This window comes from Ammospiza nelsoni, chromosome 13 (assembly GCF_027579445.1).
Source record: "Ammospiza nelsoni isolate bAmmNel1 chromosome 13, bAmmNel1.pri, whole genome shotgun sequence".
Taxonomy (NCBI): domain Eukaryota; kingdom Metazoa; phylum Chordata; class Aves; order Passeriformes; family Passerellidae; genus Ammospiza; species Ammospiza nelsoni.
The window spans coordinates 8,261,532-8,333,620 of record NC_080645.1 but is presented as its reverse complement, the minus strand read 5'-3'; the positions used below and the strand labels follow the sequence as shown (position 1 = coordinate 8,333,620).

The following is a 72,089-nucleotide window of genomic DNA, read 5'->3' as shown; positions in this document are numbered from 1 at the left end:
AGTTTTTATTTTTACAGTGCTTAAAGTAACAACAATAATAATAATAATTAAAAATATACAAGTGTGGGTTTATATATTGCAATCATACATGTGGGAAACTCCATATCTGCTCAATGCACTTACTGGGAATAATTATATGGGCTCCAGTCCTGACTGCAGAGTGTTTGTACCCATAAAAATAATTATTCCTGTGAGTCATGCCACTTTCATCATTGATGCTAAACCATTCCAAGGTAGCTAATTAGGGAAAAAGGAGTTTGTTCTTGTATTCCCTACACACAGGAGTACCTTTCCAGACATATTTATTTTCCTTTGTATTTAGAGGAAAAGCAGAATTGCTCAGGAAGCTGGGTACACATTAGATAATCTCAGGCTGATAGTTTCCTTCCAGCAGATTAGCACTGGAAATAGTAGATGTTGCAGTAAAAAAAGATGCCCCACTCCATGCAGTTTTGAGTTGTATTCAGCTCCATAAAAATTAGGGAATTACTTCCACCCAGTTGTGTTTTAGCAAGGGACTTTGAAAGTCATTGTCATTCAGCTTACAAACTCCACTGCCCTGGAGTATTGCAACATTTTGTTTTGTAGCATCTTTCCTGTTTTGGCAAACAGCAGATAATTTGGGCAAGTGCTGAATTTTGATTTCTTTTCTGGTCAGCGATGACTTGCTGGTGTCAAATGGTGTTATTGGGTTACACTGCACAGTGGGGTCCACCAAAGTCTGAAGGAAAACTTTCAGTTGTTTGGTCTCTTACCTGGCAGCTTGGAATTTTGTCCCCTCTTCTTGTGAATGGCTTCAGCTAGCTGTGAAATCAGTCTTCTCCTATTTAGGTCATGTTCATATTTTCTGTTAAAAAAGACATCTGGCATACATTGAAACATTTCTATTATTAAACTAGGATTAACCTGAATAAACCATTTTTTGTCATTGTGATTTACCTGTGAGACTTCACCTGTTCTAGCATGGAAATGATGCTGGCTGCTTCTGTACAGCTTTGTGTTTAATTATTAACACCATTTGACTGTAACTGCTGTCTATAACCTGGAGTACCTGACCAGCACTGCAGACTCCAGGGATGTGATGGACAGAAATCTTTGAAAATGCCTTGACTGCAAACACAGAGCTTTGGTTTCCTCCTGAGAAAGAGGAATAATCCTTTCTTTGGCAAATGTAGCACAGAATCACAGTACTGTCATTTGTTATTATTTATGGAAGCAGATAATAGATTCCAGCCAGATACATTTTTATTGTCATTTTTTGTTGTTGTTTGAAATGTCTGTATCACACAAAGGATTGCCTTTGTAAACAGAGAAAAAGCCCATTTCAAGGGTCTTTGTATGCTGAGAAAGTTCTGATATGAATTTTCTCCCAGGCAAACCCAAATGAAACTTGGGTGGCAGGGCATTTTCCATCTATTGCTTCAGCTCAAAATTCTGAAAATATTGATATTTCAAATTATTATTATTGTATGGATTAAAATGAAACTACTCCTGAATTTAACCCTTTTCCCAGCTGTATCATCTGCAGCTCATGCATTAGAGCAGGAATGATTTCCTAATTTGAACTCCAAGGAAAGTATGTATGCAAATGGTTTTATCAGTTTAATACACTGAAGGAAAATCTAGGATTATGGTCCTGTTTTCTCCTTGTAGCCATTGTCTTCATGAGTAAGAAAGGATGGGACTAATCTTTCTGTTTCTTTGTGAATTAGAGGGTGGAAGGGTGACATCTGGCACTGTATCCCATATGAAAAGGACATTTTCATTGTCCTGCCTCCATGCTTGCCATGCTTAGGTGTAAAGACTTTCCCAGTCTTTTCCTAGGTCCCTGAATCCAATCAAAGTATATCAGCAATTGAAACATGCATATTTTAGTTACTTGGACACTTGGGAGCACTTCTCAGCATTATTCACAGCAGTGCCTGCAGTCATGCTGTCCATCCATGCCATAAGTGTAATGTATATTTTTAAACTCAATTGCTAGGTCAGAAGAATCAGGGAAATTTTTTTAAACAACAAAACAAAACCCCCCCTAATGCTGAAGGAAATATAGCACTTTAAAAATGTGAAAATAAGCATCCTGCAGACTCTGGATATGAAATTGTCGTGAGCAGTTTATGAAAGCAGCTTTGTCACTGAAGAAGTAAAGCCTAATAATTTTTAATAGGCCTATAAATCTCTCTTATGAAATGTAGCTACTGTAAACACCTCTTCCATATTTTCCCAAGTGTTTATGCAGTGTTGTTAAAGAGACAGGATTGTGCCACACCAGACCCCTGTCCTCTGAAGTAGCTGCAAGCTCATTGGGATGGAGAGAGAGTGTGCAGAATGGTGGGCAGGGGAAGAAAAGTAACCTCCCAAATGGAACCAGGAGATGGATATTTTAATGAAAACTGTGGGGGGGTCATGCAGTTATGTGTGCTAGTTTGTGACTCCACTTGAAGATCTGGGAGAGCTGAGGGCAGGAGGGACAGATGTGCCATCAAATCTCTGCTGGTTTCTTGAGGGATTCTGAAACCAGGGTTTCTCTGAGCAGACCCTGCCCCTACCTCCTGAAATGTTTAAAGAGCCCAAGTAATGGGCAAGGGACAGGTACATGGAAAAGCTCTTCTGATCCCTCAGCTGTCCCTTCAAAAGACGGCAGTTGTTGCTGGGACAAGGATGTGTCTGTGCCAGCACTGGGAGGGACATTCCCCCGCTTCCAAAGGGAGGTGGAAGTGCTGAGGCTGCAGGGCTGTGCTGAGCCCTGGCCAGGCTGGAGAAGAGAGGCCCAGGGATGATGTGGTGCTTCCAGCTGGTCTGACAGGGGTGCACAGGTGCTGCGGTCAGTGTAACACTGAGATTTGGCAGGAGATACAAATTGAGACAACATTTTTTTATATTACTTGATCCTGAGAATCTGGATTAATCTGGTTAGATTAGAGGTGCAGCACAACAGTAACATTCCTTCCATGCATTCCCCTCCTGCTGCTCAGCATGAGTCCAGCTGAGTCTTGCAGGAATTGCTGCTGAGCCTGTGACAGAAATGCTGCTAAACACAAGGCTGTAAATCCTTTCCTTCCACAGAGATCAAAAAGCTCTGATGTTTTGGGGACTGGGAATTTCTAGTTTCTGTTTTGGGAACCAGGATCGGGAGACATTGCTGCTGCTCTTTATTTTGTGCTGTCCTGTTGGTCTGCCTTTCTCTGTGCAAAGGATTCTGGAATTTATTGGATGTGTATGATGCTGCTCTTACGTGGCGTGGAGTGAGAGATGTGAACATGAAGATTTCTGGGGAAGTCTCATGGAACTTGAGTTTCAGAAAACTCTGCAATGAAGTAAATAACAGATATGTAGCAGAGAGTGCTGTACTAGGAGACTTTGTGTGAAAGCCTTGTAGCTTAGGGGAAGATTCTGGGTCCAGACCAAAATTTTCAAATTCCTTTTAAGGAGAAAATTTGCAGCCTAATTCTCTACTGTGATTCCCCTTTAGGCTTATATTGGTGGATGTAATAATCTTGGTACACTAAAGGCATGAGTTGCATAAAATATGACAGCCCTCAGCCCTGGCAGGATGCTTTGTCTCCCAGGGATGAATGTTCTGAATACTTTCAGGTAATGATCAAATAGATATACCTGTCACAAGTGAGTCACTTCTCTTTATGCCTGCAGAAACAGTTAGTGCATGTTTCACTGCCTGGTTTACTCTGGTGCTATTTATATTTCAAGGTCTTGAAGCCGGATAGAAAACAAGGAACAAGACTGCTTAAAAAACAAATTTCTAGTTTGGGGTTGTATTTAAAAAAAAAATTAATAAAAATGGTAAACTAGGCCTAACAAACTAAAGTGAAAATCGCATACCTTGGGATTATTTTTATTATATTTTAAATATGAAACTATGAAAAAAAATTACTCAAGATACTATATTGCTGTGTTCAAAGCATACACAGAGTCATTTCAACTGCTGTTCAAATATAGCGGTCCCTTGTGTGAAGAACAGAAGCAAACCAGATAATTTGACCATATTAATAATGTGGCTTGAGAAAGATATTGAAAGAATATCACTGAGCAGGGATACAGCTCTGGAACTGCAGATTAAGGTACTGCCTTGGAAGAGTTGCTTGATGGAAGTACAAGACTGTGGCACCCTTTTGTGCCTGAGGGTCTCAGTGAAGGTCCTTGGCATTGGGTGAATTCCACTCGTGGGACCTAGCAGAGGATCTGTGTGTACAGAGCATGGCCATTATTTTAATGCTCCTTTAAAGAGATTCTGAACTGAGGACTAGGAGTATCTATCACTTTGTGAGTACCTATAAACAACCTCCTGATTTGCGTTAAGATAAAGCTGTAGAGCAGCGCTGTGCTATGCTGTGCTGTGGCTTTCTGGTGGAGTGGCTGCCAAACCAGTTAATCACATCTGCTGGATGAGACCCAGCTGTGAAAGGTGAAGATTTGCCCAATTTTTCCTAAATGAGCTTTAGGCTTTCCTTGCCAGATCTATTTTGTGGTGAGAGCTGTGAATTGATGGTGGTGGTGGTGTGTGAACTGTGCAGACCCACACCGGAGAGAGGTGACATCAGCTGTACAAACATGTTTTATTTGCTTTCCAACCAACACATAATGCTGCTTTTGGAACGAAACCCAAATAATGCAGGGCAAAATCTGAGTGTCTTAAATGTTAACAGATTGTTTTTCAGACAATAAATTATCTAAGGTGAAGCCTGGGTAAAGATATAAAAATAACAAATGGTTTAAGCTGTTGTTTCTTGGCAAAAAAATACAGGAAGATTCCAGCTTCTTATATCTATGTGTGTATATATATATAACTTAATAATGAAATTAGTCTACTCTAATACTCTCCACATCCTGACATGCTACGACAGTCTGAGAGAAACGATGCAAATCATTTTACTTTTGCTAACAGGAGTGAAACTTTGGCCCTAGCCTAAGGCAGTGATATTTTTTCACCCAAGAGCTTTGTATTTGTGAAGGCTGCATTGCCGACTGTTTAAAATGAAATGCTGCAACTTGAAGCTTTTAAGGATTTATCCCGAAATGGGCATTAAAAATCAGACTCGAAATTTAAAAAGTTTTATGATTAAGCCCAGCTTAGCAAAAGAGGTAATGAAGCTCTAAATAGCAACAACAACAACAAAAGTCTTCAATTCTCTTGAAAATATATTTAATCTTCCACATCGTTCTTAGTCACTCTGCTTAACCCCCCACCAAGATTATTTCTCTCTCATTTGGTGCGAATTTTATATTATGCTCAGCTGTTTGCTGTTGTAGTTTTGGTTGGCCTTGGGGACACAGTAAAAACATCGCATGTGTCTGCTGAGAAACGAGCCACATCTGCATCACATTAGCCAAGAGACACGCTTTTGTAAATTGAATAAATGTGGCTCTTGATGCTAAGCGAAAGGAACCTCAGCCCAGACGTCCGAGAAGGTTCTGAATCAAGAGGAGAGAATCCCTGGCTGTTTTGGTGCCCGTGGATGCAGGCAGGGGGAGCCTGCGCACCGCGGAGCCGCCCTGGGCAGCGCTTCCCTTTTCCCTTTCCCTTGGCAGAGTGGGGCTGCTCGGCAGGGACAGCGCTGTCCCTGCTCCTCCTGTCCCTATGCCTTCTATCCCCTAAAAGCTGTAAGAGTGTCAGAAAGCCGCCAGTCCTCGGAGGTTGTGGGGATGCCAAACCTTTCATTTACTCTTTGGTGTCATCTTGTAATTTCTGTCTCTGTTGCTCCTCCCTCTATGTTTTTATATAAGGCCAAGATGGGTAAATATCTTGATGCCTCTGCTGGTTTTAGTTGGGAAATAATGTCTTTTCTTGCACCCTGATGCAGTCATTGGGGGACCTGTCATTGGTGTGACCATGCTGGCATTTCATCCCACTGGACTGTACTGGAAGGTGTTTTGCTTGCTCCTTGGCCAGCAGAGCTCTGGTTTCCCCCTTTCAGCAGAGGATTCAGTGGTGCTACTGAGGCAATGTAGAATTGTGTGGGGACTGTCGCGGCAGAGTTCCCGTGGACAGAACCCGAGTGCTCCTGAGCTGCTCTTGGGGACAATGTGGCTTTTCCTGCTCCTCTCTGTGTGGCACTGCTGGGACACTGCCCTGCCACAGCTCCCTGCCACCACCCACAGGGACTAGGACAGCAGCAGGGATCCCAGCACAGAGGTGGTGGTAAAATCTCTGGCTGAGACTCTTGTGTTTTGGCTTCTGTCTGATTTTCTCCATGGATTTTCTAAAGGGAAAAGCAGTTATTCTGAATCCACAACTGTGAACAGTTGATAACTGTGCTGTTTGATAACATCACACATTTGCCACAGTCAGCCCAAAGACAGGACCCCTCATGTTTCAAACAAATTGTGCTTGGGATGCACACGTGGGATAGGGGGATTCTCTGGGTTCCCTTCTGCTGATGTGTGTTTGCAAGAGACAGCAGCACAAAATTAGTGAGCTGGAGACACAGTGACAGAGCAAGTGTGGGGACCGTGAGCCCCAGGAGGGGAATAAATCTTGAAATCTTGGGTGGGGAACTGTAGGAATACCCTGGGCAAGGACATGGGCTTCAGAAGTGGGCCAGGACATCTACTGTTAATGAGGGAAGTATTTGGCAACATAGCAGCTACTCTTCCAAGGGGAAGCAACCCCTGAATTTCTTTCTCCCCAGTGGGCCAAAAGGCACAATGCAAGTGAAACCTCTTTCAGGAACTTTGGCTAAATCACAATTGCCAGGCTTCTTTATCATAATAATTTATGCTGCAATGTAATTCCTAAAGTAACAATAATAACTCAGATGGTGCCAGACTCTTAATTAAAAATTTACAATAGAAAAACTTCAGCGTTTAGCTGCTTCACTCCTCCTATTGTCAATGCATATTGAGTGCAACAGTTTGGTGAGATGGAGTTAGAACAGCCTGGTGGCAGCTCCAAGAGCTGAGCACATCCTGATTCTCTCCAGGTCTGTGCGCAGAGCTAACCAGGGAAGCAGTATTTCTGTCAAGGTTTGACCTTGATTTAAAGGTATTTGCAAAGTGTGGGGATGGGTTGATAAACAAAGAAAAATCGTAGTAAGGAAATGTGTGATCTACAGCCTGATAACTGAGGAATACTGAGCAGAAGGGGAAACTGAAAAGTGTGAAAAACTTGTGTTGGACTGCAGCTGGCTCTTAGCCAAAGCCACAGTAGTAACCAGCACAACTCAGCTCTAGCCTTGCTTCTGGAAGAGGTGTAAGTTCTCACATTTAATTGGAAGCAGTGTTTCACTGGGAGGGTGCGGAACAGGAACATGACTCTAAATGTTTACCCACCTCTTCCTACTGCAGAGCATTTTGTTCCTTTCTAGGGCATAGTGCTAAAAAGGATAAAATTGATGATTAGCCTGACTCCCATGGCACTTCCCATTGGCCCTGTGTAAATCAGGGATTGGAGCAGTCACATGAGCAATTCCAGCCCACTGACATAGCAAGTTCCTTGTGTTTTATTTTACTCTGGAATTCATTTCAGGCACAAGTAGACTGATAAGCAGATGATGCCAAATAATTGAGTTAATCCAAGGAAGCTCCAGGGCTACATCTATTGCAGTATGTGTAGGAACAATCCATGCAATTTCCTGCCTGTATCAGGGTGGATTATCTAATTATTTCAACTTTCTGAGGCATCCATTTGCTTATGACCCCCTAGGTGGGATTTCTTGTTGTGCGAGTCGCTCTCACTAATTTCTTAAACTGAGACTTGGAGAAATGTAGCCCAGAGTGTTATATGAGAATATACACCATTAGCAGTAGATAGGAATCAGTTTCAACTGATGAAAATATTGAATAAAAGTGATGCTTTATCAAGCATGTAAAAATATAGATGTTGCTATAATCCAAGTGTGCACATGAAAGATGACCACTATAGCCTTGTCTTCAATTCATTATAATTATATTCTTATATATAAATAAATATAAATCTTATTTACTCTTTTCTAGATGAGTCAGCCTAGGTAAAAATAAAAGTTAAGTTGGAAAGGAAGAATCCTTTTATTTCTCTATTTCCCTTTCCAGGAAAAGTTTCAATAGATATTTTAAATAGGAAATTTGAAGAGCAGAATCTCTTCTGGGGCTAGAGATCCATCAGGAACTTTAATAATTACCATATTTGAGGTTTCCTCCATACAGGAAAAATCCTTTTCATCACTCTGGTATCAGCCACATGTTGATCATTATTATAGAAAAGATAACAGGAAAATGTAAATCAAGTTCCTTGTTCTTTAAAGGTATCAGGAGGATCTTTAACTCTCCCCTCTCAATGTGAGTCCACATTTATACATATAATTTGAATTCACTTATGATTTATAAAAAGCTATTTTCAAATACCTTTTTATTCCATGAAATAAGAATTCAAAATTTTCCCAAATCTCTACTGCAATAAGTAAGAAGGACAATGATACATGCAATACAGATTCAAATATCTTTGCAGTCTTTCTGGTGCTCAGTGTTTTCCTCAGGTACCTGTGCTGTAACACAGAAGCAAGTCTAGCTGTGTACGGCCTTTTCTGTAATTTAGGCTGGTGTGAAGTGTTTCTAGGTAACTTTTAGCTCACTGATGTGGAAACAGGCAAAATTCTTTCTCGAGCTGACATCAAAGCTAACAGTAGATCAAAAATATTTAATGAAAAAACTCTTAGGTAAGCCATTAAAAATGCAACAAAGTGGTCAGTGTCTGGCAAAGTTAAAGCATGGATAATAACATTCATATGCTAATGCAGAGCTGTTTACATGAGGGAAATATAAGCCTATCAAATTGTCTGAAGTTGCCATTAAAGTTCATGAATCCTTTTCTGAGATGAGAGGCATTCCTATTTGAATGTAGATAAATATTCATGGGAGGCTTTCATTTGAAGGGAGAAATTTTCTATTAATAAAACTATATCTGGTCTAGATATAACAGGCTGCTACTTGCGTGTTGCAATAAAGGTGCTTTGCACAGTATGAAAAAGTGAATATTCATAGATGTCTTTAAAGTTTCTCAGTACAGCATCACCTAAAAAATTGCTGTCTCTTGGGGTTTTATGGTAGTGTTTTTGTTTCTTTATTTGTTCCTTTGTTTTTAAATAAGGTCTTGGGTATTCTACTAAGGTTCTTTTTTGTCTTTTTTGAGTTTAAGAGTAAAGTGCATTTCATCTCAATTTCTTGAAGGAAAACAAAACTTTCACTGAACAGATCCATTTGTCTAATACTTTATAGGAAAAAAGAGAACTGCAGAGAAAGTTTTTGCCTGGATCAAGTCAATGATATCTTATATGAGGGGAGTAGCAAGAAAAAGGGAACAAGTGAATGTGTGAATCTGGTAGAGAGTAATTCTGTTTTAAGTTGTCCTAATTGTTGGTGTTTATTTCATGTATGGTTTTTACACTGTCTTTAAAATGGAACATCTCAGATAAAGTTGCTTTCATTCTTTCTGTCCAAAGTCCCTGCATAGCTGTTTAAATTTGGTAGCACTGCTCAATATTGCTGTTGATCAGGTGCTTTGGTGGACAGTAAACCAGTACAGTCTTCTTTCCTAGGAATATTTTGTCCTGCTTTTGGTCCCTTGTGTGATTTCTGTGGTGTTTAAGGAGTAGAGTTCATAATTGAACCACGGGAGATTTTTTGAGAAGTTTTTTGGAAGAGCTTGCTCATTTTTTATTACTGGTTTGCAAGAATCTGTAGGATTGTAACACATTTCAGGTCTCTAGAACTATAAAGGAAAAATCTGTGAAGTTGCTCAATAAACTCCAACACTTTTGAAGGCATTGGTTGATATAGAGAGAGTGATGGGTTTAAGTTTTGGGTTCTTATGGAAAACTAGCACTGTGCAGCATTGTCAAAACAGGGAGAAGTGCTGTAAGAACTACCGGACCCTTAGATCATGGCAGATATTTGTCAGCAAGGAATCAATGAGTGGGTGTTCTCATGAATCAGCATCAAAAATAACCTTATTCAGCATTTTTGCAGATAATAATGAAGTAATTTAAAGCTTGCTAATAATTCAATTTGCACTGGCCCCAAGAGGGAAGGTACATATTGAGGACAGAGGATGCTGCTGGCTGGTTGGGCCAGCTCCCTTAGGCTTTGGCACAGCCCAATTCAACACTACACACCCAGGAAGAGGCAGAGTGCTGAGCACACAGTAGGGGTTATGTTCTGGGAAACTCTAACTCTGGAATGAGCTAAGGGGAATCTTCACCTCCAGGATTCTGCCTGTAATGTGTTTAGAATGGTGGAGTGTGGGGCTGGCCCCCAACAGCCAGGATGGGGCAGCTGGGAGGTGCCAGGAGCCCCCCAGGTCTGGAGCCAGGGAGCTGATGGAGCCAGAGCCACCAGCCTGCCTTGCTCCTCCTTGAGACTCCTCACTTCCAAGGCTTGTGCTGATGGAGCCACAGCCACCAGCCTGCCTTGCTCCTCCTTGAGACTCCTCACTTCCAAGGCTTGTGCTGATGGAGCCAGAGCCACCAGCCTGCCTTGCTCCTCCTTGAGACTCCTCACTTCCAAGGCTTGTGCTGATGGAGCCACAGCCACCAGCCTGCCTTGCTCCTCCTTGAGACTCCTCACTTCCAAGGCTTGTGCTGATGGAGCCACAGCCACCAGCCTGCCTTGCTCCTCCTTGAGACTCCTCACTTCCAAGGGTTGTGCTGCTCCAGGGCTTTCTAATCAGTTTCTGAGCAAATCCAAGAAGTATCTTGTTTTTCTTAGGGACAATCTAGCCCTAAGTTTTTATCAGAGATTAGCAGTTGCTAGACTACTACTGCACTGATATTATTTCCAAAGGATTGAAAAGAAATAAAAACATATATTGCAGGAGCAGATGAAAGATGCCTAATGGGTAGAAAGGGCTGATTTCATTTAATCAGATATAGAATAAAGCTGGATTAATACTCTTGCAGTTGAATGTTGGGCACAGACTTCATTGGATTCCCTCCAGGCTTTTTGATTAGAGACTATCCACACTGGCAAATGCTGGGGTACTCTCAAAGGAACAGTGCAACAGAATTCACATTTGAGGCTTCTGTAGCAAACCTAACTTTTAGCTGCCAATGTGTTAAATGCTTTATCTCATTCAGAGCCAAAATAGTCACTGGATGTTACAGATGGTGATGTGCATGTTTTTGGAAAGATGATGAATGCCTCCAGCCCTAGCTACAAATGCCAGCTAATTAAATAGTGTACAGTGAGTTTTTGATTGTGATAGAGTGGAAATTTACAGAATTAGCTTTGGTGAATATTTTTATTCAATAAACAATAGCCTTTAAGCATAGTATTTATTCATCAGGGGAAATTTGCCTCTACCTACAGAACAACCACAGAATTTGTGCAGCACGTGAGTTGCCTTCATAGCAGCAGTTAAATACTGAAGAGGAATTGTGTGTGATACCATCTGCCTGTGGAAAATGCAGAAATTCACTCTGAAGGTGAAAATCTTGGTGGGTCTGTGCATGTGGTTGCAAACTGGCAGCCGTTGTGCTTTGGCCAGGGAGACACTGCACTAAGCCAGATCATTCTGCAGGTGAACAAACTTGTGGTGAAAAAGGGATGACTGTTCTTTGAGCAGGTGAAGTATCCAAATAGAAGAGGCAAAGGTCAGAGAAATAATTTAAAAATTTCCTTGCTTAGCAATATATATATTTGGAAAAAAATCTATATATCCAAATCGTCAGCCAGAGTCATAGGCCACAAGGTTAGAGTATAAACTGTCAATATTAACTGCTGCTAATGGAAATGCAGATTGCTGGAGCAGTGAAGCACAAGATGCACAGGCAAGACATGGAACCAAAGGGAGTTGACAGCAAAGCAAAGAAGAGGTTGGTGTAGGGTCAGAGTGCTGGCCAATGTGCCTGGGAAACAGGACGTGGATAAATTTACCTTTTTTAATAATTTGCACTGAGGAAAGACCAGCTTCACCATTAGCTTTTTCTCATTGCTGAAACTGTCTGGTTTTGGATCCCTGTTGAGGCTAAACCAGCTGTGCAAATAGCAATGAATCAAAGAGTAACCAAAGAGCCTGTGCTGCATTTGAGCCAATCTGCAGATCTTCAGCTCTGTGTGTTCTGGTGAGCAACACAAACCTGCTTTCTAAAACGCTTATTCTGAGAGAGGGCATTGGGTTTTCATGTTTCATTACAGACACTGAGGGCTTGTTTGCATTTGCTGAAAGAATATTTCATTACTCTGGTTGCTTTTCTTAATGAAAACAAATATTTTAAAGTGGTTAATTTATGAGGATAAATATTATTCAGCAGGTTCCTAAACTCCCCAAGGTAAATAATACAGGCATGGTAAAGGCCAGCTCTGTTATATTAATAATTGATGTTTGGCTTCCTCCTAGCTCAACTGTGATCTATTCATCCTGCTTTGTAAAAGTGCAATTAGAGCTGAATTACACTAATCAATAGAGCAGTAGCATTTAGAACCAGGGTACATAAATAGAGGGAAATTTTGCACATAGGAAGTTTTTTGAGGTATATTGCAAAAACTGCCTTTGTTGGATGGAATCTTAAATGATCACAAAGGAGATTAAGTTATAATTGATGTAGATCTTTTCAGAGGTTATCTTTTAAACCAAAACCAACCTCTAACAATTTGATTGAAATGATTTCCCTTCCTTTTACTTCTGCTGTGTCTCCCAGCCCATTCTCTCACGATGTGGCTGATGCAGCTTTCCTGTGTTTGTCCAAACAGCTGCACTGTTTGTGGGCAAGTGAGAGGAGAGGGAGGGGGGTGGGATGGGGAGCAGGCTCTGCATTTGGGACACTGCATGGCAGATGTGGGAAGCTCTAAAATGAGCAGTGGTAATGGACAGCCAGAGGAGGAACAGTGGAAAACTGCCCCGTGCTACAGCCACAGGAAATACAGGGGTCGGGTGGGAGGAGGGAGGGCAGGTGGGGTGAAATGACCTCCACATTTCTGTGAGAAAGTTTTGCTTCATCACCCAAGAGTATAAACTATTAAAGAGATAAGAGCTGATAGTAACCAACTTTGGTGTAGAAAGGAGCCATAGAAGAGGAAAGGCCTTGGAAGTCCTGTGTTTGAGATAATGAAAATAAGGGTGTCCCTGTGCTGAGAGGAGAGGCTGCACAAGCCTGGGGCACTGCCCTGTAAAGCTTGGGAACAAGGTCACACCAAAATCTGTGAGCATCCCTGTCACTTACGAAGACTCTGTGCTTTCTTTGTACCCTTGGGACTTAAGGATGATTTGGGTATCTCAAAATCTGGATGATGTTTTCCATGCTTTCTTTTCCTGCTTCCTTTCATGCCTCTGTGTTAGTCAGGAACAGCCTTCCAGAGTTCAGGAAACCCTTTCTGGCCCTGTTTCCTCTGTGGGGCTGCCAAGCACTGCTTGCACTGGGTTTGTTTCTGTGTTTTGGGGTTCTGTTTGGTCAAATCAAAGCCTAATTCAAATTTAGAGTAATCTTTCCCCAGTATTTCATTTGCTCAGGGTTAAGGACTCTGAAGCGGAGTTGAGGTCTGACTTTGCTGCTGGGACGTGCCAAAATCTGGCTGCTGTCCCCATGGCTGGGGAGCACTGCTTGGGCAGGCCCTGGGCACTCTGTCCCTCGAGGAGCTGCCTGGGCAGGCCCTGGGCACTCTGTCCCTCAGAGGAGCTGCCTGGGCAGGCCCTGGGCACTCTGTCCCTCAGAGGAGCTGCCTGGGCAGGCCCTGGGCACTGCTGTCCCTTGAGGAGCTGCCTGGGCAGGCACTGGGCACTGCTGTCCCTTGAGGAGCTGCCTGGGCAGGCACTGGGCACTCTGTCCCTCAGAGGAGCTGCCTGGGCAGGCACTGGGCACTGCTGTCCCTCAGAGGAGCTGCCTGGGCAGGCCCTGGGCACTGCTGTCCCTTGAGGAGCTGCCTGGGCAGGCACTGGGCACTCTGTCCCTCAGAGGAGCTGCCTGGGCAGGCACTGGGCACTGCTCTCCCTCAGAGGAGCTGCCTGGGCAGGCCCTGGGCACTCTGTCCCTCGAGGAGCTGCCTGGGCAGGCACTGGGCACTGCTCTCCCTCAGAGGAGCTGCCTGGGCAGGCACTGGGCACTCTGTCCCTCAGAGGAGCTGCCTGGGCAGGCACTGGGCACTCTGTCCCTCAGACGAGCCCCCTGAGCTGCAGGGTGTGGTGAGCTGGTCCACGGTGAGACTCACTGTCAGTGTGAAAGCAGATACTGGCTGATTGTTGTTATTAATAATCACCATTGTATTCTCCTTCTCTAGAGCATTGTGGTGTTTGAGGTGAAGCTAAGTGCTTTCTGTTCTTTAGGAAATGGGGAATGGCTCAATAAAATATTCCCTGTTGTGACTTTTGGACTTTATGCAATGTCAATAAAGGGATAAAATGTGTTTAATTAAAAAGAGGCTGATTTTATTGAACAAATATGCCAAATAAAAACCAAAATAGAAGCACTGGACTAGTTGGTCTAACTTCTCAAGCATAATTTTCAGTTTTCTATAGAAATCTAAAAATAAAACATCTGTTAATGTAATTTTTAAAAATTCATTTAATTAATCTTTATTTTTCTGGTGGCAACAGCTTAGAAAGGTGCTATTTGAATTGATATGGAAGGAGATGCTTTCTTGGCTAGAGCTTTGCATTTTTGAACAAGGAAATTAAATAATTAAAGCTCTGCTTACTGTAATCTATATTCCTGGGAAGCATTTGCTTGTCAGTGTGTAATGCATGCACCACTCTGCATGTGCATTATGTTTTAATAATGCCTCCATCTTCCTCATAAGGCATATTGTCTTCTAATGCAACCCTCTCCAATAACCCTGTCCTGGCAGCTGTCATGTGATCCTGATGGCTTTTGGTGAATAGAATATCCTGTAATTATTTTCCTCTCCTATTAAGCTTCGCATTCTCTGTACACAGAAATGCACCTTTATATGGTAGCATAATGTGTATTGTTTCTTGATTTTATTTTTATAAGCATAATGAAATGATCTCCCTCCACATCCTGGACTAGCATAATGCTTCTTGATTTATTGCTGTACCAATTTATGTTGGCTTATCAGGAAGGTGCTTCCAGTGCATTAGCAAACCCCTGAAGTGCTTCTGGTAATAGGAAAAAGCACCTGGGTAGTTGTAAATATAGGAAGGAAGGTTTTCAGTTTGATAAAACCTAGAGCAGGAAATGCCACTTAGGCTAAGATCACAGTGTGTTTAGCCAGGCTGTCCCACTGCCAGCCTTCTCCATAGGGTGGCTGTTTGCAGGAGAATTGAGTTTCTCTCTGGCCCTGGCCTGCTGCCCTTGGCAGTGCTTCCCAAATGTAGGCAGCAGTGCCCTCATTTTCTCCCTTTGTTTACCCTGCACTGAAACAATTTGTGGTAATGTGAAGAGGTGGGAGCTGCTGGGTATTAATGCTCCCCTGCAAACTGAGAATTGGACACTCAGCTTAAAGACATTTCCAGAGGCTACATCAATTTAGGCTTGGGAAGCCTTTAAGTTTTGTAGCTTAGTTATGTGCATGTGCATCTGTCTGAGAGGAGAGGAAGCAAGCAAATCAACAAACAAGTCATTCCTCCCATAAATCTCTTCTGATTGAACCTGAGCACAGCACACTGTGCTACAGAAGAATGAATAAACTGATGATAATAACAGAACCTGATTACACAGTGATGGGCAATAGCAGCAAATAGGCCTTATCTTGCACTGTGAAATAGAAACTCATGGCCAAACAAATAAGTCTGGATTCCCAGAGAGAGCATTTTCAGCAATCCATGGGCAATGACCCTCAAAATTATGTATTCAAAAAAAGAGATTATTTTCAGAAGTGCAGCCTAGGCTTGTAGTGCAGCTGAGAAGAAGATATTTGTGTTGCTCAATTGCACATGCAGCCTATCATCAAATGCTCACCCCACTGAGGATGGGTGGTCACAACTGGGTGCTGGTCAGGACCCAGGCACTCATCAGCATTTACACTTTCTGCTCCTGCTTGGGCCATCTACTCTTCCTTCTTCCTCTTCATTCAGACAAATAATGACTTTTTAGGAGTGAGATGAGAATTTTAAACCACTGAAAATGAACCAAGGCCTTAACCCTTTGAGCACTTACCTGAATCAGCTCTACTCCCACAGGTGTACTCCACTTGGAGTGCACTCTGCTGTAGTGTGGGGGGGATGCAGAAGAAACTGGGTTTGCTTTTTCATGCAATCCCCAAAATCTGAATGTGTTTGCACATTCTTCTACCACTGGAAAGAAGAAATATTTGGTAAATGATATTTAGATACGACTTTGAACAACCTGATCTGGTGGAAAGTGTCCCCACGGCAGAGGGGTTGGAAGTGGATGATCTTTAAGGTCCCTTCCAGTCCAAATCATTCTGTGGTGTTTTGAAATACTTATTTATTATTGTAAAAGTACAAATATATGTGTCAAAACCCAAGGTAATATAATTTGTGAGTTCCTGTATACTTTTCTTCAGCTTGAGTCAATGAAGAACTTGGGCAGCTGCTTCACTGTCAATAAAGTTTGGGTCATGTAGAGTTGTTACTTTACTGTGAGTTTGGATTTGGTGAGCTCTACTACTCTAGAGTTTAGAGTCTTAAGCCTTTGCTTCAAATTAAACATGTTTTGATTTTTTTCCTGAGAGGGAGGAATTATTATCTGCCATAATACTGTCACACAGAGAAGTGAAATAAAACGGATAGTTTAGCTGCTAAAAGGTAGGAGAAAAATGGTGACAAACCTTGGGAGGATGATGAGAGTCTGGCTCCCTTCCTCCTTGTGCCCCTGACTGGGGGCATTGGATCCTTGTGTCCCACCTGGCACAAGAGCCTGCAGTGAGATCAGCTGGAGAATTATGGATGCACAAGGAAGGGAAACTTTCCTAGGCCTTATAACTACTAAGAATAAATACATCAACCATTTTTTTCTACGTGAAAATAATTTCATAAATACAATCAAGTATCACTTTATTTTCTACAGAGGCTTCACTAGAAACTTTTCAGCTACAAAGCTGTGAAAGAACTAATTTTTCTAGATAAAAATATGGTGTCTGTATGACAGTTCAGCTTGGATGCTCCTTCTCCAGTTTGTAGTACATGCTGAAAAACTGCCCTAAATAAGATTGTTCTTCACTGGCAGCAGCAGAACTGCAATAATTGATTCTAGCTGAGTATACTTTTCTTGAAAGGATTAAAAAAAAATGAAATAATTTTCAAGAATGTTTTACAACCTTATCAAAAGAAAACATCAAGAGCACTAATTCCAAAATTATGCTTGCATAAATGAGCGTGAAATGTTAGCACTGCAATGGATTTTGTATCCTTTAAAAGTAACATGAAATATTGCCAAGAAATAAAGTGAAATATGCATCCAGTTGTATTGTTACAGCAATAGTAATAATTGCTGATAGCTGCAAAGGTACCTTTTGGCTCTCAAATCTCAGGTTAAATCTTTCTCCCTGTTAGAAGCATTAGCAAATAGTTGTTGCTGGACTGCCAGCTTATTGTATATCAACAAAGCTTATAAAAATCTCTGTCTCATTGAAGGTGCTGCATTAGTTGCTGCTTGGCAGTGCAGACTTGTCTTTCTAGCCCCAGATTTAGGGTGGTGGTGTTGTTCCCCCAGTGCTAAGGCTGAAGGGAGCACTTGCAGGGTCAGAGGTGTGTCTAAGTGTCTCAGTGTTGCATGTAGGTAAAACCTTACTAAAGGAACATCTTAGAACACCATGGCTCAGGCCTGCTGCTTTGGCGGAGTAAAAAGGGCTATGGGAATTAGAGAGAGAAAATTAGAGACTCAAGGGGATTAGAGATAGAAAAACAAGTTATGGAACATCACATGTTAACATCCTGGTGTGTGCTTGAATTATGTTTGTTATGATTTAAAGCTCTGTAACTGATAAAGGCCCAACTGCTTAGAAAGACCTGTATTTTGCAATAAAGCAGCTCTCCTTTGCCCCTGCCTGGGGACCTGTGTCACTCTGGACCCTCCCCAGCTCTCAGGGGTGTCTCAGCAGGGTTGTGGAATGCTTCCCTGGGGCTGGGCACCCTGCGCCAGCCAAGGGCACAACGTGCTGAACCTCAAACCATGGACCAAGCTGCTTTCCCAGGCACTGCACTTTGCATGGTGCAGTTTGGAGCACACCCTGGACGTTCACTGAAGGGGAAAAAAGAGGGGAGTGGGCTTGTAAAACCTGGTGTAAAGCAGATCTGGCTTCAGTCCTGAGGTTTTCTGTCTTGCTCTTGTGGAGCTGCATTTTTTGCTTGTTTCTCATTTGTCAGAGCTTATCATTATCCTTCAGGTTTCCTCTGTCAATTTGTTTAGAACTGACTTCTTCCAAAAAAGTCCCCTCTGCCATTCATGCTGTAGAAAAACATAGGATACAAAATAACTACGAAAGATAAAATTTGGTTTGATATGAACATGGAGTTACCAGTTTATTAAATACATCTTATTGTGTGTACCAGTAAATACATAAGTTTAAGGCTTTTGAGATGCACACCAATATATGGAGTTTAAAAATTCAAAACTACATGATAAAATTCTAGGCAAGGACTACATATTTATCACAAAGCAATTAAATATCTTGGTTTGTTTATTCCAAAATTAACTTGGCACATTAATTTAACATGAAAAGAGTGATTTAATGAAATCCTCAGAGAATTACTATCTGCCCTTTGAAAAAGTTATCTAAAATGCTATTTTATTATGCAAAGCTATGTAAAATAAATTGCATTCAAGCAGTGGTTTAGAAAGTAGCTTATCATAGCCTCATGTTCATAAAGAAATGACATAAAAGATCTGGGGATCACTGCTTTTCTTTCAAAATGGGAAAAATTAAGCAGAGACAGTCTTTAATTTGAAAAGAGCTAATTTGACATGGAGATAATTATCTTGGTACTTTAAAATGTGATTAACTCTAATTATAGCCAGAAAAAACCCTCGAGGGAACAGTGAAAGCACAAAGCAGTGTGGCAGCAGCAGTGTGACCTCACGTGGGGGATTCATGTGATGGAGCAGGTCAGGCTCTGTTCAAGAGGGTACAAATCATCCTGTGAAAATGTGCAACCATTTCCTCTAACAGAGATTCCCATTTGCACACACATTCACCCCTCAGCACCAGAGTAACATGGGCAATGTTTACATTAAACAGCTGACTTCACTACCTGTGTGGACACAAACACACAAATTACAGCTGGAACATCACCCCATGTAAATCCAGGAGCTGTTTTGTCCATGGATTATCACACTGAACTTCCAGCAACATCAGGAAATTGATTCCAATAGGGGAATTGCAGGAAAGCAACCCAGCAAGCTGTTTACTGATTTTTAATTTTTTTCCCAATTAATGGAAAAGACTGTTCTCCCAATTTAGTTTGGTAATTAATTTGAAACATGAGGACTAGTGGTACTAAATAGATAATATTCTTCTACATGGCTGGAAATAGTTTTCAGAGTTTGGCTTCCTTTTAACTGAACCCAAGGAATGGCTCCTCTCACTTCTGTTTCCTGACAGGGACATCCATAAGTAAATTCTGTATCATGCTAGGCTTTAGGTTTGTGTTATTTTTAAGCCTTTCCCAGTATTTGCCATAAAAGAGATTTAAACCAGGGATGATTTGCCTCAGCTGAGGCGCCAGATGCAAAAGCCCATGCAAAGAAGGGCTAACTAGCATGGATTATTTAGTACTCTGATACTGAAGGCAGTTCCTGATCAGGGAGAGGAGTCAGAAGTCTGGCTGTTGTTACCCACTTACACAAAGCTCAGAGATGTGTGGCTTTCCGTTTCAGCAAATGCTTTCATACTCTTGTTTTATGGAAAACAGTAAACAGGATTATGGGTTTATGGTTAGTGTGTTGTACCAAACTCTGTATCTTTTCCCAGAGGATCTGGCCATTCTAAGTTTGTTATGGAATATTGGATGATAAATGGATTATGATTTGTTGTGTTATTGACAGTTTAGGATTCCTTTCAGGTGAGCTTTAGAGGCAGTGGTGTGCTTTCTGTTACATTTCAGCCTATTATCTCAACATTGCCCACTGCAAATGGTTTCATTCAAGAATGGAATGCTTTAGTTTATTTTTACCAGTATGGTTTATGTTTGGTTGGGGTTGTTTTTGTTGCTGTTGTTTTGGCTAAGGCTTTCTTTGGTTTGCTTCATGCGCATAATTTATTGAATTATGTGTTTGCGCATCACAATGTAGAATGTGGCTTCTAGGCCCCAAGCAGCTTGCTTAGTTCTGTGCTCTGTTTAAACTGATATCATTCTTTCTGCATGTAAGGAAAATAAACAGCATTTTAGAACTGTAGTTTAGTTGTTTGCATGTGGTAAAACCAAATAGATTAATTAGGTAGAGATTGTTGCCTGATTTTCCTTTCTAATGTCACATAGTTTAACTGAACTGGGACACATCTCAAAACTGCTCCAGTTTATATGACTCAGCTGATCATTTCAATCATAGAATCACACAGGGATAGAATGGTTTGGGTTGGAAGGGACCTTAAAGATTGTCCAGCTCCAGTCCCTTCCATGAGCAGGGACACCTTTCACTGTCCCAGGGTGCTCCAAGCCCCATCCAGCCTGGCCTTGGACACTTCCAGGGCTGGGGCAGATTCTCTGGGCAACCTGTTCTATTGCCCTCACAGGAAAGAATTTCAGTGCTGTTTGCCTTTTTTTTTTTTTTTTTCTTATCAGTTATATAAAAACCATCCTTTCTCATTTAGTTAAACTTTTAATGAAATAAATGCAAAAATCTTGTACTGCAGAAAAGTTGTTGCTGCAGTAGCTGGGAATGCAATGCATGCAGTAAAAAAGGTAAACCAAAAGGTTTTTACTCAAACACTAGGGAAAATCTGAATATTTTGGATAGAAAAGGCAGTGTCCAAATGTGCCTGGCACCTCTAGTATTAAAGCACAGGAAAGAAGCTTAAGCAGCTTAAAAGCCTGCCTGGTATGCTCCTGACTTGGGCACAGTTCCTCTGGGCTGGGCAGAGTGCTCTTGAGAGTGCATAACAAATTTAAATTGTCACATGCTCATACAGCAATAGCCTTTCACCTTTTATTTTGTCCCACTCTGTGCCACTTGTACCTTCTGGCTGATCCCACTGTGACAGCCTCAAGTTTCCCATTAAAACCCCACTGAAGTTTGGTGAAGGACACAAATTGCCCATCCCCACAACACTGTAGAACTGCAGGAAAATGTCTTTTTATTTTAATTACTGCCTAAAGATCCTTAGACAAGCTGATACATAATAATCATGTTTACTTTCTTTCCTCTTTTGAAATTAATATGGTATGGAAAAATTTGTTGTAATTTTCGAGGGGGTTCTTAGCCAGAACTGTGGCCTCCCTTGGTGGCTCCTCTCCATCCTGAAATCCACCTGCTCATGCTCACCACCTCTAAAAATCACCCTCACAGCTACTGTTTGGTTCATCTTCTTGTGTTCCATATAATTACTGCCTTCTTTTTCATATCTTTATACTTTTCCCCAATTTCTATCACATATTTGCAAGCATTGAGGAGGTGATGATCCCAGAGCTGAGAATGTTGGCAGGGCTTGAGAGCAAATGCACCAACCATGCACATAAACCATGATGCACCTACAAAAAGGTGCTGATCCCCTTAGCTGCATCCTCATAATTCATATTCTGTCTGTGAAGGAGGAGGATGTTGTGTTTCCAACTTACCTTTGTTATTTATTCTCTTCAGTAGGTCTAACATTTGCAGAAATGCTCATATAGAGATAAATCTTTTCTAATTCCTTGGGATTTTATTATAGCAGTTTTCATCATGATGAATTCTTTCAGTATTTAAGAAAATCAATTGTCAGTTAACTTTTATGGGGAATTATGCATTGTGATTAGTCATCAGTGGGGCATTGTGGTGTTATTTGACAACTGTTATGAAAACATTCAGTAATTTGCTTTTATTATCTATCAAATAGCCAACACAAGTTTCAAAAATAGTATAAGATTTGGAATTATAATTAGATAATGCTTTATTTGGATTTTTTTTATTACACAGTGTTACTGTTCAGAATTAATTATTTTGTTTGAAGAAAATTTAATGTATTATTTAAAAAAACCAGCTTACCTGGTTTTTGATTTATTTCTGTAAATGCTTGAACAACTGCATTAACAAGATTGAAATAAGTAGATAATCAGTCTAAGGTAAATAGGCTTGATTAAATATTGAATTGTTAAAAAAATAGGATTTTTTTTGTTCAAAACAAAGGATGGGTGCCTACAAATCTGAATTACCTGATAAAGTCTTGCTTCCCCTTGATTTGGAGGTTGGTGCTGCACTGCAAGATTGGTCCAAAGTTTATTTAACATTTCTGTAAGCAACATCTCTAAAACATTGACCCAACTTAGTAAATTCTATAATGAAATGGTGTGTAACATTAGCAACAAATGTTTTCAAGTAAATGAGAGCATTATCTTCTTGTCAAAGAGCACAGGAAAAATAAATTGATACAAACCCAAACAGGTTCCTATGCTGCTCTTCCTCCTTAGCTGTTGAGCACATCCAAGATCATCCTTACCTTGCCCAAATATATTTATTGACCACAGCATTTATTACTGAATATCCAAGTAGCAATAACCTCAAATATATGCCAGTTTTAAGAGTCTATCTGTAAGTTTTAAATGTTTTTGCTCATGAGGGATGTTCTCAGTGGCCTTCTCCTGTGTCATTTGGGAGATGGAATGTCTGTTTGCTCTGGAGCTGGCTTGGCTCTGAGGGAGGCATTACAGTGGCTATTCAAACCTCTGGCTGCAGCTTATCATGGAATTATTGTGGCTTCTGTTCAGTGAAGTGCATTCAGTGTAGGAGGTGCATGTGCAATCAGCCTGCATAAACCTTGCCTCCATAAACCTTTATACACTGAAAGATTTTCCACAGTAATAATAATAACAGCAGCATTACTGGGAACTGCCACCCACTGTACAAAGGGTACTTCACCTAAGGTGTCCTCAATAAATCTACAGCAATCTGATGCTTAACCACAGAGAGTGCAAAATGAAAGGCAGATTATTGGCACTGAGACAATTTCCAGTGCCACTGAGCTCCTTGAGAGGGCTGTGAGGGGTCATGACTGGCCCACCCTGTCTACAGCATCAACCAGTAACAAATACTGTTGGAAAGAGAAAAAGAAACATGCAAGATTAGAGTTGTTGTCTTTCATCTGGATTTCCAGTGCCAGTTTCCAGCACACTTCTGCTCTGGACTTCTCTTGAACCAGAGACTGAGCAGGAAGCTTTGAGTTCAAAATCCACAGATTGACCTTTACTCTGTGAAACTTCTGTTGCACTTGTATTTTTATGCCTTCCCCACATTCTGAAGCAATGATAGTATGTGGAATCCACATTTCCTTTCTTCTGCTTTTCTTTTGTAGTTTGGTGATTTTTCTGCATCCCTTCTTTATCCTTTTATTTATTGTTGATTTGGGAAATCTAAATGGTGCATTGGGGATACTTAAGATAGCTGAGTGCTACCACTGAATGTCCTTCACCTGACACCAGAACATTCTCCTCTGCTCCCTCAAATGTTTTTAAAATATCTTTTTTTTTTTTTTTTTTTTGAGGAGTGTTAGGGTCCTGTGCAGTCACAGATTTTTAAAATGCTTCCCCAGCATCTTCCCACCCACTTACTCTCCTTCTCTGTGAGGGAAGACTCATCCATTTACAATTTACAAGCTGGGAAAGGAGCTGGTGTTAAATACTGTGCTGGCAGAAGGTATAGTCTGCCTCAAACAGATGTCTTTAGATTTCTGTCAATTACTTGTCTTGCTGAAATGTTCTCTTCTGATTTGTACTTCATGAAACAGGAGTTTAAAAGAATTTAAATTCAGGTCAGGCACCAATCAAATGTGTTGGTGCAAGTCTGTGAGGAATCTACAGAGTTTATAGAACCTGTGCAGAGGTGCCCTTACATAACCTTAATCTGTTCTAAAGTTGCCCATGCTGTTCTGCAAGGAATTGTATTCCAAGGATTGATCCTTGCCATCAGTGTCCTGCTGGGGTTAAAAATGGCCATGGGGGACAGGACTTAGAGCTGTGTCCCGACAGGAGCTGTGTCACACCTGAATTGCCTTCCTCAGCTGAAGGGAAATCTGACTTGAACCATCTGAAGGATGTGTACAAGTGGAATGAGCTGGATATATCAAAGATTAGTACATAACTCAAACAGAAGTAAATTGTGCTGCACATGAAGTTTCTGTGGTTTCTGTTTCTGAAGGGCATTACTGGGGAGTCAGAGAGTGGAGATGAGTGAATGATGAGCTAATATCACTCTAAATAAAATATGAAATAAGAATAATGAAAACACTGAGCTGTATGTTCTCACAGAGTTGGAAGAGTTTTATCAAAAACTACAATTAGTTGTCAAAAACATCCCTAAGCCAAGACTTTCTTGTATCATTTAGACTTCAAAGCAGTGTGTCATTCAGAATACACACTGCAGTGCAACTGGGAGGCAGCTTAGAAGATAATGGGAATAGCACTTTGAGATCCTTAGATGAGAATTAAATGAGTTGCTAAAGATAACTTTCATCAGGGACTTCAGTATTATTTAATTGTTGTAATTTATGTCAAAATATAAAGCATAGATAAATGTAGATATTTCCAAAAGATGCACAGAAAGAAGACTTGTTTTGCAACTAAGTCCAAAGCATATAAGATAGGGACCAAATATATACAGTGTTTGGTGTTTTTTTTTCCTCTGGTACCGATAAAGCTAATTACAAAAGAAAGTGAAGAAAACTGGTTTTGTATTGTCCAAACAAACACATTTTAGCTAAAAAGCATTCCATTAAAGCCCACTTGGGTAGAAACAGTGAAAAAGCTACACACAAGAAGCTGCCAAAAATGTTAATAGATTATATCTCACCTGGGAGAAACATACTGCTGATAAGACTACTGATGAATGAAAGACAGCTAAAAATCACAGAATGAGGCAATTTCTGCTGCCTCTGAGCTTTGTGGAAGGTAAATGGAAGGGAAAATGACTTTAACATCATGAACATGATGGGAAGAATGCAGTCACAGATCCAAGAGATTTTTCATAGGTTGCTGAATCTTCTCTGCCCAAAGGTAGAGACTGTGCCTCTGACCATTCTGTGCTCAGTGGGGCTTTGGAAACTGGGAAATTGTAATTCATTACTGTTCATGGGGCATTTATTTTGCCTCTAAAGATTGAAGCTTCACAGCCCTGTTCAGTTTAGTATTTAAATGAGGCATATTTAGTCTACCATTGCACCTGTAGGATGTTTTGCCTCCTCCTGTGTGCTGTGCTTCGATTGCAGCAGCTTCATTTCGTGCTGACCTGAGATATCTTTGAAGATATTTATGCTTCCTTTGTAGAAAAAATGCTGGATTAATTAAGACAAACACTATTTCTAGGGACTTTGGACATGAGGGCTGCCTAATCCATAACCACAAGCTAGACCATGACTCCATGTTTTATTGGAGATCTTCCAGGTTTTTCTTTACCCACCCAAGTGCTCCATCCCTGGGTGCTTCCCTGGGGTTGTGAGTGCAGCTGACATGAAAAGGGCTCAGAGTGACTGCTCACAGTGCAGAGCCTGTGGAGCCCCTCCTGCCTGAGAGAAGCTGATGGATGCGATGCCTGCTGGCATAAGTAGAAGTGTGTTTGCCTGGGAAATGAAATGAAGGAAAAGGCAGAGAGGAGATAAAATTTGGAAGACAAATAGTGGTGGAAATGCCAACCTTTACTGACCTCAGTGAAACAGCCCAGAGATGGCAAGAAATTCAGGGTGGAAAAGCTGATGATTTATAGACTGCTTGTAAGAATGGCGCATATCTATTGCTATGAATTCAAAGTAAGGACACATTATCTGTCAAAATACAAAGCTGTCCTCAAAAACAAATGTTTCTGAAAAATGATTGGCACAAGGTGAGGAGAGAAAAATGATCTCCAACAACTCTTCTGAGTGTCACTGTGATTAGGCCCAAAAATTATTGGATGAATTCCAACCTTCTGAAAGCTGATATACAAAATACCCTTGTAAATATTGAATGATAAATTTTGAACAGCCTAACATTTACTTGCTTGCATGTACAATAAACATATATAAACATACAAGTAAGTTTTTTCTTTTCTGTTGCCATAATGCAAGAATTTCTCTATCAGATACACAATGTCAGATATGCTTTGGGAGAAAATACCAATGCTTTGTTTAGTTAGACAAAACACAAATATTTTGAAGCAGTCATTTATCTTCCTAGTTTGTATCAAGTACAGTGGCTAGGAAAGAGATCTTTTTATTTTCTAATGTAATCTGAAGCAGGGGTATTACAAGAACTGAAAACAAGAATAAACAGTGGCTTCTGCTTGTGGAAACATTATAGTCCAAGTAAAGCCATTTAAATCCAAACATATCCAAGTGTGAAAAGCATTTAAATCCAAGTGTGAAAAGAAAACCATATTGACCTATAGATACAGTCTTTAATCAGACAGTTAAAATTGATGTCATAGTGAAAGAATTCCTGCTAGGCCAGAAGTTTCATGCCACTCTGGGTACTTCAGTGGGAAATCTCAGCCACATCTGTGTGTGTTAAATTCTAGTTTGCACAGTATCTTAGTGTACTTTGGACCTTTGGGGTATCTACAATCCCAGGCAAACGGCTCGAAAAGTCACTGCAGCTCCTGATATTTACTGCTTAATTCAAAATTGCAGTTCAGTTGGATTTGAACATATGGGGGAAATCCAGGTGGAGCTTGGCACAACTGACAGGCTGTTGGGTAGAGGGGACAGTTCAGGCTGACACCTGAAATGCTGTGTCACACTTGTTGCAAGCCTGATGGAAACCTCTAATTTAGGAGTGGTTTGTTTTCAGATAGCAATGTGGCCTAAATGGTGCTGTAGCCAGTCACCAGGTCTGTGTGAGTTGTGCACAAGTATGGTTACAAATTCATCCTCCTCCTGGTCCCCACACTGACTGACAGAAAGCCCTGCTGCTGTTAACCTGTGAAATAAAACTTTCCTCTTAGCTGCTTCTTGCTATTTCTTTAACTTCTACAAAGGTAGGCAAGGAAGGCAAATTTCTGTGCATGCCAAATCATGCATGCCTCTCATGATATATATTCAAGCAGTTTATATTATCTCCTTTTAACCATTATATCCCCATACATAGAAAATTTCCTGGACCTGCTAGGAAATGATGCATTTCTCAGAAACTCTTTTAATCATCCTAGGGCTGTGCAAACCAGCCGAGTTTTTCAAGAAGCTGGCACTTTTTCTTTGTGATGGGAGTTAGAGGCTGGCATTATCTCAGAGGTCTTTTCCAACCTTTCTGATTCTCATTCTGTGTATTGCAATTACTTGTGGATTATATGATGACTCTGAGGGGTATTTGGGGTTCTCTTACTGTGTTATGTGGTGGAGTGAACCAGCTCAGTCCAACACCACCATTAGATGCTTGCAGAGAGCTGTGCACAGAACGTGCATGTTGGTGATTTTTAATGTTGAATTTTTGCTAAAGGTGATTTTTACTGTAGAATTTATTCTAAAGGTAACTCAAATACAGGCTGGTGCTAAGTGCAGAAGCAAGACTCTTTTTTAATTTGTAGTGTTTACCTCCTGATCCATCTCTGCCTCCATGAGTGTAACTTCTGCTTGGTGTGGGAGAAGCTGAAGTCATTGTACAGCTGCTAATTCTTTGACTGACTGATAAAAGACATGAGCCATCAATACTCTGTTACGTTGTTAGAGGTGGAAGTTTTCTTCTCCTGATAATTCTCTGTTGCTTATAGGCAGAAAGGACACTCTCCTCTTGTCTCATGTTCCAAGCCCCTGTAGAAGTTTGGTAAAACCAACAAACATATGCATTTCCATTGTGCTTTGATTCCAGATTTGCTCATTTTAAATTTCTAATGTCATGGGGGGGGAAAGTGCATTTAGTAAACCATGTGGTACATTATATTTTGATTATGCATTGCTAGAACAAGGCAATGTCATAATTTATGTCTTGAGGTTATTAAAATGTTATAATGCTAAATAGTTAATGAAGAAAATCTATCACGGCTGTGACACAAAGGGGTTGCCAGTAGTGCTAAGACAATAAATGCCAACAGTTCTGCGTCTCTTTGAGCAAACCAAGTTAGAATGTGTTGTTTCTCTTGGTGCTGCAGCATGTTAAACAATACAAGGACAACTCTAATGAGTCAGAAAAAAAGCCCAGATAGCTCAGAGACCTACCTCTGACTGAGGCTATAAACTGACACTTTTTAAAAAAGAATTCAGCATAACACATGCATTCAGTGATATTTCCCTCAATTTTTTTCTCTCTTGCAACTTTGACAAGAGGAATGTTCTGTAATAATTTATTTCCTCCATTAATTTGTCCAGTCCCTCAGCTTCCCCTATTCCTGTATCAACTGTTCCATTCATTTCAACATTATAATTTATCCCCACAGATTTTAATCTTCAAAGTTATTTTAACATTTGATGCATTGACAATGTTATAAACCATCCATTCTTATTTTCCTGGGTATCCCAAATCCTTTTCTGCAGACCTGCTCCCTGGCTATTAGTTTCTATCACAGCACATGCTGACTTTGTAGGGTGTTACTAGTCCAGGTTATTTTTATTTCTAATCCTTTTTGCACCAAAGTTCCCATCTGTACCCACACACATCCAACCACCACCACATCTGTCTTTACAGAGCTCATTCTCTGCCACCTGATTAACAAGCAGTGGGCAGTGCTGGACTCACAGGGTCTCACTGAGCTCCTCACAGCAGGACTCACTGCTCCAACAGGGAATTGCTGGTAGTTCATCCACCAGCACTGCTTTGGGAACAGCAGTTCTCTACAATTCTCCCATTTATACCAGGCTCCTTAATAGACATGAGAATGTTTTGTGAGATGGTGTGAAAATCTTATTTAAAACTCTGGTAGCTACTGCTAATTTTCCTGTTCCCAAGGCCTGTTATCCTACTATAGCAACAAATGTGATTGCATTGACTTGATTTGTTCCTGATAAATCCATGGAGGCTATTACTTATCACCTTCTAGTATTCTAGCTGCTTACAAATAGGATTACAGCATTATGTATTTTAATAGGCACAAAATATAAATGAAGGCTTTAATAAATTGAAGCATCATTAATTTTGAAAATGTACTATTAATGCAGCTGTTTACCTAAGGGACCATGTTACGTATCACAACTTCTGTCCTACACAAATTTCCTGAACACAGCGAGCCTTGCTGAAGTGCTCAGGATCCCCTTTTCCTGCTCTCATTGCAAACACCACCAGGAAATGATGGCAATGGGTGTGGGAATGAGCAAACTGCTCCTGGCTGTGCCACTGCTCCCAGCCTGGACTGAGGAGCACCTCAAGGCCCTGTATTAGCTGGGGCTGGAGATGGAAAGTTTACCCACTTGCCTGAAGTTTATCAGTTTGGTCTGACTTCTCAGTTACTGCTGTTTTGCTAAGTTGCTGGAAAATAAAAAAATCTCCCTTTAAAACACAAACCCCTAAGGCTGGGTAATGTTAAAGAGCTGCTGGTTGACATTTCTTAGTTATTGCCCTTGTTTCTCATGCCATGGTCCCCTCTAGAACCTGCCAGACTCTGGGGATGCCTCTGAGTCAGAGGCAGAACTGGGAGTTAATGGAATGTTGCACTGCAGTTTTAAGTGTCCACTGTAACCACCCACCCACCCCTGGCTCCTGGGCAGTCAAGGGCTCCTCTGGGTGGGCTTTTTGGGAACAAGTCAGAATCTGGCTCTTTATGCCTTTAACTTTACCTGCCAAAACCTTTCTTTACTTGTCCCTTTGCTTCAGCTACAGGAGTTATGTGCTCTCTGGATCCATTTGAAGAGAGGGAGAAAGTAATCTTGTCTTTTCTTTCATATGGCACAAAGAAAAATATACTTTAGAATTAATATCTGCATGCACAAAGGATGTGAGTTGTTCACCAAACAGGCTGCATACAATGGTTTTCAATTTTAATTGACTGCTACTTGCATAGATTGTGACAGTCCCTGAAATGAATGACACCCGTATTGTCCAAGTGGTGTCACACAGAACTCTCCTCACTATATCCACAGAACAGTATTATGTCAGACCACATTGTAATCTCTGGTTAGTAATGTTTAATTCTAGCAATCCAGGTTTTTTACCAGTTTATTGTGAATAAGCTTTTATTATTTGCATCTTGAAAATTCTCTGACTTTTCTGTAGTTTCTGAGGATTTTGGTTTCTATTCTGCAACTGAGGGAGTGCATCAGTGCAGGACAGAAATACTTTCATACTAGTGGCAAAGAATGAAAAGGAAACACAGTATGGGATGGGTGTCTTTTTGCTTTGTTCTAGAAACAGTAAATCTTATTTCTCCTCCTGTTCTACATGCAATGAAACACCAACTCTGTGCTGTATTGGCAGGATCAGTGCTGGCTAAAACATCTCTTTGTGGATTTGTAGCTCAATGCCTTTAATCAGCAGCCCTTCAGGAGGGCTCTGTGTTCTGGGTCTGCTGTAGCATCTCTTTGGCTGGACACACTAGAAACGTGTACACAAAGAAATACACTTTATTGTAAGTCAGAAACAAGTGCTCACTCCAAGTTTTTATTGAAATTGAACCCAGTATTCAAGCACAGCTCTGGTTGAGAATCTAGACAGCTAATTTCTGGTTTTACAGTATGGTGTACATTCCCAGGAACATGAAGTGAGCAGGCACTCCTCTCTCAGCCAACCACCACCGTGTCATCCCCAATGAACTGGTAAGTTGGGACCTCGAGGTTTAAGGGCGCGGGGCCTTTCCTGATCCTGCCAGAGGCGTCGTAGTGGGAGCCGTGGCAGGGGCAGTAGTAGCCGCCGAAATCGCCCGAGTTGGCGATGGGGACACAGCCCAGGTGAGTGCACACCCCCACCAGGATCACCCACTCGGGCTTCTTCACTCTGTCCAGGTCGTGCTGAGGATCCCTCAGCTGGGACAGATCCACTCCAGCCTCCTGACTGATCTCTGCCTGGGTTCTGTGACGCACAAACAGGGGCTTCCCTCTCCACTTGAAAGCCATGTTCTTGCCTTCTGGAATGTCAGACAGCTTGATCTCAATCTTGGACAAGGCCAGCACGTCAGCAGAGGCACTCAGGCTGGAAATGAACTGGGTGACGACATTCTTGGCGACGTAGGCTGTTGCTACACCTGTGGCTGCAGTCATCAGGTAGGAGAAGCCTTTCCTGGAGTCGCTGCTGCCCTGGGAGGAGGCGCTGGCATCCTGCACCTCCTGGCGGCGGTAGGCAGAGAAGTTGGGCACGGCCACATCGTTGTGGACACAGCGCACGCTGGTGGGGGCTGCACGGGAAAGGACAGCACGTGACACCACTGCAGGTACAACACACTGCCATGCATCTCAAATGGTACCTTCTTAGTGGTGTTCCTGGAGTAACAGGTAAAGGTTATTCCAAAGTCTGGGTACGAGTCCATTAATTAAGGGTTTTGATTTTATGTTGTATGAAAATGGTTTTCAGAGGGAATTTTTGGTAGATTAACAGGTGATCTGTGAAACTGTTTTCCCTATTCTTTGAAAAAGAAACCTGATCAAGGTGCAGAAAATCTATGAAAAGTTCTGGGCTTCTGGGGAAAAAAAAGTGAGCTGTTTCAATAAATTTCAAGAAAAAACCCCAGTAGGACACCATGACTAGCTCAGAAAAGACAAACCTGTTTTCCACTCAAATGTTTCCTTGTAAAGAGCTGCTAAGAAGGAAATCTGATGTAGTGAGGTTTGCACATATGCAGTGTAACACTTTGTGTTATTTTTTGTCTGAAGTGACTTCTATGCCTTTAGTAGTACTAAGCGTGTGGTTAAACATTTTTAAAATTAAAAATGTCAGGCATCCTCTTTCATATTAAATTGTTGTCTTAGCTAAAAGGCACAGTAAATAATTTCAAACCTTCAGTCCCCAAGCTCACTTTAAAAAAAAATTAGGGATAAGGCTAACAACTATCCAATTTCAAGTGGGATTCCCCCATCAAACCTGTGTGCTCAAGTAACAGGATATAAGGATAACTAAAAGGCCTCCCATGAATTTCTCCAGGACAAGAAATCTGCTTCCTCCACTGAAAAATCTGTAAGCCAAAGAAAAGAGCATGGCAAGGACAGAACACATTACTTGCCAAAGTACAACCTGTTACTTGAAGAGTATTACTTAGTCTTTCTATTTTCTAGCAGTTGGCACAAAGTTAACAGATGTCTCAAAGTACTTGAGTTCTCAGGGATTTATATGCAGTACAATGAGGATAATAACTACATTTATATACAAGTAACTTAGCATTGAGAAGATAATTGCTATAGGATTCTAACTGCAAGGAAATTAAACTGAAAATCGAAATTCTGAAATAGTGCTCCATACTAAGTTATTTCAGTATAAGACTTAAAGCATTTAGTAACATGTAATATGACTAACTTCTACAAAATTTGCTATGCTCAGTGAAAAGCATGTTTGATGTTAATTGAAATGCAGAGCACAGGTAAATGTCAGCTATGTCACTTCAGATTTGTAGAATTTTCACCTGAACCAACCCTTTACAGCTGAGGGTCAGGTGAAGTACACAGCTCTAATTGATACCGAGCATCTTCAGCACGGCACTGCCCTCCCAGAATTAAACGTGTGCGCTCTATAGCAGCTGCAGCAGCACGATCCACCAGTGGCAGCCCGGCCCCGTTAGGCAGGGACAGCCCGGCCCCGGGCCAGAGGTCGGTTCTATAGAACACCTCGCTGTCACTCCCTGGCCGATGCTTTCCCGACCTAGGTCAAACACTCGGTGTGTTATCGCTGCACCCCTCTGTTCTCGTGCCTGCAGTCAGAAACCTTCCCCAATGACAGAATTTAGCTGCATTTCCTCAGCGGTAGAACAAAAATCACTGAGCTGTTTCCCTCAGCGGAGACATCCCGACCCGCCTGGACACAATCCTGTGCTCGGGCAGAGGTGACAGACACCCTGTGTCCCTCCAGCCTGCCCATTCTGAGTCATTGAAAGGAGGCTGCCATTCAGGTGCCCTTGAGCAACCTCTGTAGCTGTAAGTGCGAGACAATGACAGCGGTGACAACGGAACCAAACGTTTACAAATCCCGACCGGCCCGAACCCCCGCAGCCCGCCCGCCTCCTGTCCCTCCCCCGCGGACCGGACCCGGCTCTCCCCGCTGGGCCGGGCCGGGCCGGGCGGTGCCCGGGAGCCCTGGCAGGGCACCCGCGGAGCCCGCGGCCGTGGCAGTCCCGGTTGAGCCCCGGCGGACCCCGCTCTCCCGGCCCTGCCCCGCCGCTCCCCCTGCCCGCACCGTTCAGGCTGGCGCTGGCGACGAGCCCCCCGCGGGCGGCGCGGCCGCTCAGGGACTCCCGGCAGAGCAGAGGCCGCTTCACGTCCAGCGGCACCTTGTGTTCGCGGTGCGCGGCGGCCGGGACGAGCGGGCGGAGCGGGCCGGGCACGGCGTGCGCGGCGGCGGACACGAAGGGCGCCAAGGGCCCGGCGCGGGCGGCCACGGACAGCATGGCGGCGTCCCCGCGGCGACCTTCCCCGCCGGCGCGCGCAGCCACGCGTCACGGCGCCGCGGTGACGTCAGGCGGCGGCGCGCGGGGGTGACGCAGGCGCGGAGCCCTGAGGGGAGCGGGCGCCGTGAAGGGCTGCGGGGATGCGGCTCCTTTGCCTCGCCTTGTTCCTTTATATTTTTAAAAAATTTTTCCCCCTTTCCTCCACCTTTTACCCCTTCCCGTTCTCCGCGCTGCAGTTCTCCCTCGGGCTGTTCCCTGTGGCTCTTGGGACGGGCAGGCTGTGTGCTGCAGGCCTGAACCGCGGTCCCTGCGGGGTTAAATCAGGGTGGGACAGTTCGGGGTTTGTGGAGCGCTTTGGGACAGGCCGGGCTCCTCCACCTCCCCTGGAGGACACGGCTCCTTCTGAACACAGCGATGTGACACAAAACACCATGGAGGGGTTCACGTGGTTTTTCATTGCTATTCTTAGGATGTGATTTTGAGCTGTGTAATAGCAATACTGAGAAGAGAACTGTGTCGGTTCTAGGACAATACACGCTCTTTATCATTCTGGTTTTTGTGCACTGCATGATTTTTGCCCCTTTTAGTTTCTTATTTTTCTCTTAGCTTACGCATTTTTTTTTTCTTCTTTTTGTCTTTGGTCGTCCTGGACTAGTTTCAAGTTGGGGAAAAACTTTTTTTTTCAGCTTATAAATTGGTTGAGGGATAGATTTTACTTACAGTTAGAGAATTCAAAGTGTGTTTGACAGCAACGGAATCCACTCTAGGGGCTGTTCTGGGGTGGGGGTTAATTACCAGGGAGCAGTAAATATTTCACATAAATACATCATATAGATATATCACTCTGGGCTAAAGGAGAGGACCACTCTTCCACTAATGACTGGAGCAAATAAATAAATACCTGTTGTGTTTTTTTTGTTGTTGTTGTTTTATTTCAGTTTTGGATTTTTTTTGCCTTATTTTAGTTTATATGTTTGACTTGTTACAGCTTCCAGTGGTAAGATTTAGTTGGTACAGGTGAACACACAGATGGGTGCATACCTGCTCCAGTTAACCCTTTTAACCAGTTCAAGCTCCTGAAAATCTCCCAAAATGCAGGATGAACTTGACAGAGAGATGTGTTTGAAGACATTTAGTCTGAACCAGCCTCTAGAAATCTCACAATTTCCCAGCTACCCAGCCCAGTCGATTCAGGCAAGGCTGTGAAGCTTTAGTGGTTCATACTGGCTCTATGAAGAACCATTCTTTTGAAATTCAGATCTTCCTAATGATGTTGCTACTAAATTATTTTATGATTGTGCATTAAAACCTCCCCCATCTTTGTAGATTGGTAGTTTAAGGACTGGCCTTATTAAGATTTATTTAAAGGGTTGACTTTTTCATTTTCTTTTTAACTGTTAACTGTACTGAAATATAGTGGTTCTAATTAGGTGGGATGGATCATTCCAGTCCCAGTACTATTGATCTATAATTTATTTCTTTCCCAGCACATTTGTGACATCTAAGCCTCAGCAGATAATGATTTACCCAGCTCAGTTCACTGTTCTGTTGGTAACTGTAGTCACTGGTGATGCGCTAATTAAAGGACACCACAATAATATTCTGCAGCAAAGGTAATTTATAGAAACTGTGGGGACTAACGCTCAATAGATGGGTGAGAATAAACAGTGTTCAGGTTGAGAGGGCAAAAAACTGGGAAGGCCCTTTTAACAGCACAAGTTTTATAATCATCATTTAGGAGGAAAAGAGCTACAGAAATGTGATATTTTCAATTCCTAACAGATTATAGAATTATGATCATAGAGTCAGAATGTGCTGAATTGGAAGGGACCCATCAGATCATTGATTCCAGCTCCTGGCCCTGCACAGGGCGCCCCGAGAGTCCCACTCTGTGCCTGGGGGGTTCTCCAAGCACTGGTTGGGCTCAGCCAGGCTTGGAGCTGTGCCAGTGCCCTGAGCAGCTGTTCCAGAGCCCAGCCACCCCCGGGCTGCCCACCTTCTCCTGTTCCAACCCAAACCTTCCCTGGCTCAGCTCCCAGCCACCCCCCGGGCTGCCCACCTTCTCCTGTTCCAACCCAAACCTTCCCTGGCTCAGCTCCCAGCCACCCCCGGGCTGCCCACCTTCTCCTGTTCCAACCCAAACCTCCCCTGGCTCAGCTCCCAGCCACCCCCGGGCTGCCCACCTTCTCCTGTTCCAACCCAAACCTTCCCTGGCTCAGCTCCCAGCCACCCCCGGGCTGCCCACCTTCTCCTGTTCCAACCCAAACCTTCTCCGGGGCAGCTCCCAGCCACCCCCTGGGCTGCCCACCTTCTCCTGTTCCAACCCAAACCTCCCCTGGCTCAGCTCCCAGCCACCCCCCGGGCTGCCCACCTTCTCCTGTTCCAACCCAAACCTCCCCTGGCTCAGCTCCCAGCCATTCCTCAAGTCCTGAGTCACGAGAGTGAAAAGAGCTGGTCCTGCCCTTCTGCTCTTCTCTGTGAGAGCTCCCACCAGAGACCTGCTCCCAGCTGAACAGGTGCTGGTACAGCTAAAGGAGATATTTGGTGGTTCACATGAAAGTGAGGATTTGGGCTAATATTTATGGAAGGGTTTGTTAACAGGTGTGGGGTTTAGGGGTTTTCTGTTGTTTTTTGGGTGGAGTTTTTTTAAGGATTCTGAGTTTTGGCAATGATGCAAATTTTGACTTTGCTAACCCAGCTCAGCTGTTTGGCAGATATGGCCTCATCCCAAACAATGTATTATTCTGACTTGAGGGCGGGGGGGGGGGGCTGTTTTTAGAGATATTTGGCAAAATCTGCTTGCTACTTGTGGAGCTTTTTGACAAAATGAGGTACTGTGATGGAACAGCAGTTATAGGACAAGAAGAAATGGAAAATTGAAAGAGGGGAAATATAGGTTGGATACTAGGGAGGAATTCCCTACTGTGAGAGTGGTGAGACACCAAAACAGGTCTCCAGGGAGGCAGTGCATGCCTCAAGCCTTGAAATGTCCAAGGCCAGGTTGGAAGGAGTTGGAGCAACCTGGTCTAGTGGGAGGTGTCCCTGAGCATGGCAGATGGGACAAGATGATCTTTAAAGTCCTTTCCAATTCCTTAATGTTCATTCTATGATTATTTGGGAAAGAACTGTTGTAAATTTTTTAAAGACTTAAATCTGAATTCAAATTCCAGTATGGTTAGAACACAAAACATTGAAATATTAAAGCAAAAAGGAACTAAATTCTGTTATCAGATTTCAAAAAGAGAATAATTATAATTTTAAAATGACTGAGCAAATTCTGGTGTGTAGGTGTTTCTCTGAGAACTGTTGTTCAGATTGTATAACTGAGCATCAATGCCGAGCATTTGCCAGCTAAAGATGAAAGTAAAATGCCAGCATGTCATTGTGTAAACCATCCAGACAGATCTCTGAGATTGTTTTTGTGCATTCATACAGGCATTAGCCTCATGTAAATTTATGCTGCCTAATGTTCCTGTCCTCCTAAAGTTAAAAGTTCATTTGCATCAATACAAAAGCTATAAGATATCAGGGCTGCAGGATTATGAAGTAGATGATAAGTATTGTAATGCTTTTGGGTATGTGCAGTGCCTTTCTCCATGCAGAATTCATTCTTGTGTTTGTTTTCCTTAGAGATAAACTGCAGAACTTGGATGGCTTTTTGCTAAAATGTTGGTCACCCCAGGCAATTTGATCTCACCAGAAAGTTATCTTTGAGTTCTTTGCCATCTTGCATCATTTTTATGCCCTGAAAACTCAGTGCTACTAAATTTGAGACTTCAGGGCTTACATTTATTTCTTGAATTGTTGATAATTTTTTTTTCTCCCTGAATAAGCTTGTTCAGAAATAAAAAACCAAGAAAACAAAAAACCACCAAACTTTACCTGTGGAGCATTACTAGTACAGCAGTCATTGTTCAAGTGCTTAGATAAGTGCACCCTACTCTGAGAGCAGCTCCAAATGTCTGCAGTGGTTTCTTTGCAGAATTAATGTCCCTTACAGTGATTTTGGTCTCGTGGTGTGGCACTGGGGAACCTGTCATACACATTTGAAGATAGATTTGTGTATGCAATACACTTTGTTTAAGGTTAATATTATGGGGACCCTTTAATAGTTAGACTTTCTTTGAAGGTTCTTTCAAGTTAATCTATCACTTTGAAAAGTCACAGGGTGTGATCTAAAGGAATATATATGAAAAGTGAGGAATGAAAATGGACAGGAAAAATGAGGGGGGGAAAATCTAGGAATATTTGATTGGTCAAACATTTCTCTCCTGCTACTCAAATTAGTAGAAATAATGACATCTCAGTGCTACAGTCTAATCTAAATTCAGGTCTTTTTCAGTCAAGGAAGAAGTAAGTTCAGGTATCATGAGGGAAGAAGAGATGTGCTGTCAGCTTTTTACTACTCTTCCTATTAATGCAGGGGTGATCAGCAGGTGTTTACAGCCTCAGCAGCCATCTTATTCTAGATCTCTTACAGCCCTGCTCAATAAGGCCAAGATAAATTGCTTGCAGCAGAAGGGGATGGAATATCCGTTTCTGACAGACTTGCACTCAATATTTGGTGTATAAAATATTAAAATAAGGGATACATACAATGAAAGCATACTTCTCTACTCTGCACCAAAAAAAAAAATCTAAAAGCAAGCATGTGAAGCATTCCATTGAGCAGAAAGAATAGGATTTTCTGAGTCAGTTGTAGAGAAGAAAAGAAAAAAAAACATTGAAGGAAATTAAGTTAAAAAGACCAAGCCTAAGATCTAAGATTACATCAAACATTTACATAATTGTGACATAGACAAAAAGAGTCATATATATGTGAAATGGATAAGAGCTGCTCACACAAATCAGAAATGGCACCAAAAGGTGTCTGACCAAGCAGAAGCCAAAGGCTAGATGAGAATTGCCTGGAGCAGCATCAAAGGCTGCTCAGCAAGGCAGCAGCTAAAGCCTAAATGAAGTTGCCTGGAGCATCATCAAAATGTCAGTTTGAGGGAGAATATTTTCTCCCTTCCTCTTGTTTTCTCTCTTACATTTCATGAAAAATCCCTGACATTTCTTGAAGGGCATGTGTTTGACTCCTATCTGGCTTCCACTATTATATATTTGCTTTTTATAGCACCTGAAGATGGAAACAATACTTTTCAGCTTCATGACCATCTTTGACTAAAATGCGAAAGGCTGAAAAAAGGAGAGTCCTGGCTTATTTTGCTTTGCTTATGTATTTCTTGCAATTAATGCATTTAAAGAACTCCATCTTGTGTCTGCTGCCCAGCTGGCAATGTTTGTGGGGCTGGGAACAAGAAATTCTCCCCAGAGCTGTGCACAGGAAGGGTTGAGGAGTTAGTGCCACTTCCCAGTGTGCTGAATGTCACTGCCCTGCCTTTGCTTGGTGAAACCTCAGGTGTTATTTAAAGCTTTAGCTGTACATGCTGTAACAACTCACTCTTCAGAGATTGATAGCAGATCTCTCACAGTTACACAGTTAAGCACAAAGCTTACAGAAATAGAATATTTATGACATTTCAGAGGGCCATAAATTGTTTTTTCAGAATAACCATTTTCCTAGGACTACAAAGCAGAACCAGGGAGGGGAATAGTAGCACCTGAGCTAAACTTGCTGCTTGATGCAGGCCCAAAAAATCTCACCTGCTACTGTGTATGTAGATATGCCCCTATGAAACCTCAGTGAAGTGGCAGAATAAGGAGGTTCAACCCTTAAGGAGTGACAAAGGAAATCACTTTGTCTCAATTTTATGGTGTACAGTACAGATCTTGACCATTGTTACGCTCTCCTGTAAGCCTTTCCCTGATCAAGGTTGCTGAACCTTGGCTTCAAGCTGCCTTTAAACCAGCATAAAGCAGATAATGGCAAAGGAAGAGCTCTTTTTGTAATGCTTGGAGCTGCTGGCAATCCAGAGCCACGCCATTAAGAGCTAATGCAGTCAAAGTGTCCCCATGTCATAACTTTGTCCCTTTCCTCCCCTCACAATTGCTGTGCAGAGGCTTTGCCTGGAGCTTTTTCCCAGCTGGATGCTGCAGTGGAATGGAGCTGGTTCTCCAGGAACCTGTGCCATGTTGCAGTGTGCATTCCTGCATCCCTGAGCTGCATTGCTGCAGGTCTGTGCTGCTGCAGGGAACAGCAGCACCTCAAAACCACCCTGCTGACAACCAAGAGCTGGGCCTGCCCTCCCACTGCAGCTTGAGCTCTGGGTAAAATATATATTATCTTATCTGGTGATAAGGGTGACCTGTGCCTGCCCTGAGCTAACTGCCCTCTGTCATCATCACCTACATCATCTTAGGGCTAGTTTTAAGCACCTGCTTCAACAGTAGCTTGTGGAAACTTCCCTATAATGCAAAAGATTTTTTTTAATAATCTACTTTTTTTTTGTGTGTGTGTGGTACCTTAATTTTCTGTCCTTTATATAGAAAGAATAAATAAAAGCCTTTTCCTCTCTTTTTTGCTTAGTTACAAGAATAATTATGCTACTGAGGCTGCTCCTAATGGCTCCCAGTGGAGTTACTCCAAGTTTTAGATTGGTTATATTTCATATTTTCATACTTTTAGTGACCCTTGGTGCAAGAAGTAGACATATACTAATGAAATCTGCTGAGGCAGACTTACAAAACATTCTTTACTGAGTGAAAAGTCAGAATAAAATATGGAAATAATTAGAAAACTTTTTTAAAGTTAGGATGAAACTGAGTATTATGAAATACAAGAATGTTTTAAAGATTCACACCAAATGTTTCTACCACAAATTACAGATTTTTCATCAGAAGTGATGCCCACCTTCTGCTCTCCAACCCAAACCTCCCCTGGGTGAGCTCCCAGCCACCCCCTGGGCTGCCCACCTTCTCCTGAAGAAGTGATAGGAAAAGAAGATCCAGGTATGTGGTGGGTGATCAAAGCATAATGGTGCACTGTGTGTGTTAAATAGGTAGGGGGATACTGGGATTTTCACCTTGAGATTTTCAGCAGATACAGGAAATAGTAATTTTATCATACAAAGCCCCTGCCCATGTAAGTAGAAAGTTCTTCCTGAGTCACTGAATGTGTAAATGTTTTTCTCAATTTGGCCAACTTACTTTTCCAACCAGTTCAGAGAATGTCTCTCTGTGGATCAATCTCAGGGATATCAGATGATAATCTTGGTTGTTGTAAATTGCTATGGAATGCTTGTTCAGTTAAATAAACAACTCATCTGAACTGAGCAGTGTAGTTGAGAGAAATACACTGATTTCAGTTCTTGAAACACATCCCTGTGTATTTAGCAAAGGAAGTCAATGTGAATAAAAATGCAGATTATGCTTCCAAGCTCATTCAGAAATAGCTAATTGCAGAGGGTTTGCACTTTTCTTGGGCCAGGTGTGTGGGTTAGTTTAATGATTAAGGTTGATTTTTGCAGTGCTTATGTGAATGCATGTTTATAGTTTTGTCCCCTGCATTGTTGTCGGTGGTAACTCTGTGTGTCTTATTAAGCTATAAATTATTATCATTAAACAATAATTAGATTAGCTAGAATAAGGAGGCCTGGTACTGCCTTTCAATTCATCAGTCCATTTTTTTTGGTATACTGCTACAGGCTCTTCATTTTTCTTTGTTTTTTTCACTTTAGTTATTGCAGTAATGCTGAACAGTTGCAAAGTGTGTCATGGCATTGTGGTGAAGATGGATTTTGTGATTTTGTGAAGGAATTTTAAATTTTCCCTTGTTAACTGAAGTCTGAAAAGACAGTAGAAAATACATTATAAAAAGGTCTAGTTTCCAGTGTCCTTCTCAAATTCTGTGTCATGTTTAAAAGAAATATATTGCTGCCTTTCCTTAAAATTAAAGAGCATAAAGAGGTGCCAGAGGACCAGGTGAACGTTGGCAGGCAGTTTACAGCCCAGAATGGAAGCAGTGTAAACTCAGAGCTCTCAGTTCCACTAATCCCAGGCAGATTGGTTCCTTTGCCATCATTAGCTTAAGTGGGGCACATACAAAATCTTTACAAAAATAACACAACCTTCTTTACTATCGAGTATAACATGAAAAGAAAGCCATGAATGTGGTGTAGCAGGCCGAGCAGTAAGTTATTTGTTATCTCAATTTAAAATACATAATATTCCAGAGCTCAGAAGTTTTCATGTGCTCTGTCTCAGCTCACTTAATCTGTTGCCAGACACAGCAAAGAAAACTTGGGCTTCTAAAATACTGCTTTGTATTTTCAGAATTTCACTCCAGGGACACTATAAAGCAGAAAAGCTTTTAAAAACATGAACAGGGTGATTCTGTTTAGTTCTTTAACACAACAACATAAGCTTCACTGAAATGCCTTCCTCAGGTTTGTCTGTGCAGGAAGATTGACCTCAGTGCTGGAATGCATCCCCAAAGTAAGGTACAGCTCCCAGTGATCACTTAGAGTGGATTTGTCAGCCACACTGGGGACAGCTCTGACACTCAGTGTGCTGCTGCTGGTTGACTTCTGTCCACAAGGTCACATCCATGAGATAAGAACTCTGTGAAAAGAGGAAGTCAGTTCAGCTCTCAGAGCAGACTCGTTTGATAATAAAAGCCACTTTAGCCTGGAGTAATGAATAAATTAGTTATTTAAAAAACAAGATTGCTGGCACAAAGTCAGCGTTGATTCATAAAGCAATGAGGGCCCATGAGTGACATTTTCTGAGGAAGGGACTTGCCTGTTATGGCATAAACAGTTAAAACTGGCAGAACATGAGTCTGAGTGGAGCAGAAGGGATGCTGAGAAACTGAAATAAAACCAGGGATCCTGTAGAACATACTAACCAGGTTTTATAGGAAAATGCTTATGGCACCAAAGTGACTGAAAGGAAAATAAAGCAATATATTCTGATTGCACTGTTAAAATCAGTAAAATCACCCTGATTCCATAACAGCCTTGTCCTTTGTTTGAAGAAACAAACTCCCATTACTTCATTTTTTAAAGAGTAGTAAGGCAGGAAATAATGGACAGGTGAGAACTTCCAAATCTTAGAATTTCAGGGGTGTGATCTGTGGCAGATCCTGGGAAAATGGAAGTGATGAGAATGTGTTTGTACTCAGCAGCACATCCCAGGATTAAAAGTGGCTGCATTTCTAGGGTTGATGCTGTTCTTCAAAGTGAAAGATGATTATTGAGAAAAGTTTCTGTGTGGTTTGTGGACTCTTTTCTGGGGTGTCTGACACAAGGCATTTTTTATTTGTTACAATAACTTTTATTTATTTGTAGAAACAGATGAACTGTCTCTATACTGAATTTATTCTCCGGCAGAAGCTTCAGCACAGTGTAGTAGTTACACTATCATGTCCAAATTTACTTTCCCAAACAGAGAATGAATAGACAAAAATAATGTTAGAGTTCAAAGCTATTTTTGCACTTTATATAAAACATAGGGAATACTGGATCACTGATTCACATTTTCAAGGCAGTTCTGGACTGGCTTTTTTTCAATACTCTGCTTCACAGCAGAACAGGTTATAAATCATTTTATGGATGTTTATGGACTCTCCCCCGTGCTCCATGTAATAAATATGCAGGACTGAGAAGCAGATATTTTTTTCAAGAGATTTTATGTGTGGTTTTTTTTTTCATATTTGTTAAATTAAAGGGCAGGAGATTAAAAAAGGGTGAATTTACTTGCAATTCTGTAGGTGATCAATTTATTTGCTGGATTTAGGATCCTGTACTTCTATGAATATATTAATTTATTAACTCTGAGGGGATGGACAGCAGAATTGGTATTAACTGAAATTTAGCATTTTGGAGAGCAGGCTGTGGTCTCTGTTTTCATGTTCATCTTTGTGTAACCTTGGGGATAGCTCTTTCTCTTTTATGTTTACTTCTCTCTTTTTTCCTTCTTTCTTGTTTTTAAAAAAATTTAAGTGGAATTTTTGTTTTGTGTGTTGAAATTAAAACAGAGGATCTCAATAGGAGGATTTAGGCTTCCATTCCCTGTGATTTAATTTCCTAGGAGAACTTCTGCTGGAAAAATATGACCTGGTATAAATTCATCTACAGAGCACTCAGGTCTCTAAGATGCTCCTTAGTTTGTTTTTTGGGTTTTTTTTTTTTTTTGTTAATGCTGATTAATAATTTATCTGTCTTATCTACCATGACTTCCCTTTCCAGGAGGCAAAAAGTGATTTGATATATTACTTTTTTAAAAAGCTTAAATTAATGAACACAGTAAATGTAGGCACACTGGTAAGCAGCATCCTGACCTAAAGAAGCAATTAAAAATAAATCATCCATCTCTAAGAAAGATAAAAATAATACTTGGTAAGAGTTGTTTCCGCAGCTTGAAAGCAAGAATAAATTTCTTAAAGCAAGATGAATGTTATAAGCACTTATTTTTGTGGGTAGAAAGAAGAGCCTAAAAATACTTAATACAGCAAAAAAACAAGAGCAAAGGCTGAAATAGCATAATCCTTTCATCTTCAAAATATGGAAATGGGAAGGAATAGAGAAGGGAAATAGATCTTTAAATATTGAAATTCATTATCTTAAAGGAATTGCTCTGAACAACACATTGGCAGTGCTGGTGCTGGCAGGAAAATCTGCCTGTGGGAGCACGGAATGAAAACTGCCCAGCTGGGCTGTGGAAATCACTTTTCCTTGTCCAGGTCCCATCAGATGCACACAGCAGCACACAAACAGGGTGTGGGTGTCCTGTGCCCTTCCAGGACAGGGGCAGACAGATCTTGATTCTCATGGCTGAGCTGAAATCTGTATTCCCTTCCTATTGCAGCTGCTGGGTGACCACAGTGCATGATTTTAGGGCCAGACCCTGCTCTCACTGAAGTCTGCCTTTTGCTTTAGTAGCAAGTGAATTGGGGCAGCCATAGTTACATACGATCCCTGTCAAAAATGCATCTGCCTCAGTTACTAGTGGTGTCCTTTTGTTGTAAAATAATTTGTAAAATAATTTGGGGCTGTCGTGGAGCCTATAAATAGCAGATTGCATTGCCATGGCAATTCTTTTTTTATGCCTAAAGGAACAGTGTCAGCCTCAGAGCCACAGCCAGCTTGGAAATGAAGTGGCACCTGAGCTGGTCAGGAGGAAAGGAACAGGCTGTTTGTTGGAAGCACTAAAGGATGGAGTTCAAGGCAGCAGGTCAAGGATGAAATCCTGGCACTGTTGAGTTCAATGAGCTGTGTGGTGACTTAATTGGAGGCAGAATTTCACTTGAGATTTCCCTGAATAAGGGAAATTCTTTGAACATCTGACGTGTGTCCACCCTCTTGTCATCTTTCCCTCATTCTTCTCCCTCCTCTTGGCATTTCAATATTAGAAATTGTTGGATAATTTATCAGTTCCTTTTGAAGCATGAGAAAACCTGGCAGAGGGTCCAGAGTTGAAAGTAACTCATCCTACAGGAGTTTGAGATCCAGGCTAATAATGAATTTTGAGTAGAGGTGATTTCCCCTTCAGATGGCTGCTCAGAGTCCTCCTGAGGCTGCATGGGCAGGGCAAGCCCAGAGCCCTGGGGACAAAGGGCAGCAAGGGCAGAGTCAGCCAGGGCAATCCAGTGACTCCAACGAGCTGTGGGGGAACTTGGCCTCTCTTTGATTGCAAGATCACCTCTAAAAATATCACAGAAACTGAGGTGAGCATGTACTTGATACAAAGGCCCCATCCCTTGCAAGGGAATTTTGACAAGTAGCAGAGAACAATATATGACTTTAGGGAATTATTTTCATTTTCCAGTTCCCCGTGGATTTGCTTGAATGGCTAAAGAATTACAGATTGAAGTTTAGTCAAAGACAACTGTCACTTACATTGTCTCAATATTCATATTGAAGATTTTAAGTGGCTCACAAAATGCTTTTTACATTTTTAAATTACTTCATGAGTATGGATCAATCAGCAAAATATAGCAGTAATGAGTTCCTTTTAATAGCAGAGAGCTCGCTAATTACCATGCTGATTATATGAACCAAGTTTTTAGCCAACAAAAAAGCTCCTGCAGGCAATGTCCTTCCACCTGCTGAGGGGCTGGCAATTCTCATTAAAAAATAAGAGGAAATAATTATTCTTTTTAGTCTGTTTCAAATCTTAGGCAAAAAAAAAGTGTGCTCACTCACTTTCTATGCGTGACATCATCTGAAATTAGTAGATGCTTTCACGGGTATTTGAAAGGAAAAATTTAAAAATAGCTGCCCACAAAGCCCATCCTTTTCCAGTTCCAAAGGAGGGCCTTCCAGGCTGAGGTTTCATCTGGGGCTGCCTGTGAGCAGGTGTCCCTTTGGGCAGGATGTGGGTTTGGTTCCTACCAGCACCAGGGATGGATTCTGGGCACGGGCAGCTGCCAGCCCTGCCCAGGCTGCCCAGGGGCTCTGGGGGTGGCAGCAGCTCAGCCTGGCAGCCCCAGGGCTCCCCACACTCTCACTAGATGAGTTCTAGCTAGCCTGAAATCAAACTCCAGATGAGCTGTTGGGGTGTGCTCTGGGTCCTCACTATTGCAAAGCCAGGGATGGGCTGTGGGTTGTGGGCTGGAGTTTGGGAAATCCATGGGCTTGAGGGCAGTTTGGGTAAATAACTTTGTGTCTCATTTGGAATGTTCCTTATAATACAGGAAAAATCATGAGGTGCTTAGTGGCTGGGGCTGAACAAAGTAATCAGGCAGGCTTTAGGCAGAAAGGAGCACAGGAAGGCAAGTCTGAAAGCTTTCTTGTTCTTATTTTTGTCCTGTAGTCTAAAATGCCTTATTTTTCAAAGGAAAAATTAATTCTAGCAGATGTGTAAACACTTTTTACTTTAATTTGGAAGAAGAGAGAGGGAGCTGTGAAATATCCCTTGGGACTCCAGCCTGATCTAGAGCTGGGAGTCCGTGCATTCATGGCACTAATGCAGCCCTGTTGCCCCCTGAAATAATTCCTCCCTCTTGGATTTATGGCTACCACAGATTAGATTGTTAATGCTATGCAAATAGTACTAGTCAAAAGGTTCATTTCCACAGTTTTTTTCTTTTTTTAAGGAACTTCTAACTCAGTGAACCTTATTTTTGAATCAAGGTGGGTTTATTTGGTTGTGCTTTAGATGGAAAAGGTTTATAACACATAGTTCAGATTCTGTAAGCAAGGATGTTGGAGATGGTGCTGAACACTTAGCAATAAAAGCTGGCATAAATCCTAATTTCATCTAGGAAAATCACAGGTGACAATGTTACTGAACATTCACCATCTCATTTTAAATCTGGGTGTGTGCTCAGCCTTGCTTCTTGAGGATAATTGTATAGAAATTGAAATCCTTCCTCGTGCTCCAAGCAGAGACCAGTGTTCAATTCCAGTGTTCAATTCTTGCTCCTAAATACACCATATTGATAGCTTAACCTTGGGTGGGAAACAGCATGGATTGCTTTTTCCTCAGATTTTGTTTTCTTCTGTGGGTGAAGAAAGAAATTCACTTTTATCTCCTAGAAAAACCAGTATTTTTGTCAGTGGTATAATTCTCTCAAACATATATGAAAGTCTTCTACCTTACTTTGTAGAAAAATAGATTGTTACCTTTTTCTATTGGAACACTGAAAAAATCTTAAATTTTACAAAGAAAAAAAAATGAAGATATGGATATTGCATTTTATTGGCACAAAATTGTTTATTTGAATGTCAATCACTGAATATTACTATTTTTTGCACAGAGAAGAACATTTAAGACTTACGTTATTGTACATTTTATTTAATTTATTTTGCCTGCAGATACTAATTTAATTAATTTTCATTGATTTGAGGAATGCATTTGAGCTGAAATAGTGTGCTTAAAGGCATCAGGAAGAGATAGAATAGGACTGTACCTGTAGTTCAGAAGGAAAAGATAAAAGGAAAAGAAACTTATTCCTAAGGAGAATTAAAAGGGAGGGGAGGAAAGCCCTTTTTAATAATGGTTCATTTTCTTCCTTTTTAGTACAAAGTGATAAAAGGAAATAAATTCATGTTCCAAGCCTCAGACAAAGTGTAAGGTCATTTATGAGGATGTTATCTTCAAGGGTGAGGAAAAGTTTGTCAGAAGTTGTTAGTGTTGAAAGTATAGAAAGTGGATTAAAACATCACAAGGCAAAATCAGATTGTCAAGATGACAGAATAAACCTGTACACCTATTTTTCAATTTTCATCTCCACATGAAAACACAGCATGATCATGAGTTTCAGTGAAAAGAAACAGAATATATTGGTCAGCAGCCTGGTAGGAGGGGAATCATGGTTTTAGAAAGCAGATAAAACAGAAACATATCCCTAAATTAGTGTTCTTTGTAGCAAGAACTGGTTTTTGAACAACAAATGTGCAATATTTACTCAGGAAAACCTATTTTCCAAAGACATGTGTCTGCACTGGGAATTGGAGGAGAGTTTCAAGGCTGTTGTGCTGGTTCTGCTGGGGAAATTCAGTGGGAAACAGGGCCCAGGGAGCAGCTCTGGAAGGGAGAGGCTTCCATGGACAAACTGAGGCTTCCATGAACAAAGTGTCCCTTTGCTTCTGAAAACCTGAAGAACAGGCTGGGAAAGAGAAAGGTGCAGGTATCCCTGTGGATCTGCAGAAAGGGATGAGCTGGGAAGGATTGAGGGGGAGATGGGAACAGGGGCCACGCTCACAGTGCAGGGTGAGAGCTGCTCTGTGGTGTGATCAGCAGCAGGGCTGCTGGAAGGGATCAGCACAACTGCTTAGGAGACACAACACCTTCCTGGAGGAGCTGAAAAGGGGAATCCCTCATCAGCATTGTCCCCAGTGCTGCTAGGAACAGAATGGCATTGCCACTGCAATGTCTTTATCAACTTTTTCATCCAAAGCGGGATGGAACCTTCAGCTCTGTGTGGAGTTCTATCCCTCTGGTTAAGGGCAGTTTGGCTATTTCAGATTTATTATAAAAAAGTGGAATGGTTTTGCTCCTGTTGCTTTCTTGTTCCTTGCACTGACTGTAGGTATCTGACTATTGGCTGTGCCTCATTTTACTGTGCAGTTAGACAAAAATTTCATTCTTTGCCTCAAACAGAGAGGAGAGTTCTTAGGCAGCAGCCTGGTTTACCAAACAGTTCTCAGGCCTGGTCAACCAAATATTGCCATGAGCTGTGAGTCTGCTGATGCCAGTTGTGTAAACTCAGCAGAAAAGCATGACGTTTAGAAGCATGTTAAAATAAAAAAAAAGAAGTGTCTTTTCACCAAAAAATAGAAATGCTTGCATTCTGTAGGATGACACCTTCATTACTGTGGACAAATTAGGATCACTTGTTATTTTCTGGGTAACTATGCATCTTCTGCTTGGCTTTGGGAATGCACTCCTCAGCAGATCTGTCCAAAATCATGGCACGGTGCTTCCGTTACTCAATAATGTAAATCCATTCAAAAAGTTGTCTTGGCTCCAAGCATGGCTTGATTTTTACCTACCTGCTGCAATTCCATTTGATGTGCATTTTTAGCCTTCCATTTTTCCTCAAGAGCTGTTTTCTGATTTCATTGAGGAAAGAGAGAGGTAAAATTTGAGAGATAAGAATCTTAATGCATGTATATCATAGTTAAAATACATTTGAATTACTGGGTTTTTTTCCTTTTTTCACTAATAACACTTAATATCAAATTCTCTAGGGGCGTATGATTAATACTGTTTTCATTTTCACTCCTGTGAGAAAAGTGTTTTTCTCTACAGAGTTCTCCTTCTTTTTATCTCCAAAATTGTCTGCTTTGAGTGAACCTCTAACAGGAAAACCTGTTTAAAGCATCAACTCTTCATTCATGCACAGTCCCTGCTGCATATACTCAGCACTATTAGGATTTTATTTATTTACTTATTTTTAAAATTTGCAGCAGTCTTTTGAAAAAGTTTTCCTCTTTTTCTGGAGGAAATGTGTGGTAAAACATTACCTACACCTTCCCTCTTTGTCCAGATGTCCTGTTTTGTTCTTTCTGTTTGGTTTGGGGTTTTTGTTGTTGTTGTTATGGGATTTGTTTTCTTTGTTTGGGTTTGTTGTTGGGTTTTTCTGTTAAGTGGCCTGTGTCAGCTAGTCCATAATTTCAAAATATTTGTATTAAAGGGTCTATTTTACCCTTCTTTCTCTCTTTGGTGGTTTTATGCAAGATTGCTCCACAATATCCTGAACTGATTCCCTCCTTCCTTTGGGAAGAGAGTTGGTTTCTCCTTGAGAGAGGAGAGAGCACTGCTGATAAAATACACTGCTCTGAGGTGTCTGGCTCTGGAATTCTCTCTCCCTTGTTGCCTTGGTCAAAGAGCCTCTAAAACCAATCTGGATCATCTCTTGTGGTATATTTTTTGTGGTATATTTCGGTGCATTATGCTTCTGTGCGTGGAAAAAAGAAGAAATTTAATTTGGATTTTATGAGTTGTGAGTTTTGATTGAGCTTTCAATGGCTGTGGGGGTGTATTTTTTGATCTCCAAGTGAATAATAAAACGTGATCATTTTCTATCCACTATGTGCACTGTGCATTGCTCTTCTCCTTTTGTGAGTTAAGGAATTACTTTTATTAACAGAATATTTGGAAGGAATTTACACCATAGTTTTCCCACCTTGAAAATCGTGGAGATAAATTTATCCAGATGAAATTTCCTCTTGTGCTCAGTGGTCTTGGTGGGACCTTTGCAGTTTGCTCTGTGATCAGTGATCAGAGCTGTGTCAGGTTTGGTCACAAAGCTGCTGTGCTGGGGGCCTGCAGGAGCTCAGGAGGTGCCCTGAAAGGCTCCAGGGAATCAGAGGAGCTCCAGTGGTTCTGTGTTTCCCTTTCAGAACATTTTCTCTGTGTTTGTCACGAGGAACATCCTCAACTGAATGGTGGAACTTTGCACAGCTTATGAAACCTCCCAGGTTTTTGTTGTGCTTTGTAATAACTTGCTGTGTTTCTTCTGAAACCAAAAATGTTTGCAGAGACTCACTTTGACAGGTAATAACAGATTTAAATAGTCAACATCAAATACAAAAGGTTTATGAATACTAAGGAAAACATCTTGAAAAGAGCTGAGCAGTCTTTGCAAGGGTGAGATAGTCAGTATGTTTCCATGTCTCTTTCAGTAGAATCACATCTTTACTTTCAATTTCATCTTTAATGTAACACTAAATGCAACATTGTTCTGTAAATATTGTTGCTACTGACAAGAACATCAATTCATGTTATTCATGAAGAGATTTTCAGTATTTGAGCAATGAATAGCAAGCAGGAGGAACAATTGTTTGCATTTTTATTTCTTAATACACATCCCTCTGCTAAAAAAGGGAAGCAGACTCAATTTTACACTTATCAAACACATACTGCTTTTGGGAAAAGAGCTGATTTTTAGCAAAAAAAAAAAAAAAAATTCAAGTGATGTGAGATAAATTTATTAAAGTATATTTATTTCCTTTACATACTACAAGTTGTTTGCCAAATAAACGTGATTGGGGCACTGAGATATTTTTGCAGGTGTTATAAAATTAGTGCTTGTGACAGGTTCATTTTGACAAGCACTACATTGAGCAGTTTTTGCTCACAGTAACTGGTGTAGGAGGTGTGGATGGGGACACTTCTGTGGACAGAACCCCAGTCAGGACCAATTGCCCAGAGTAAGGCAGCAGGGAGTGAGATGCTCTGGCATGAGCCAGGGGTCCATCAATCACTGCAAGGGGCTTTGCTGAGCTGGTTCTACTCAGTGTGGTCCTCCCTGGGAGTAAATAACAATTCCAGGAACACCTGGGGGGCTGTGGAGTGGTGTTGACACTGTTAAAGAGCCCAAAGGATGGGCATGAGATGAGGTAGAAATCAGAACTGATCCCTTGGGGTGTGCTCAGTGGCTGTGGGAGAGCTCTGTGGAAGAAGCTGCAGTGGATAAATGTGTATTTCCCTTTTCCAGCAGGAAAATGTGTATTTCCCTTTTCCAATCCAGTGTCACTCTGCCACTGTGTCTGCCCAGGTCCAGGCAGAGCTGCCTCTCTCAGAGATGGGAAGTGCTTTCCTAAAAGGTCAGTGCAGAAACACCAGGGAAAAGCTATTAAAATCCTCAGCGTGTGCAGTGAGCTTGTGATCTCAGGGCTGCAAGAGAAGTCACTGAATACTTCCCACTTTCTAATCACTGCAATTTCAGGTGCTTGGCACGTCTCAGGATTTAAGCTAAAATCAGGAAAAAAATTGAGTCATTCTGACAGTGCAACTTGACAAATTGCCAAGGATGTCTAAGCAAGAGTCACAGCTGCATTAAACAGCTTAGTGTTCTGTTATCTTCTGCTTTTTCAGCTGCAGAAATTGCTTTGCCATGTAAAGCAGAGACCACCAAGCCCAGAAATCTTTACGAGTCATGTGTATGTGCCAAGAGACACTGGGAGGGAAGCAATGAGCCATGAAAAACCCTCTGCTCTGAAATATGCAGAAAAACATTTTGTTTCTGGTCTTTTAAAAATTATTATTACTCTTTTATGTTTATTTTTAAGCTCTGTTCCTTTTCTAATGCCCAGAAATGCCTTCACTTAAAGGGATACAATTTGAATTAATTTTTGCATTTGCATGCACACACAAATGTGTAAATTTCATACATAAAGTGGAAGGAAAAAGAGGTGTTCTGTTACAAAATTCAGTTTAATCTGGTCCATGTTTTGTGATGAATAATAGTGGTTCTGACAATGCTGCATAAATACTCTGTGGCAAGACTGCAGCAGTGACACTGGATCTGCTGTTACCTATTGTTATTTTTATGGACTGGTAGATTCAAAGGGATGGGATGGGAGCAGGTCTCTCCATTTTTGTTATATGTGTGTAAATCCATAATAATTATTTTACTCAGCTGCCCTTTACATAACAAAAAATACTCAGCCATGGATTTTGCCATTTGCAGCAGCAGTCAGAATGGATTTCCTACATGTTTGGTGTGTGCCTCAGGACAAATTTATTAGTTTCCTTAATGATACTTGGGTTTATCTGCTGATCAGAGGGGTAGTCCAAGTGTGATTAGATTTACTTGTTCGGTCTTCACAATAAAAATGATGTTCCAGCACCTTGACAAGAATGTGCTTTTCACTGTGTCTTTTGTGAAATTCACTCTGAGTGATGAACAGCAGAGAGAAGGGAAAACAAGAACCTGCTTCCTGGAAACAAACATTCCTGAAATGGAAGGATTATTAATTTGAGATGTTACAGATTGGAGAGGATAAACTATATTAACTAAGTGCTTTCCATTTTATTTTCTGTTCAACTCTGCTGTAAAAATAACCTTTTTTTCAGCATTGTGAATATACAGAGATGGAAGACCCTGTTCAAAATAAGTTCACAAAATTTCTGCTTAATGATATTCAATGAAGCCTCAGGGCACTTTGAGAGTTGCCATCAGGAGGACATACAGTTTGTCATTTTTATTAGGGTTTGCATCACTGACAAGAAAAGTTGTTCTCCCTCTCTTATTTTTGTGTGAGTATGTGAGGTTACTGGTCATGGGCAGTTTTAAGTTCTTCTAAATATGCATTTCCTTTAATTCATTAAGAGACTTTCATGTTCCAACATATCCATTACAATGACAAACTGACACTGTAAAATTAAAAAGCCTGCAATTACTCACTTGGTTTGTATTTTAATCAAAGCTATTGTAATATGACCCTAGGGAGCCATAAATGGCCAAACAAAGGGGTTGGGATTTATATGGGACTTCTGTATACAGAATATTTAAGTAGAAGGAGCTAGTGAAGAACAAAATGCTGGATTTCTTCCATGCAAGAAGGATAGCTACAAGTGCAGCTTGACCAGAGCATAAAACAAGTCTCTGGCCAGCTCAGGATCAGAGAGGTCCAAACCAACACAGCTTCTCCTTCTTTTTTTGGCTTTTGGGCACTGAGACCATCTGACAAAGCCATGGTGGGCCCAGACATTACCTTTATCAATCACTGCATGAAGAACTTAAGGAAATAAAGAAATACAGAAAATGGTTTTTGAATGCATTGTGGCTGCTGGGAAGGCAGCAATGGTAACATTGACTCCTCTTTGGAAGTGCACTTGTGTATGTGGGTGCTTATTGGGGCTCAGGCAGGAGAGGAGGGAAGTGTGCTGCTCCTCCTTTGTGCTTTGTGATTTCAAGAGGAATGTTCTCATTTGGTGTAAAACAAGCAGGATTGATTGTTCCTCTCAGAGGTCAGACATAACCAGTGAGGGGCAGGGGGTGCAGCCAGGGTCAAACTTGTCAATGCAGGGCTGGAAGGAGCTGAGCTCCCCCTGCTCCCAGAGGAACTGCACACCCTGTCCTTGCTCAACTCAGGGATTTTGGGTGCTCTTCCTTGGGAAGAAACAGGGACAGCTCATGTGGCACCAAGCACTTCTCTCATAATTTTTATAGGAAGTTTTATGCTTTTCTGTATTGCCTAAAAAATTTATACAAGACTATAATTTTGAAGGAAGTTAAGTGAATAAAACTGCTCTGAAGCTGGAATGGCAGCTGTGCCTTAGAACTTTTTTTTTTTTTTTTTTTTTTTTTTTTTTTTTTTTTTTTTTTGTCTCCGGGGCTCACATGGAAACTACTGCAGATTTAATGAGTATTTGTCACTTGCATAGCAAAGATATGAACAGACATTCTCATTTTGGACCCAAATCTGTCTTTAAAAAAGATGGAATAGAAAGTTCTGTAATAAAGGCAGCATCTTGCAGTGGCTCTTTCTGCATAGAGTTCCCCTGAGGATGTGATTGAGATGACCTAAGGTCACCAGCATCCACAGTAACTAACCAGGCTCTCTCTGCAGATTTGTGAGCAGCTGGAATTTCTATGTCCTCCTCAGAGAATTTGCAAAACCTCCATAGGTTAAGACTGAGATGTTCACTTTGGAGTTTAGCAGAAGAAATATGCACAGTTAACCACTGCTTCTCTTTTCTTCTCAGCCTGTCAGCTGGAGCATTGAGCACCTTGTCAGTATGTCAGGGATCATGAGAGAAAGGGGCTCCCTCCATTCTGTGAGCAGTTGTAGGTACAAAGTTGGATCTGTCTGAACTAGTGAGTGTCTCACAGACTGTTACTTGTTAAGCTGATCATAGCCTTTGCTCATTCCAGCAAATCTGAGTTCTGTTTTGCTCATGTTCTGACCATTTTTGGTTTGTTAGCACAAAGCTCTTCTCATTTGTGTGTCAGAGGAAGAAGCAAGTAACTGATGGAGGAAAAGTAACCCAGCACATACTCCAGGTACTTAATATTGTGACACTTAAAATGTGTGACACTGATTTCAGAGTGACAATTCACCCAAAGGCAAGACTGGAGATGTTTTTCTAATTAAGCCAGGCTCCCTAACTCCTAACAAGCCTCTCCTGCCATGGCCCCAGTGGAGAGGCTTTCCTCCCTCTGGGCAGGCAGTGGTGGTGCTCTGGGTGCAGAAATTTCACCATCTGCCATCTTCATCCCAAGGCCTGGTTTGCACTAGATGGCACTGTAATAACACTTGTTACACACCCCATTTATTTACAAAATAAACCCCACAACAACACCAGCCAGGGCAGTTGTCTTGGGGTGCAGCAGTGAGTGTTTTCCTTCTTTAGCTCCTTTGAATATCACTGGTTTGCTGGCAAATGAATGCTGTTACACACATGGATGTGCTGTCAGTGAGCCTGGGTGTCCAGAACCACTCTGAGCACAGCCACACCTCTGGTGGGCCTGCCCAGACTGGCCTCCAGGTTGCACTTTGAATCCTCATTGCATTGTACAGTGCTCTTTCAAAGCCCTCTAGTTCTGTCACTGCTATGGTAGTTCAGAGTTGATAATGTAATGTTGAGAGAGCTTCAGCGTTTAAATTATTTTTTCAAATATATTTTTTCTCTGCCAGAACCTCCTACCCCCCGATTTGTAAATTCTTACAATCAGCAGATCCTTTATGTCTGAGTAGCCTTTCAACTATTCACCTCAAGTGCATTTCACAGCATTATTTTAAGCCTTAAAAGCCTAACTTTAACTTAGGTTAAAAGTCTTTGCACCTGTGTCTCATAATAAAACTTTTCAATTTTGTCTGCTTGCTCAGCCACCCCTTCTAATTTCTAAATGAGTTTTACATCTCTCTGGCATTAGCAGCGGGTTTTGGTCTGATTAAGTCTTGCATTTCTGTGATGATTCTCATCCAAGTAGATCCCCTAGTGCTTTATAAACTTTATTAACTGGTGGAACATACTACCTATCCTTTGCCCTTGATCAAATTAATAAACCTTTTGAGTGAAAGACAGTAAATGATTTTGCTGAAGGTGGAAGGTGATGATGGGAAGCATGTGATATTATATACAAACTACTCCAGGCTTCAGGATTCTTTCACCTGAACAGGAAAAGTGAAATGATTTATCAGTGTCTTAGAGATTTCAGCAGTGTCAAAATGATTATGTGAATTAATTTGAGCTCTCTGGTTTCGACTTCAAAACCCAAAGATAGAGCTCATGCTGTCACCTAAAAGAGAATATCTGCTGTTCTAGATGTTACTTGTTGTGAGTGTGAGCAGTGATGGTGTGTGTAGCCTTGGCTCTTTCCTGCAAAGAGGAACAGCCTCCAAAACCCATCCAGGAGTGTTTGCAAAAGTATTTCCCTGTGAGGATGTTGCTGGAGCTGACTGATACTATACTGAGAGGCAGTGACTGACATGTTGTAAATAACTGCATGTTCAGTACAAATGGTCTCCAACATTCCTGAGCAAGGCAGGTACTGAAATGGGGAACTGCAGAGCTCCTACAGCTCCTGCTCTAGGATGCGGCTGGTGGAGGATGGAGCTGCCCTTCAGTCTCAGTCCTGGCAGGTGTAACTTTCTGCTTCCAAACGCTTGCGGAGCTTTTCAAAGCTCTTAGTGAACAGCAGCTGTGATTGCAAGTGAAAGAACACAGCAAAATGTGTCTGTGGGCAAAGCTGGGCTACCAGAACAGAGTCTAAGGGAGGTTTGTCAGCTGCCAAATTGGGATTTGTATTTACTGCATTTGCTGGGTGTTGTGCTTAAAAACTCTGTAGCAAGAATGAAACCATCAGGCTTTTCTCATCTGCTTTTCATCCCTCTCTTTAAGGGAGATTAAAGATTAAGGTAGTTCTGTGCATTAATTTACAGAGCTTTATTTTACCTGGTTTCCAAAATGGAGATGAATGTTTTACGGTAGTCACTGTGAAATATTTTAACTTTGGATTCTCAAAATCTGGTGTCATCTTCAAAGCATCTTTGAAAGTTCTGCCTCTGGCCCCAGGCCTGGCACACCCTGATAGTTTTCTGTTGGCATCTGTGGAATTCTGCATTCAACTTCCTTGCAGGATATGGATTTTTATCTCTTTCAATTTATCTATTCTTAGCATTTCCTGAATGCTACCCAGCAGTGTCTTTTAATGCAAGGCACTCTGTGATTCAGAGGTATTGCAATAAGCATTTTCCTCCCTTTCATCTCTAAGGTTTTCTGACTTTACCCCAGTGCTGAACCAACAAAATGCTGTTTTCACGGCAACTGAAATCCAGTCTTTGGTTAAGTTATACAAAAACCTGTTTCATTTAAGTAGCAGCTTTAGGTCCTAGTTTATGATGAAACCAAAGCTGTGCTCAAATATAAGTGAGGAACATGACATTAAATAATACAATAATTCATTTTATCTGGAAGTATTCACTTTGGCTGAATAACTAAATATTAAAAGTCATTAAATATAATTTTATATCATTACTTTGTGCATGTGACACAGCAAATCTTGCTGTCAATTTTAGCTCTATGGTCTGGCTTATTTTTCATGTGAACTTGATACAAAGTCTAGAAAGGATATGATGAAAAATGCAACATTTAAAGAACCTGAAAAGCTCTTAAATTTATCTATTTACTCTCTGAATTTCCTTGAAAAATCATGGCATTTTCTGACATTTTAGAAAATATCTTGATTTTTTTTATTAAGTGGAATAAACTTTATGGCATTTGATCATAGCATACTCCAGTGTTTAACACTATCCCTGAATTTCTACTTCATTGTATTTTAATCACTTTTTGCAAGGATTGGGAAGGTTTTACCTGGAGTAATTAAAGCTGACTTGCAGAAGCCCTGCTGATGGAAGTATTAATGTCTGATTTTATGGGCCTGCAGTGCACAGAACACACTAATGGGAAGCAAGTGATTTAAATCTGAATGGTGGACACTGAAGGACCCCAGCTAATTAATAGGCTTGTGAATGAAGCTCTTGAGAAAGCCCACCAAGAACTAATGGGCTACCTTACAGCTCCACTCATAGCACTGTGATTATATATTGAACTGCACTCTAAATCAATTAAATGTTCTTGCTCTGCACCACATTATTAAGTTTATGTGGTCTGATCGCTTCAGCTTTACATCCACACTGTTGCCAATTCTGCACAAAGGACATTAATAGAGATCATGAAAAATATTTTCTTCTGCTTTTGGTTCAAGGAAAGCATTTTATGGTAAACAAAATTAAGTTTTATTTACTTCTGTGGTTACCCAAAAAGATCCAATACCCTTGTGGTGATGAAAATCTGTCCTCTGGTGCTTCTGCTCTCCCTTGGCCACATCGCTGCATCTCACAGCACCTTTCCCTCCCTTGGGCTCCTTACCCTGGGATTCCTCTGCCTGATTTTAGTCTGTAGAAACCTGTGAAACTTGAGTTAGATCACGACCTATCTTCCAAACTTGCATGGTGCTAAAATAGACACAGAACTCAGCCCTGCTCCTCTGCTTTGGAAAGCCTCACGCTTGTGCTCCGGTGTCGTGTTGTGGGCAGCTGTCCTGAGGAGGGGACACTCAGGGAAATGTGGAGAGATGGAGGGGCTGGGGACACCCACAGGGCACCTGCTTGCTTCAGGCAAAGTCATTTTCTCATCAGTGTGCTTGGAGACTTCAAAGATTGTTGTGTGTGAACTTGCCCTGTGTGGGTGAGCAGAGCTGAGTCCAGGCTGCACCTCCCAGGTGTGCTCTGGCACCTGAAATGGGCATCACTGAGTTCTGCTGGTCACTCAGGGGCAGAAAGAGAGGTGCTGCCTTGATAGTGCAGGGGCAAGATGTTTGTGTGAGTCTGTGCAGTCATTTGCTTAAACTTCCTAACTTTGTACGATTTACAAGAATTCTCTAAGTTAATTTCTGGAGAAAGAAATTTTCTGTGGCTTGGTGTGAGCATGAGTTTGATTTATTTTTCACACAGATTGCCCCTATAACAATGGTTACATTACCTGCCCTCCTGTCTGGTAGAATGGGTTGCTGGCCATTCCCTGCATTGGAGATATGTCACACAAGCTCACAATCTTAAATTTGTGAAACACTATTTAGTGAGAGGGTTGATAGTAGCATAGAATTACTGTAGCCCATTTTAGATTGCATTTACCATGGTGTTCATGCAGATATTTATGTGAGTACATTTTCAAACTGCTCTTTTCTTGATGAAATACACCATTATCTGATCCTGGTTTCATAAAAGTGCTGGAAGATTCATCCTGGATGCCTGAAGGGAGTTTGGAATGTGAGTGGAAGACTTCTCACCACTCTTTGCGATTTTCTGTCGTGACAGTGTGTAAATGCATCTGTGGTAGTTTGAGTTAATTGATGTTGGATGAAGAGGTGGAAATAGGTAAATGCAAATTGACAAGCTGCCTTTTCTTCAGAACAAACTTTGGGGAAAAAAATCCAGGCAACTGAAAATAGTGCAGTTGTATTTTCCTACTTATATGCAATGCTTAACAAGCACAACTGGAATTTTAAGGAATCTGAAATTGTGCTAGATGTGTGACACAATGAATTGACCAGCTGTAGCTGAGTTGGCCATGTGTGAACACCAATTAGTGTGGTACATGGTAAAATAATTAGGAGTATCAAGAGGAAATTAAGAAAAAGGGAAAGGTAAGCTGAATATCAGGTAGTTTGTTATTCTCAGAGGGTTTTAAAACTAGACTGCAGAAGCCATAAGGAGGGTCTGTGTAAGAAACAATTTCATTCTGCAAAGGCTTGGGCTGGCTCATTTGTATCTCCAAGCTCTGTGGTTGTGTGGTCAGTGAAGCATCTCTGGATAGCCCTGACAGCTGGTGTGTGTGGGAGATGTTGACTTCTCTGCTAATGATCCAAAGCAAACAGAATAAATATTGGTTATTGTGTGCTGCCCCGCAGAAGCTGTCCTGCTCACAGCAGCCCTGCTCAGCTCTCCTTTGTGCAGCAGCTCTCTGGTGTCCCAGGCTCTCTCCTCACTCCTGCCCAGCACCAGCCAGATTCTTACAGATGGCATTGGAATGTGCCTGAGGAATCCTCAAAAGTTCATGTGTGAAGGGTATATTTATGCTTCATTTACTGAGTAACATGCAGTGAATTTAAAGAGGACAGTGGTCCTTATTTCCCTTCCCTGTTTCCCTGCCTAGTGATATTGTAATAATAGTGAAGGAGGAGGTGGATGTCAGAAAAGAGAAATGTTATTGCAGAAGCATGAGGAATATCTATGCCCTATAAAAGCCATCTGGCACGGCAGGCTTGTGTGTGGCTGTGACTAGATAAGAAATCCCTTTTCCAGCTGGTTGGTCTGTGCAAAAAGAACTTAAGCCCCCAAAAAGTTTTGGGGTAATAGATGAAATGACAGCAAAATGAGTTTTCAAAATGAAAGTAGCATGTGAAACTGTGCAAAGGAACTTTAATGTCAGCAGGATTCTCTTCAAGGTAAAACTCAAGTGCACAGAAATAACTTCACTGTACTCTGATTGGGAGAGCAGTTGTGCATCTGAGGGCTCAGGACTGTGTCCCATGCTCTTGATTTCCAGGTCAAATAAGTTCATGATATCAAACTTTATATTCTATCCAGGTACCAGTTCCAAACTCTCGGAATTTTCGTTACCAGGAATTAGGACATGGAAATACTTGCCAGTGCTTGATTGCTGCCCCTAGACAATACATCAGTACATTCTTGTAATAAAATTCACAACTGCCTTTACATCACTATTCATCTCAGTGATGCACAACTGTAACAGCATTTGGAGTCTGTCCAAGGAAAAAAGTCCCTTAGCCTCGCAAGGCAAAAAGGTTTTATTAGAATACTTTCTTTTTTGGCATTTTTTTTAAAGTTCTGTGGTGTCTACCTCCCTGTGTAGATGTCTGATTACAGTTAAAGTAAGAATTATAAAAGTACTAGGATTACTATTATTGACTAAATTTTTCTCATTTGAATTTGTGTGTTTCCAGAGAATCCCTATGCTAAAATATGGAGAAATTAATTTTCCCATAAAATGTAAACCGTATCTTTTTTTAAACCAAAATCTGTCAGAGCTTATTTCCATTATGCTAATCACAATATCCCTGATACATTTTATAAGAATAAGAAAATTTAATGTAATTTAAGTATGCTTGTCAAAACAGTGCCATCATCTATGACTTTGATTTCTTGTTCCATAACTTACTTATCTGGGCATATGTTGTTTTAATTTAAACTTCTTTTTTACTCCAGCATTATAAACAGGCTTTTCCTTGGAAATTTTCATATTGTGGGTATGAACAGTGGTCAAATTAAAACACCAAGTGTGTGAGATTTTTTTGGTATAGATGTATGGGCAGTTCCACCATGCTTCTATAATTAATCTTTGAAAACAAAAAATAAAAACTTTTCCCCCCAGAAAAACTCAGAACACAAAAAACCCCAAGAGATGATTGTGGTGGGAGAGAATGTAAGAAAATAAAGATAGTGCAGAAGGCAATCTCACCTGTGAGGAGTTGCAGCTGTGCTAATCACCAAAGATTAGGAACAGGCCTGCCCTTAACAGGCCACAGCTGTGTCCAATGAGGATGAGTGCTATAAAAGAGTGGGTCAGCTGGGTGAGGAGGGAGTTGGAGTTTGTTGGCTGTGCTGTGAGGAGTTGTCCGTGAGAAATCACCAAGAAGGTATGGAACATTTACAATAGGATGCTAACAGATGATAGAGTCAATAAAATGACAGTGACAGGTCATGAAGCATGAGCAAGGAATGACAGGTCAGTGATATGTTCAACACTCCTGTCTGAATGGATGATCCAGCCAAGACCACTTGGATCTATGGCACATCCTGGCCTGGAGGAGAGGCCAAGTCATTCCACTCTTGTCACACAGATTATGCTTCGTGTTCTCTTGGCACTGGCAAAGGGCAGCAAGAAATATTACACAGATGAATCTAACTCTAGTGTGTGGTCCTGGGATGATATCTTAGACATGGCTGGCATGTTTGCTGAGATTTCAGGTGCAATAATAATATTAAAGATGCTTAAGAGCTCTATCTGAGATCAGTATCTGATACAAGTGGGTGGGAAGAGTTTGCAGTCTCCTTCTTCTTCTTCTGTTTTTTTTCCTGGGCCACTAGAAGACAAGATGATGTTTTTAAAAAGATAGTCTGGAGAAGGGAATGGAAGCAATCTTATTTAAGAACATTAAAGAGACTCATTTTGGTAATTTTGAAACAATTTAATCTTTTGCAAAACCATATTACTTATAAATTAATTTATATGCCAATATGTAATTTGCTTTAGCTCAATGCTAGATATATTTTTCATTTCTGTGACTAGTGATGAAATACTTTCTTCAAGCAATTGAGAAGGGACAGTGTTCTGTGGTGGGTACTTTTGTACCCACTTAAAAATCTTTCTTTTGAGATTTTATTATTCCTTATATTTCATTAGTGGGGGCCTTAACCTTTCTGTTACTTCTGATATTAGTGGCATACAAGGCTCTGGAGTGCTCAATAAGTAGTTGCCAGCAGACACACAGGATGGAAAGGGCGGCATTGAACAGAGGGAGATTCTGGCTTCAGCAGCTCTGGGTAGTGTGGGATGCCCTGGAAGCAGCCTGGGGAGATTTGCAGTAGTAGAACTGCCCTCTTATGAACCTGAATTTTAGAGACCAAACAGTCCCACTGAGGAACTTGGAGCTCTGTTGTTGTCAGAGTGGTGTGTTGGGTACTGCTCTGTACTAAGGGAAACACACTTGAGTGCCAGGAAAGTCACCTGTCCCTTCTGAGTCCACAGTTGTTACAGCAGATTTGTTGGAACTGGAATTGTTTATGGTGAATTTTCAGCACCCTCAGAAAAAGCTGTGTAGGAGTTGGTAGAGAGCTCCTGTTTTAAGCATTAGTTGAAATAATTAATGGCATTAAGATGTCAGTGATATTTTTTACACTTCAGTTAATAAGAACAGACATGTTGTCTTAAATGTCAATAAATTACCAGTGATGTTTTCCTCTCATTTACTGATAAGATATTGTGCTTTCAGACTGCTTGGTGAGAGCAACATACCAGAATTGGATAACAGTTTTTTCTCTGATGAAGTTGTTTGCCATGCCTGTACTACTTCATAATAAGTGTCTTATTGTGCAGTGCCTTAAAAATTGAGCTTTTCCCAAGGTCTTTTTTGAGATCTTAGTAATATACAAAGTTCAACCCAAATTCATAAGCTTTTGGATGAATAAGCAAGTTCTGAATTACCATTAATCATTACCATTTAATCAGGTTGTATTTGCATGAGATTGATTTCTTCATTGAGCTTTGATGGTGCACTGAGGTCCCCATTGAGTTCCTGTGTTTTGCCAGAGCTGTGCTGCAATAATTCAGTTTGGGAGGGGCAGAGGGCCCAGCAGGGATGGATCCCAGGTGGCCCCAGCAGCACTGTGGGCACTGTGGCAGTGCTGCTGCCCAACAGCAGCTGCTGAGCAAGGAAACCAGAGCTCTGGAAAGGAGGGGGTTAACGTTTCCTGTGGCTTGCTGAAGGTGTGCATTGGAATCTGCCCCTTTGCATCCAAATTTGAGGTTAATAATAGGAAAATAATACATAAACCAGGAGACCATATCACTAAATGAAGAAAAAATTTTGCTATTCTCTTTTCTTGCATCTTTACTTAATTTTTTTCCCCGTGCTGATGATGAACAAGCCACTTAACTGCTTTTTTCTTCCTCTTGAAAAATTTAATGAATTTTTAATATGTCATTGATATTTGACCCTTTTAAAAATTACCTGCTTCAGAAATATATTTGTTTATCTAGGGCTCAGCCAAAGAAGCTGTGTTTGAAAAGAAAGAGAACAAATTAGATAACCTTTGCAGTATATTTAATATGTTGAAATAGAATAATCCTTCCAAGAAAGTTTGCTGGTTTTGCCATAAATGCCTTGTTTATAACTGTGAAGATGGCTTGTATATAATTTTTATGTGTAAAGACATTGTAAAGGTACATGAACTTGGAATTTCTAAAAGATGCCCGTGGTGTATGAATTATACAGTAGGCCTTTCCCACCTATAAAAGATCTTTTGTGAGTATCACCCTTTGCTCTAATGCTCTGTTTCATGGAAATAAACACAGTGCTATTGCATTTCAGGATCTCTCATTAATATATTCATGAGTCTTTTAAAGGTGCTTATCTGCCTTATTAATCTTGAAATGTCTTTTTCTTCCAGGGTACTTTTCTGTGAACTTTTGTTAACTCCAGCTGAAAAAAATCCCATCATTTTACTGGTAGAATAGTTTCAAATGGTATTAAGATTGCCACATTTGGCACATTCTGCAGGGAACGTGTATTGCCAAAGTCCCTCTGGCTGGGTGTAGGCTGATCCATTTCTGCTGTCACCTCCAGGGTTCTGATTCTGTGAAAACCTATCAGTGCACACTTTCAGAAACCCCAGGGTTCAGGGCCAGCCTTTGCATCAGCCTGCTCCTGATAGGGTGTCAGGGGGCACACACAGCAGTCTGGTATCTCAAAGCCCTCACAGGTACAACAATCTGTTTTGTTTGACACAAAATCTGCTGTATAATCCTGCAGAAATACTGGTTTCTCCAGCCAGTGGAGTTTTCTGAAGTGACAAATATTTGCCAGTTTTATTTTGTTTTTTTTTTTTTTGTTGGTCACGCTGCACCACTTTTCAGAATGATTCCAAGTTTTAAGAAATTATCCAGATTAAGTCTACACTCACGGTATTTCTGTGCATGATGCAAGTTTGTCAGCGTGGGTTTTCACCAAGTGGTTGCTTTCACTGTTCATTTTCCTCTGTTCCTCTTGAGGGTTTATATGCTTATTATTGTTTAAGAAAGACTTATGTTTATCTGCCTTTGGCATCTTGATGTTTGTTCCATTTCCCAGAGAACTGATGAATATGGAATACACAGAGGTTCTGTAACAGTGTTTTCTTCACCAGATCGTTGAGGGTTTATTCCTGTATTTGGTTCTTTCTTTTCCTAGTCTATTTTAAAAGCCTGTAATTAATCTTCTGGCTACCTGCTTTCCCATACACTGCAGTGAGCAGCATTATCTCACTCAGACATTTGTTTCACTGGAAGTTTGAGTAAATTGAAAGCATGAATGTAGTGATAGCAGCCAACTCACACAGGTAATCAATGTGCTGAAATGGGGTGACAAAGGAGCAAGCCCAGATGAAGAAGCAGAATACATCCATGGCTTTGCATGCTTAGGGGTCTGAGTTCTGGGACTGAATTCCCTCTCTAAATGTCTTCACCAACTCTTTCACATGAAGTTAACCAAGGCTAATCAGCCAGTTTGATCAGCAGATGCACCACAGTTACCAGTATATATACCAGTGGCTCTGCAGGTAAAATTTAAACAAAATTTTGTTCAATGAAGAAAATCCACTGATGAGGCTTCTGTGCTGGATAGCTCTGTGAGCAGCACTGAGGCAAAGAAACCATTTATTCTCTGCTATCTCCTCATTTTCTAGTATTGCTATTTATTTGCTGATATTCTATCAGTTTGGGATGAGAGATCTCAGAAATATTTAATCAGTTATGCAATTCTTTACATTCTTTACATTTTATGTGTTCTACATACATCAAATATTTGTACTGTAAAATAATTACAACTGAACTGAGAAGGATTAGTCATCGCTTTCTTGGCTGCCATTGATTTAAAAAGCCTACTTTCTTCTGATTTGGAAAAAAGGCTCAATCTTGATTATTTCTTTGTCAGCCTGTGAACAAGCTTCTAAAGTGCCATTAATTGTGTTCAGAAACGTGTAACATTGTTCCTAGATTCTGTAAGACCAATTCAGTCTTACAGCTGAGACCTGGAACATGGTTTCCTCCATGAGCAATTCATTTGAGGACAACAAATCCCCAGGATAGGCTTAAAAAAATAATGTAAAAAAATCCTATAGCAAAGCAAGTGTGAATTGGACTCACATTACATCTGCATGATCAAAACAGTCCATTAAACTTTAATCTTCTTCTGAGACTAACTCAGGCTAATACTTAACTGACAGATACTAAGACTTTCATTTTTATATTCAATTCAGTTGTATAACTTCATATTAGCTGAAAGACTGATATGGCATTCTTTTTATCAGCACCGCCTTCACACAGCATGGCAATGTGGAAATAGCTTGAAGCTGTTAAAACACTTTCCTCTCCATTTTCTCGATCTCTATCTGCTGTTACCTTCTGAATTTTGTGCAACCTGTGAAGGATGATAGATGAATACTAAGCTGTCACTTGGATGACTGCAGCAACTGGTGATCAGAATGCTGAAATTTTAATTTTTTATAATTCCATTAATAGTTTCAATCAAAGAAGGAGTAGCTGTAAGAATTATAAACCCTTCCTGACCTCATTATAGTTGTTAGTTAACTCCTGTCTTTCAGGCTAGCTGGAGTCTGTGTGCTGGACACTTGCATCAGAGTATGTTTTAAAGTCTGTGCATGAGGCCATGGAGCTGAACAAATGGCTAAGATTTATGACAGAACATAAAATCTGAATTGACACTTGGAAACGTAATACTTAAGATTTCCTGGATGAACAGTCACATTTTGTAATTTAAAAAACTGTCCCGGACTTTTCAGTAGCAGTGTGTAGTTTAATCCTTGTTGTATCTCACTGAATGTCATGCAGTAGCAGCTTGTTCATGGTCTGCTGCTGATGGCTCGGCTCAAGTACAGGAGGTGATGCCTGCACCTCTGCATTTATATTGTGGCCCACTCCAGTGATGGCACTGACCCCTTTTTTGTAAAGCACCAGTTTGAAGGATGTCCATTTGGGTCTGGATTTGGAGCTGTGGCCAGGTGCTGGGATGCTCTGTGACACCCAGGCCATGCACAGAGCTGGGGTGAGGGATTGCTCTTTTCTCTGAATCACATGAACTTGTAGCAAAGGGGACTCTGGAAAATGTGTTTTTTAAGGGAGAAGAGTGTGAAAATTTCTACTTTTGCCTTCTTCTGGAATATGCAAATAGACATGTTGTAATATTCTTGTTTTGAATATGTATAGCATGTGCTCAGTATTAATCTGTCTTTTGCAGATGAGCAAGAGCTGAGTATTCTGAAAATGATTCTAACCTTTGCTAGATGGCAATATACCCTTTGGTGAAATAGCAGCTGCCAGGTATGAGAATTGGGATTTTACCCATTCCCTCAGGAATCTACTTTGAACAGCAGCCATTTGTTCTGCTTTGTCAACAAGATAGCAATGAGATCAGCTTGGGACTGAGGTCGGGTTCCTCCTTTGGTTGCTTCCTTCTGACCTCCTCGGTAGACTCAGGAGACTGAAACTTTTCTCTATTCATGGCACTGCTTTCAGCAGTTTTGTGACAATGTGCCTGTGGGGGAGTTTCTGGTATCTTGGTGCCTTAGTGATGCAATTTTTAATTTGCTGTTCACTGAGAGTCAGGCAGATAAATGGCAAAAGGCTGCTGAGTTTAGAGGCACTTGTTCAGTAGGAAAGAGCTGGTGGCAGCACTAAATATGTCATTAATATGAATATGATAAGCTCTGGTGCTCTTAGTGCTATGATTTAAAAGGTGGGACTTGGTTAGTCCACAGAGAACCATGACCAAAAATCATTGCTGGGGCTGTAACAAAGTCATTGCTGGGGCTGTGGCCTCCTTCTCCTGAGCTGTGCTGAGTGGGGTGGTGCAGCCTAGCTCAGCAGGGTCCTGCTCTGGAGCAAGATGCAGATTTCTCTCTCGGGGAAGAAGTGCTCTCAGCCCTTGCTTTCAGCTGCCAGGCTTGGTGTCCATGTCACCCTCCTGCTGGAGAGCTGCTGGCTGCTCTGTTCTCACATGGTGGCAGATGCAGGACTTGACTCTTTCTAGCAGACCTTGCACTGATTAGAAGGTTTTAACAGCCAAATTCTGGCATCCCTCCTCGAAGTGAAATGTCATCTTTTATTCCCTTGGTGGGACTCAGCTGCTCTCTCACAGTCAGGGTCAGTATTAGGCTAATTTCTTAAAGAACACCAAAGGCTGGGGTGTTGGGTTTGTTGTTTGTTTTGGTTGGATTTTGGGGGTGCTGATGGTTTTTGGCTTTTTTTGTTTGTTGTTGGTAGTGGTTTGTAGTTTCTGAAGTGTCCAGCACAAGCATAAATGGAGCTGATAGTTGGTACCATCTGTGACTATTTACAAGAGTATTCATCAAACCTGAACTAAAGACAAACTGATGAATGTAAGGATTTGAGAATAATGCCCTTCATATGGCCATGATTTGAAGTGAAAGTAGAAGCATTGCTCCCACCAGGATCAATCATGTAGAGCTTGTTCCTGTGCCAAATCTGGGTGCAAATTTTACCTCTAACTCACTTGCTTATTATGCATATCTAGCTGGACACCTGCGCTTCTTCTTCTTCACCAGCTCTATTCAGAGATGAAAAGCCTCTCAGCAGCAAAAAAGCATTTCAGAAAGTGGCTGAAAGCACTGGAAAAATACTGAAGTGTGTCTGGGTTTACATAATTTGAGGGTGAGTGAAGTTACATGACAGAGCTTAAGATGGTCTAGCAGCTGTACCAAAACTGGAAAGGAAAAGTTTTTCCTTTCTTTTCCTTCTGCCTGCCATGATCTCATTCCTAGTCTTAACTCACTAGCCCAGCAAATATAAAGTCAAATCTTGTTTGCTAAAGTCAGTCCCAATGATTGCAAGAGAGGATGACCTTGGGTCTGTCTGGCCAAGGGATGAAGTAACAAGGCAGTCACTGCTCCTTGTCTCTCCCTGGGTTTGCCATTACATTTATTCTGGGCTGTACAAATGAGCAGATTCAAACACTGTTGTGTTTTTATGGTTTGTTTTTTTTAAATAAGCCCTGAAGCTCAAGGGATGGAACCTGGTATTGGCTTCCCCTGTGTTTGCATTGAAGTTCTCCTCTCCTGAAGCTCCTGCCTCTGTGGTTGACAGCCCAGCTATCAGAAACCTTGCAGCCTTTGTTGAAGCCCTGATGTCAGGGTTTCCTTTAGGTTTGCATTAATATTAAATAAATCAGCCAGCCAGGCAGTTCAGACACCAAAATTCCAGATGCTTGCCTCATTGTCCAGAGTTTAGAGCTGTGTTTACCTTGGGCTCTCAGCACTCTATCAAGGATTTCTCACTTGGCTGAATACCCAGGCTGCCACTGGAATTCTGTAGAATTCTGGAAACCTGCCTCTCTTCTGTGGAAGTTCTCAGCTTTCAGTCTCACAGAGCTTGTCCTTTATTTCTGGAGCTGAGCCTTGTTTGTGATGATCCAGTGTTTTTGCTTTGTTGGGGTTGTTACTCTCTTAGCTGGCTGATTTGTGAGCTAACCTCAGCATTAAGCTTCAGCCTGGAGACATTGAGACTTCTTTTTCAAAATTAGAATCTGAGATATTTCTTAACACTTATGCAGGCAAGAACTAAAACAAATCTAATACTTAGCAATAAGGTAGTAAATTACTAAATTTTCATCCAAAGTCCCTACTTGGAGTTGTTTTTGAAACCAAAGAAAAAAGCTTTTACATTTTCATTTCAAAACAGTAAAGAATCGATACTTAGGGATTTGTATTTAAGTAGGAAAAGTAAATAAAACTTAATACAATATTTCTATTAAATTCAATTTAAATTTATTGTAAAGGGAAGACAGCTAATATATTTTTGGGGCAAGAAAAGAGAAGAAATTAATTTTTCTTTGTGAACATGAGCTTTCAGTGGCCACAGTGAGTGCAGACAATACATTTTATTCTTATCACTTGGAAGCAAAAAGCAAACACAATTAAGGGGACATTTCATCAGCTCTGGTAAGGAATCTGAATATCATAGATGCAGCTGCTGGTGCACTCTCTTGTGATAAGCTCAGTGTAGCAGAAATGGAAAAAATCAGTATCCACATGAATGAGGGAGAAGTTGATTCTTGGCTGTATGATCTGTTTTAATGAACACCACACTTTCCATTTGCTCTCCTTTCACACCAAACAATGGAGCTCCTCTGAAGCACCTGCAAGGTAATAAATGGTCTCCCACTGCAAATAACTGAGTTCACCAGCAGTCCAAAGCATTTCTGTCAATAAATCTATTAATATTTACATGAAGGACATCACGTGTTGGATGAACTGAAGGGACAGAGAGAAAAGGGGATAGTTTGGGGTTTAATAGAGGGAGATGGTTGCTCTCAAAAATTAATAACCAGATCACTGCAATATGAAGCTTGGAGTTTTTTTCCTCTCACAAGTCCTGTGTAGGCATATGTAACATAGCTTCTACATACTTACAGAGATTAATGATCATAACCTTCCTACTAAAAATTAGGCATTTTTTTTCTGATGTAAACTAGTTAACCCTGTACTGTAGCTAATATCTCAATTTTTTCTTTTTTGGGAGAAAATGTTAGACATGCTGCCCTATATTCTTCTGCAATTAATTTTTTTCAAAGGAGCATTTGAAATGAAATAGTTTTTTTTTTCTCTCTCTCCTATCAGAAATAAATATGGGAATTACTTGAATGAATACAATAGGTGAAAGATATAACCTGCCAGTATTTTTTTAGTAAAAGTATTAAATATTGATTATTTTACTGTATGATTGCCAAAATGAGAATCTTCATACTGGCACTTGTAGCAACTACTAAATGTCATTGATTTGAACCTCTTTTTACCTATAGGCCTTCATAATTCAGCATTTGTCAATATCAAATCAATCCAGTGCAAATTGCAGGCATCCTATGACTCCCAAAAAAGGGAAAAGACCAGTAGATTCTTTACAATAGGAGCAAAGCTTAAACTTTGTCCTACTCACCTACACAGTATTTGAAATTAGGGAGTAGAATGTGTTTACTTTTAAAAATTACCTTTAAAATTTGTAAGTGTAATAATTTGTGGTGTTTATGAGAAGAAGAAATAATAGGACCCACTAGAACAGAGACTAATAATAATAATAGTGTGGGCAGGGATAGTGGCATAGTTATTATTATATTATTCTCTCTCAATGCTCTGATGAAAAGCCTCCATCAGGGGCTCCAAGTGCCCTGTGCAGTCTTTCTAGCTTTAGTGTTTTTAAATGTGCATTAGAGCTGGATGGACACAATCCCATTACTTTCACTTAAGATTTAGCTCATTTTGAAGCACAAGTGCTTGGCTGGGACTGTAACCCACTTTTAGCAGGGTGTGACTTAGGGAGAAACTCCTGCTTCCTTTTCTTGCTTTTGGGAAAGGACCATATGGCAACAGTTTGGAATATACTCAATGCTCCAAGAGGCTCTGTCATCTCAAACTCTCTGTCATGAGAACACCCTGTCATATTTGTGCAATGTGTGTTGGATGGTTCTCTGAAAACAATATAACAGCACTTTCCAAAATGATGCAGAAATCGGGGACCTTCCCAAAGGTCACTTAGTGATAAAACCAGATTTCAATTCAGTCTCTAATTAGGGAACACTGTAATTCCAAAGAAGCTGTTTCCTTCACGCTGTCCAGATAGAGCTGAAATGTTTTTCCAGGTGAAATAGCATCACAATAAGATCTTCTCTTCCCTTATATCTTGAAATCTGAGAGGAGTAGTAATTGTTACCAGAAAAGGCTGCATTTCTCTTTCTGAGTGATGCAGAGCGCAGACTTCATGGATTGATCTGGAATGGGGAATGACTGCATTCCAGAGTGCCTCAGGCTTCTAGTTTGTAACCATGGGGTTTAGGATATAGTTTATTGGCTGCCAGCTTCTCACAGTTTATTGTTTACAGACAGTAACTCATGAAGACGTGGTAGTTCTTTCTCCCTCTGGTGCCCAGCCACATGGCTGTGAGTCTGCTGCAGTGTTTGAGTTAACAGATCTGGGTAATTTAGCTCAGATCTTGTGTTCACTCCTTGCTGCCAGCAATCTACTCCAGAAATAATGTTTTAATCCATTTATATTTGTTGTGTTTAAAAATGTGACCTACCTGGAAGATGAGGCTGCCTTGCTGGCAGTGGCCCAGTCACACCCAGACATTTTTGTCTTTTTCTGTCAGCACTGCAGGGTCTGGATTCCACAGGCAGGGTAAGGGAGCTGCTCTTTCCTAGCTGGGCCTGTCCTGCTCCCTCTGATGAACCTCTGGAGAGTGACTGGCAACAGTGTGGGGTGTGCCAGGGACTGCCAGTGCTGTCAGGCACCTGCCCCATTCCCTGCCTGCCTCCTGTGTCTGGGAACACACCTGAAATGGATTTTTGTCTGTGCCACTGCCTCATATCCCAGCACACAGGAGGTTAAGATCAACACTAGCTGTGTGTCTCTAGTAGGAGGCACTGAGTAATCCTTCCTCATTCCAGTTCGGAGGAACAGAGTTCTGTGGACCTATTCCCCACTTGGAGTTAATCATGCCAAATTTAACATGGAGGAAATCCAGAGAGAGATTGGGCATGCAAAGAATTCAATCTCAGGTCTTTCAAGATTTGAAGTTTCACCGACCATAATTATGTCTCAGATTTCAGTAGATAGCTGTCTTGGCAAAATGACCACCCTCATAGTTTGTCATGAATCCAAAATCCTCCAGCATATTAAATGCTATGGAGTATTTTCTTTGTCATAATT

The 72,089-nt window shown here is 41.2% G+C and overlaps 1 protein-coding gene across 1 annotated transcript; it reads right to left on the bottom strand.

The window, feature by feature from the left end:
- Nucleotides 1-30,482: 30,482 nt before the first annotated feature.
- On the bottom strand, nt 30,483-33,475 carry LOC132079139 (cytochrome b-c1 complex subunit Rieske, mitochondrial). The gene is made up of 2 exons (XM_059481602.1): nt 33,236-33,475; nt 30,483-31,250 (listed from the first exon to the last, which is right to left on the bottom strand). Exons 1-2 carry the CDS (start codon nt 33,444-33,446, stop codon nt 30,640-30,642), a joined length of 822 nt encoding a protein of 273 aa, XP_059337585.1. The 5' UTR covers nt 33,447-33,475; the 3' UTR covers nt 30,483-30,639.
- Between the last annotated feature and the right edge of the window lie 38,614 nt (nt 33,476-72,089).

Bases quoted from the DNA above. Each gene is read 5' to 3' on its own strand.
- LOC132079139 (XM_059481602.1), bottom strand. From the start codon at position 33,446: ATGCTGTCCGTGGCCGCCCGCGCCGGGCCCTTGGCGCCCTTCGTGTCC. The intron at 31,251-33,235 runs GTGCGGGCAGGG...TTTCCCGTGCAG, and splicing joins CGCCAGCGCCAGCCTGAACG to CCCCCACCAGCGTGCGCTGT.